The 72,089-nt window shown below is 39.3% G+C and overlaps 3 protein-coding genes and 2 long non-coding RNA genes across 7 annotated transcripts; all 5 read right to left on the reverse strand.

The window, feature by feature from the left end:
- Nucleotides 1-4,507: 4,507 nt before the first annotated feature.
- LOC131014139 (uncharacterized) lies at nucleotides 4,508-8,625 on the reverse strand. The gene is made up of 2 exons (XR_009098084.1): nucleotides 8,392-8,625; nucleotides 4,508-5,307 (listed from the first exon to the last, which is right to left on the reverse strand). It is a non-coding gene; the product is annotated as an uncharacterized LOC131014139 (long non-coding RNA).
- A 4,413-nt stretch (nucleotides 8,626-13,038) lies between these two features.
- LOC131014086 (heat shock factor-binding protein-like) lies at nucleotides 13,039-13,372 on the reverse strand. The gene has a single exon (XM_057942012.1). The coding sequence runs from the start codon at nucleotides 13,299-13,301 to the stop codon at nucleotides 13,044-13,046; it is 258 nt and encodes an 85-aa protein (XP_057797995.1). The 5' UTR covers nucleotides 13,302-13,372; the 3' UTR covers nucleotides 13,039-13,043.
- A 2,308-nt stretch (nucleotides 13,373-15,680) lies between these two features.
- On the reverse strand, nucleotides 15,681-25,454 carry LOC131014076 (E3 ubiquitin-protein ligase makorin-like). 3 transcript variants are annotated; one of them, XR_009098008.1, is made up of 8 exons: nucleotides 25,232-25,454; nucleotides 22,979-23,066; nucleotides 22,107-22,882; nucleotides 21,966-22,035; nucleotides 19,243-19,331; nucleotides 17,544-17,612; nucleotides 16,840-16,912; nucleotides 15,681-16,173 (listed from the first exon to the last, which is right to left on the reverse strand). XR_009098008.1 is itself a non-coding variant. In XM_057941997.1 (7 exons), exons 1-6 carry the CDS (start codon nucleotides 25,240-25,242, stop codon nucleotides 17,576-17,578), a joined length of 1,071 nt encoding a protein of 356 aa, XP_057797980.1. In that variant the 5' UTR covers nucleotides 25,243-25,420; the 3' UTR covers nucleotides 15,681-16,912; nucleotides 17,544-17,575. The 3 variants fall into 3 exon arrangements, 1 of the variants encoding a protein (XP_057797980.1); XR_009098009.1 differs by having other exon boundaries at nucleotides 22,107-22,901; nucleotides 25,232-25,421; XM_057941997.1 differs by having other exon boundaries at nucleotides 15,681-16,912; nucleotides 25,232-25,420.
- Nucleotides 25,455-28,072: 2,618 nt separating this feature from the next.
- Nucleotides 28,073-29,498, reverse strand: LOC131014131 (uncharacterized). Its single transcript, XR_009098075.1, has 3 exons — nucleotides 29,282-29,498; nucleotides 29,036-29,144; nucleotides 28,073-28,503 (listed from the first exon to the last, which is right to left on the reverse strand). It is a non-coding gene; the product is annotated as an uncharacterized LOC131014131 (long non-coding RNA).
- Nucleotides 29,499-36,651: 7,153 nt separating this feature from the next.
- Nucleotides 36,652-43,109, reverse strand: LOC131018675 (uncharacterized). The gene is made up of 2 exons (XM_057947388.1): nucleotides 42,697-43,109; nucleotides 36,652-38,476 (listed from the first exon to the last, which is right to left on the reverse strand). The coding sequence occupies exons 1-2, from the start codon at nucleotides 43,107-43,109 to the stop codon at nucleotides 36,652-36,654; spliced, it is 2,238 nt and encodes a 745-aa protein (XP_057803371.1).
- Between the last annotated feature and the right edge of the window lie 28,980 nt (nucleotides 43,110-72,089).

A 72,089-nucleotide genomic window follows, 5' to 3' on the forward strand; every position in this document is an offset into this window, starting at 1 on the left:
AAGTTAAAAAGAGAATATTTTGCTAGAGAAAGAAAATTAAGAGAAATTCTTCACGAAGTCTTCATCCTCCTCTGCTTTTCTTTTGCTTCCTCGATTTTGTTCTTAAAGAAGACATCAAGAAGATCAAAGATGATGATAATGAGTCACTTCCTGAATCATCGTGTCAAACCAGCACACCTCTAGAGTAAAAAAGGAAGAAGTTAATCTTAAGTGATGACTGCAAATCTAAGATTAATAATGATATTATTAAATTTCTTCATCACGACCAGAATACCAAGCTATATAGAAAAACCTTAATCAAGAAGATGAATAAACCCGAATCATTGCAAGGTTGACATTTCGAGAAAATATCCATAGGTGTTGATGATTGTCGGAGGTTATCTGTAAAATGTCAAACAATGATAAGAATTTGGGGCATTAACCTCAGTTTATATTATTTCACCAACATTCACCTAAATCAATGGTCTAAACTGATGGATCCAAGAAGCAATATATGGCTCGTGGATTTCAAAATACATCACTTAATTAAAGTGATACTTCGGAGTTGTATTTTATTAGTGCAGCCTCAAAATCAGTAACAAATGGAAGCATGAAACCTTCCATTACATTAGACTTTGTAGACCTATTTCATGTGTCTTGAAAATATAAAAGCACCCTCAAGCAAGACTATTGTGATCTCAACATTTTCAGAATATCATATCTGAATTTGACGCATGTGGGATCTATTAGCTTATATCATAAGATGGACAAGGTCATGTTCTTATTTAAATTTCTTCTAGAATTCAGTGAAAGCATCCGACGAAAAGACAACCAGTTTTGCAGAGAACTTCTTTGACAAAAATATAACTTTGTTATGGAAAAACAAGCTGACGGTGAGCAGAGAAATCATCGCAAATTTTACAATGTGACTCACTCCTGGCACTAGACATTAAGGATATGTCCGAACTGTCCAAACCAGAAGGAACCAAAATTTGGTAAATGTTTCTTACCTAAACAAGATAAGAAGAAGTTTCACGCCGATCAATATAAAAAAACATCACAAAATCTTGTGTACGCCCAGGTGTACCATACACCCGGGTTGTACCCTGCCCAAACTCTGACCCGTTTGTATTTTAAAAAATAAAAAAATAAAATTTGAAAGTCAAGCTCGGCCCATCTGCACAGGTGTCTGGTCTCTATGGATCGACCAAATTGGCAGCGAACTCATACACATTTTCAGCTGCGGATTCTGAGATCTCGCTCAATCGATTCGATCATTTGGTGATTAGCGCGATTCATCTTCTCTCTCGCACACCAAATTTCCCCAAATCTCGTCTTCTTCTCTTTCTTCATTTCACAGATACACGCAGCTGAATGCCCAACTCTGTTGCTGTGTAAATCTACTTCACTTCCACAGATTGAAGTCTTCTCAAGAATTTCCATAGAACAGTATGGTGCTGAAGAAAGTTTTTATTTTTTAACTTTTTTATTTTTGGGTTTTCTTTCGTTTAGTCAGGGGCATGGAGTAGGTTTTATGTGGGATAATGCTTCAAAGTTTCTTTAATTTCTGTATGTGTTGTTGCTGGTTTGTATTCCAAAATTTAATTTCTGCAATGCGAAGCTTCCATCAAGAATTTGGGTTAATAACTGCATTTTAATTTATACTTTGGCTTAGTCTATATGTATGTATAATGTATGTATGAATGCATGTGCAATGACCATTTTCTTTTCTTTTAATTGACGGAAAATATTTCAAAAGTGTTGTTTATATAAAATGATAGTGTGATTTCAAAATAGTGTCGTTTGTACAATTATAGTGTTAGTGTTTTTTTTTTTTTTTTAGGGAATAGTGTTAGTGTTGTTTATATAAAATGATAGTGTCATTTTTACAAGTTAATATAAGAATTATATAGTATCACTTATAATAGTGTTAGTGTCATTTGTAGAATAATATAGTGTTATTCTTATAATATGATAGTGTCATTTATATAGTGTTATTTATATAAGATAATAGTGTCATTTCCATATAGTGTCATTTGTAAAACTATATATTGTTATTTTTATAACAAGTATATTGTCATTTATGATAGTGTTAGTGTCATTTTCATATAGTATCATATGTAGAACTATATAGTGTTAATGTCATTTGTAAAACAGAAAAATATTTTTTATAATAGTGTTAGTGTCATTTCTATATAGTGTCAATGTCATTTGTTGAACATAAAAGTGTTCTTTATAATAGTGTTAGTGTCATTTTCATATAGTCTTAGTGTCATTTGTAGAACATAAAAGTGTTATTTATAATAGTGTTAGTGTCATTTGTAGAACATAAAAGTGTTCTTTATAATAGTGTTAATGTCATTTCCAAGTGTCAGTGTCATTTGTAGAATATTAAAGTGTTCTTTATAACATTGTTAGTGTCATTTCTATATAGTGTTATTTGTAGAACATGATCATATTATTTATATAATTAACATGATAGTGTTTAGTGTCATTTGTAGAACATAAAAGTGTTCTTTATAATAATGTTAGTGTCATTTACATATATTGTCATTTGTAGAACATAATAGTGTTATTTATATACATGATAGTGTCATTTCCATATAGTATCATTTGTAGAACATAATAGTGTTATTTATATAACAATGATAGTGTCTTTTCCTTATAGTGCCATGTGTAGAACATAATAATGTTATTTATGTAATATGATAGTGTCATTTAAATATGAATGTAATATCTTATTAATGCATTTAGTGTTATTTACTAATGTAAATAATGACATTTACTAAGAAAAATAATGTCATTTTTAAATACATTAAAAATATCATGTAAGTGTCATTTGAAATCTTACAGTGTCATTTGTAATATATATATATAGTACGTATAATTTATTTATGCAAATATTGTCTTTTATTAAGAAAAATATTATCATTTACTAATAAAAATAGTGTTATTTAGATATATTAAAAAATTTATTTACTAAGAAAAATAGTGTCATTCATATATATTAAAAGTGTCGTTTAATAAGAAAAATAATGACATTTTTAGATATATTAAAAAAGTCATTTGCTAAGAAAAATAGTGTTATTTAATAAAAAAAATGTCATTTTTAGATATATTAAAAATATCATTTACTAAGAAAAATAGTGTTATTTAAATATACTAAAAGTGTTATTTGTAATATAATGTCACGCCCCAATTCCCGAAGGAATGCACGAATGTCGGGACATGACTAGGGGTTGGATTTAAGAAGCGGGAAAGAAAGGGAAATAATAATAATAATAATAATAATAATAATAATAATAATAATAATAATAATAATAATAATAATAATAATAATAATAATAATAATAATAATAATAATGATAATGATAATGATAATGATAATGATAATGATAATGATAATGATAATAATAATAATAATAATAATAATAATAATAATACTAATAATAATAATAATAATAATAATAATAATAATAATAATAATAATAATAATAGCTTTTATATTCAAGTCGGAAAGTTTGGCTTAGCACGCTGGTGGTTTAGAACCATACTACAAATACGTGTGGCTAAACAGTCGGACATTTAATAGTAATTTAATAAAGCAGTAGATGATATGGTAACCGAGTCTAGATCGCCAAAAGGAGTTGACTGGCCAGCTCACTCATGAGGTTATCATAGCACCAACATGTTCATGAGGGCTTTGGTCAAGCGCCCAAGAGGGGCTGACTACATGCACTCTCCATCGAACGATAAATAATGAATAAATAAATAATAATATCATAGATTTTATATATATATATATATATATATATATATATGATTTTTGACTTGCATTTTACATACTCAATATATAATAGACTTTTTAATAGCTATTTTAAAATATTGCAGCCAATCCGCCATAGCTGCTTCCATCTCCGTCGTCTTACTAACCTGAAAAGATTTATGGGCTGAGTACTAGTGTACCCAATGGGTCATGCATTTTTGAAATTATCATTTTATATGATAGTCCATGTACATACGTGAATTATAGAAGGTTTTAAAACTAAACATTTAACTTCTATAATCACAAAATATTTTCATTCATTTGCGCGCGCCATACCGTAGCAACACTGTTACCCTTATCATTTCATTCGTAGTCTCTAGGCGACCCTTAAGAAGTAATAATTCAGTCATTCATTCATTAACTAGATGGGACCCCGGGACGAACCCATGTCAGCTACACCATCTAGCCGGATTAAGGGCGAACTCAAAATCCTCATTTCGTCTATAAGGCTCGTAGGGATCAATCCACTACCTTAAGATAGTGCGCACAACTTTTAATAGGTGTGTTAGACCCATTAAAAGCCACAATTATTAATATAAGAACATTAAATAGTGGGAGAACGTGAAAACATTTTATGGACATACCATGTTTCATTCAATAAGATTAGAGCTTAATAACTCAAACATACTTTGAAAAATATAACCTACCTTAATAATAATGCAGCAGTCGAACTTGAAATATATACTATTGTCACGAGCTCAATTTTACTACTGAAATGGAAATTTTATTGAAAAAAGAATTTTGTAAAAAACCTTGAGAGCACAGGCGCAAACAAGGAGAGGGCCTGAAAAAGAAAGTCCCAAAAAGTGGAAAAAACAACAAAACCCAAACCAAAAAAGAAAACAAACAACGCAAAGCCAAAACAACAAAGGAAGAGCAAGCCACCCCGCTGGCACGGCTACACCGAGTAGAGCAGCAGAGCAGAGCAGCCGAGCCCGAACACAGAAGTGCCAGAGCAGCCAACACCAGAGGTGCGGAGCTAGAGCAGACGCCGACAGAGCAGGCAACGCCAGAGCATGCGACTCCAGAGCAGACCACGCCAAGAGCAAGCTCCAGAGCAGAGTAGTAGAGCAGAGCGGTCGAGCAGGGCACAAGAGTGCCAGAGCCGCCAGCAGCAGAGCTGCAGCGACAAAGCTGGAAACGCCAGAGCATACCCGCATCCTTACAGCCGACCAGAGCCAGAGCCAGAGCAGAGCATCAGGGCAAAGCAGCAGAGCCAGAGCACAAAAGTGACAGAGCAGGAAACTCCAGAGCAGACCACGCCAGGGCAGCAAACACCAGAGCTGAGCGGTAAGTCAGAACAGACAACGTCAGAGTAGACATTGTCAGAGCAGCAAGCACCATAGACGCCAACGTCTGCTCTCCAGAGCCAGAGCAAACCAGCCTCAGCTGGGAAACTCTAAAGCAGAGCAGCGGAGAAACACGCTCCAGAGCAGATCAATAGAGCAGATCGGCAGAGCAGACCCGCACCCTCAAAGCAGACCAGAGCAGACTAGAAACAGCTGCAAACCAAGGAACACGAAAGAGAACACGAGCTCAATTTTACTACCTCACTTTTAATTGGTTGGCTACTACTTGATCTTCAATTGTTGATGATCGAAAATAATTCAATTGGGGTGTATATATAGAGTAATTCTAATTATTAGGTCTATTGATTGGTTTGAGGAGTCATTTGTTTAATAGGTATATAGGATTGATTAGTAGTCATTTAAAATTCTTCCACGTATAGCTTTTCATTTTATTAATCATAGGATGTTATCTTTATCTAATAATTCATGGGATATATCTTTTGTATTTAATTGATACATATATGTGCAGTAACTAGATAGTTAAATATATTGAAAAGCATATATACTAATTATATACATTGACTTTCGAAAACTATCCACATATAATATATTTATTTAATATGCATGCATATGACAGTATGTATTCTAGGTGGCAATTATTAGGTCTATCCACATATAATATATTTATTTAATATGCATGCATATGACAGTATGTATTCTAGGTGGCAATTTATTTACTATATATATATACACTCAATTAACTATTAATAGTTTACATATATGTATATAAATTAAAAATGGTTAACTAACTTAATTATACACATATCTATAATAACAATTATATATATTTTTTACATTTTTTACATGTATATTAACTACTCCCTCCGTCCACCAATCAACTACCCATTTGATGGTTGGCACGGAAACTAAGAAAGCTGAAAAATGTGGTGTAATAGTGGTGTAAAAGACTAAAAGGGTAGTGTTAATATATTTTGATTACTTTTACTAATCTTTCATTAGCTATTTGACATTATTTTAATGCATTGCCTTATTAAAGTGTTCCTTTTTTTTATAAGCTATTTTCTTTCTTTCTTTCTTTACTCTTTAATAAAATAAACTGAAAACTGGAAAATAAATAAATTGAAAATTCAAAAATAAATAAATAAATAAACTTAAAATTCAGAAAATAAATAAACTGGAAATAAATAAATAAATAAACTGAAAATTTGAAAATAAATAAATAAATTAATTAAAAACTGGAAAATAATTTTTTTAGAAAATAAATAAACTTAAAGTTCGAAAATAAATAAATAAACTGAAAATTCAGAAAATAAATAAACTGGAATTAAATAAATAAATAAACTGAAAATTTGAAAATAAATAAATAAATTAAAATCTGGAAAATTATTTTTTTATAGAAAATAAATAAACTAGAATTAAATAAATAAATTAAAATCTGGAAAAAAAAATTTACAAAATAAATAAACTTAAAGTTCAAAAATAAATAAATAAACTGAAAATTCAGAAAATAAATAAACTGGAAATAAATAACTAAACTGAAAATTCAGAAATTAAATAAAATGGAATTAAATAAATAAATAAGCTGAAAATTCGAAAATAAATATATAAACTGAAAATTCAGAAAATAAATAAACTTAAAATTTGAAAATAAATAAACAGTAAATAAATAAATGAATAAATAAACTGGAATTAAAATTTTCAGAAGATAAATAAATAAATAAACTGAAAATTTGAAAATAAATAAACTGATAATTCAGAAAAAAAAAACCGGAAATAAATAAATGAATAAATAAACTGGATTTAAAATTTTCAGAAAATAAATAAATAAATAAACTGAAAACTGAAAAATAAATAAATAAACTGAAAATTCAGAAAATAAATAAACTGGAAATAAATAAATGAATAAATAAACTGGAATTAAAATTTTCAGAAAATAAATAAATAAACTGAAAATTCAAAAAATAAATAAACTGAAAATTCAGAAAATAAATAAACTAGAATTAAAATTTTCAGAAAATAAATAAATAAACTGAAAATTGAAAAATAAATAAACTGGAATTAAATAAATAAATAAACTGAAAATTCAGAAAATAAATAAACTGGAATTAAAATTTTCAGAAAATAAATAAATAAATAAACTGAAAACTGGAAATAAATTTTTTAGAAAATAAATAAACTAAAAATTCGAAAATAAATAAATAAATATACTCAAAATTCTGAAAATAAATAAATTGGAAATTAAATTTTCAGAAAATAAATAACCTGGAAATTTAAAATATCTTACTCCATTTAATTAACATCAAAATTGGATTAAGTAGACAAGTAATGCTAGAGTGTGGTGAGTCCAATTGGTAAAGTGTAGTAATTTAAAAAGTAAGGGAGAGTATATATGTCCAAAAAGCAGAGTACGTAGTTAATTGGTGGACAAAATTTTAGAGGCAAATGGGTAGTTGATTGGTGGACGGAGGTAGTATAAAGGTGAAGAAATTGGAATCATGATAAAAGAAATTTATTATTTAAAAATAATGTATTTTTTTTTTCAGTTGTCAATCTAACTCATTCTAAGCTTAAATGAATCATAAATTCCTTCAAATTCCATCAAATATTCTAGAAAATAATTTAATATTTTTTTATGAAAAAAATTGGGGTGTTACATATATAAATATAGTAGTATAATTTATTAATGCAGATAATGTTTTTAATTAAGAAAAATTGTGTCAAAGAAAAAAAAAACAAAAAAGAGAAAGAGAAGAAGAAAAAAAATCAATTTAAAACCATAAAAAGAGTCCAAAAAAAGTTAAAATTGAAAATATAATTCAATAAAAAGAAAAAAAGAAGAAAAAATAAAAAAACCAAGAAGAAAAAAAAAGATTTAAAACAGTAAAAAAAAGATAGTAACTGCATAAAAAAACGAAAAAGAAAGAAGAAAAAAAAATATTGAGATGCGAATAGTAGAAAAAACAAGCAAAAGATGCTATAATATGTTATACATGTGATTTGAACCCGCAACCTTGAAATACAAGGCGTGGTTCAAACCAAATAAGCTACCTACTTAATTAGAAATTATCCTATACAGTTAATATATATTCGTTACATACTCTGGGTCAGCGGGTCAGATTCAGATCTTGGGTAAACCGGATGTATAGTACACCTGAGTGTACCCAAGATCAGCTCAAAAAACATATGATTTTGAAAAGAAGACTACCTTGAGCCCTTAAAAAAAGTACGCCCCCAAAGAAAAGAGATTCATGTGACTTTGAATTGGAGAATACTCACCAACAAAAGAAGAAGAGATTTCCACCAAAAAAAAGATAGAAAGATGCACACTAATTCCATGATCCAAACAACCGGATTGAACGAAGTAATGAGAATTAGTGGAGCAACAGAAAATACCACTAATAAAAAAGTGTGATAGAGGGTTCAAACCAAAAGTCGCTTATTTACGATGATTCTTGAAGTCAAGGGCCTCAAACCTTCATGTGAAATAAGCTAACTAAATGATAAAAACATATGTGATCAATAATAGAAAAGTGTTATAGAGGGTTCAAACCTATATATAATAAGAAAACAATTGATAAAGTGACTATTGTTGGTCCCATGGCGAGTATATACTGGTGTATAGAGGGGAATACACCAGTTTGTGACTTTTCTTAGTTTAAATATGATGTGGTCATATTGAGTATTGGATTCAGTAGATCTCTTCATGATAGGTGTGCTTATATAAAAAATGACCAATAATTGAGAATTGGTTTATCTTTTGTTATATGTTGATGATATGCTAATAGCTAGTAATTAATTGTTTGGAGTCTAGAAGGTAAATGGAGCTTTGAGTGTTGAGTTTGATATGAAGAATCTCAGATAAGCAAGAATGATATTAGGAATAGATATTCAGAGTAATAGAGATATAGCCAGTTGATGCTTTTTCAGTTTGATTATGTCAATAAGGTGCTAAAAAAGTTTAATATGAATGAAGCAAGAGGTGTTAGAACTCCTTTAGTTCAACATATCAAGTTATTTGAGACTCAAAAATCCCATATTGACAAAGAAATTATGGAAATAACCAGGGTTCCTTATGCAAATGTAGTTGGCAATAGTATGTACCTATGATAAGTACTATACCAAACTTAGCTCATGCTATAAGTGTATATAGTAGGTGTATGGTAAATCTAAGAAATGCTTATTAGGATGATTTGAAGTATATCCTTAGATGTATGAAGACTACTGCAGATCATGGTATAATATTTGAAATAAAAACTGCAACTGTTGGAGAGACTATGTTTAGATATGTTAATTTAGATTTTGCATCTAATATTAATACAAGGAAATTTCGAACCGGTTATGTATTTGTTGGGAAAATTGTAACATATTTTGATTTGATACCAAAATCCCTCTTTGATGATTATAAGTCAATTGTGTATCTTGCTATTGCGGCTAAACTATTGGGGAGTAACTTTTTATGTTTACTGGATATCAACTTGATGATTATGCGCATGTGTTCCTCTAATTATGTATGAAGTTCTAACTCCAGAATCATATAAGACTCACTGAACTTAAGAAAGGCAAGCTGAACAAATATCATCTGATACATTCAGACCGAAGGACGAGGACGCTGACACTACCCTAACTGATCTCATGCCACGTCAGTCTTAAGTCAAGAGAATTAAAGCGGAGTCAACCTACGAGCTCCATAAGATGAAGAACATATATTTAGTGCTAAATATATGACATTTAATGAAGATCATGTTGAATTCAAAGAAAGGACAACATAAGTATGAGAATTTCATAGAATGTCAGATTTACTCCGTACGAATATGTAGAAATCTGACAACACCCTTCCTTGGGTTAAACGGGAAGAAATCAAAGCCAACAAAACCAGTGATTCGAAGATATTCTATCCAACAAAACTATTCCATCTCTAGTGTAAAAATATCTCGATGCATCCAATGAAGAGACTACTAGAAACGTTGTGCATTTAAATTTACAAAGTCTTCAAGTTATTATTTCTTATTCTGAAGAACTCATCGTATTTTTGAAGAAATGAATTCTTCAATTATGTAAGTGTTATCTTATGGGTTTTCATGATTTGTCCAGAGATTACCTACAAACATTCCCTTAGTATCTAGGTGATTCACTTTCTAATCCTAAGCCTACATCTGAACACACTAAAAATCCAATTATTCTTCATTGTAACAGTGTCAAGTTCGAAAACCACTCTTCAAACACTCTCTCATTATAATAGATAGGTGTTAGGTGTTATAAGAAAATCAGCAAATAAGTTGCGGTGTTGTAGTCTAAAAACTGAAAGTTGTATTTAGAAGCAACTGAAAAAAATTACACTAACAGTCCACGGTCAGGTCATTCATGGATCAGTTTAAGAAAACTAACTGAATATTGACTTGCAGCTATAGAACAAGGAATCTTAAGTTAGTGGATTCGCCTGTAACTTAGCCTATGGGCGTTGAAGGATTTTTTCAAACCACGTTAAACTGTTGTGTGCTTTACATTAACATTCAGTTGTACTTGAACTGCTAACCATCCAACAACACTCAACATCAGCTAAAAATCATATTTTCATATGTACTTTAAAATTAGTGGACCCAAGCTGCTGATCAAGCTGAATCTTGACTAAGCTAACCACCACATTCTGCACATCTCAATTATTAGTTCAACTAACTAGCTTATGAGAAGTCAAAAGGATTGCTAGTTAATCACTAAGACAAGCTTTCTTATATCATTCTAACTAACTCATTATCAGTTGAACTTATCTTAGAACCAAAACTCTTAGAAGCAACGAAAAGTTTGTAACTGGTGTATTCTTCTATCCCCCTCCATACACCAGTACGTGCTCGCTCAGGACTAACATTATTTCCTTTGTTTTGGGGCAACTATAAGTTGGAGATCTATGTTGCACTTGTTACTAAAGATGTCAAAGAAGGAATTTTGTTAAAAGGTATTTTACAAGAGTTTGATCTTCTACAAAAGGTTGTTACTATACTTTACGATAATCAATGTTATTCATTTATGATGCATCAAGTCTTTCATGAAATATCAAAGCCTATAGATGTCAGGTGCCAATTTGTTAGTGACATTTGAAAACGGGGTAGTTCAACTAATGAAAGTCTCAACTAAGGAGAATGCATCAGACATGTTAAACAAGACCATGTCTGCTGTTAAGTTTGAGTATTATCTTAAGTTGATTAATGTTACATCTCTTAATGGGAAGTGATAAGTTCTATTACTAAGGATTAACGGGAAAAGGTAACATGGATGTTAAAGTAGTAGAGGTGGAAATTGTTGATAAAGGTGTATATTGCATACATCCGCTAAGAAAGGTTTTAGTTTATTAAAGTTCATCACTTGAAAGATCAATTGAGAGGTTAGGTGAATAATAGGTTGTCTGTTGATAAGGATTGTCAGCTGAGCGTAGGTTATCACTTTTTATAGTTAGTTGATTAGCAATAGCCCGTTGACGGGTTTGTTAGTGCAAGCGGTTATTTTGTTAGTTTATTACTCTCTTCGTCCACTTATCTTGGCACACTTTCCTTTTTAGTTTTTTCCATTCATAATGACACATTTCAAATATAGTATGTGGTCCCTACCTTCTCTATACACATCAAATAAGTGGTCTCTACCCATTCTACACTTTTAATACTTTATTCTTAATCTTCGTGCCCAAAGTAAATGTGCCAAGATAAGTGGGACGGAGAGAGTACTTTGTTGTTGGGCTAATCATCAACGGTTATTTCTTGTATCTATGAATGCAAGTTAAACCAATGCTTTGACATAGATAGTTCATTTTATTCAATTTTTAGTCTACAAGGAGTTACAATTTATAATAGAGACGAAGGAAGAGTAGTAGCTGGTGTTCTTAGTTTGAGAGCTATATATTTTTTTTCTATTTGAAGAGTTGTGTAGTAATTCCCACCAAGATCAATACATCAGTTTTTTCCCTTTCCGTGGGCGTAGATCATATTGATCGAACGTAAAATTTTGTGTCTCGTTTTGTTATGTTTTTGTTAGATCGAGTTTCTTGAATCTTTGTTGTGCAATTCTTGATTGAGTTGTTGTGATTTGGTGTTCAAATCGTAACAAAAACGAAGAAAACGAAGATCATCGAAAATCATCTAAGTTTGCATCCCAAATAAACTTTGTAATAGCTTTCTTTTGTTGGGCATTTTAGTTTTGGCAAACAAGTTGTCTCTTTCCTATAAGACATACTCCCTCCGTCCACCAAAAATATGCCACAATTTCCTTTTTCGTTCGTCCACAAAAAATATGCCACTTCCATTTTTAGTAGTAGGGTCCACACAACTCCACTCACATTTAAAGTGGGACCCTTACTCCACTACCAACTTTACTCACATTTTCTTAAAACCCGTGCCGAAAGCAAAGTGGCATGTTTTTCGTGGACGGAGGGAGTACTTTTTTCTTTTTGGCAGGGATAAGACATATACTTATACATTAAATATTTTATAATTTCTCAATAAAAAAATAATCCTCAACTTTTTGATTTTATATTATAATGTGTTACTTATAGAATACTCTATCCCACACGAACGGGGGATGTGTTGTGTATTGTCGAATGAGTCTGCAGCGGTAGCCATCGATTGCTATTTACGTGGTTGGATGAAGTCTTTAAAATATGGTAAGGCTTAACTTGATAACATATTGATAAAAAAAATATACGAAGTTGGTTTATATTTATGGGTAAATATCATATTAAACCTTAAGCTATTCCCGCTTTATCAAAAATACCCTGAAACTTTTGAAATGCTCTCTAAACCCTCAAAGTATCCGAGTTTTATCAAATATATCCCGCATCTCTTTTCCGGCCACCAAAAGAGTAACGGCTCGTCGGATGCCACAGTGTAATTTAACTTATATTTCTTTTAATCCATGCCATTTTTTTATTCTCTTTTAACATTTCTTTAACTATCTCCACCAGATTTGGGTTCTTCTCCAGTCTTCATTGGATCTGAAGGCGATGGAGTGCCTTCTTGACCAATCTCAGCTCTAAGATCGTTGATGTTGTGCTCCAACTCATCAATCCGGTTACCTATCTCATCAATTTTAGAGATGATAGATTCTGACATTGTCTGAAACCTCAATTGCATTTGCTGAAGAAGATTTTGCACGAACGCAATCATGTCAGCGGTACTTTGTTTAGCATCATCTTGACCATCCATCTTTTGGGAGTGAAATCTTCCCCGGAAATGCCCTAGAGAGAGAAATTGAGATGAAAATTTTGTGAGATTCCTACAACTTGAAGCTACTGCTATTGCTACTTTATGAATTATGCACTAAGAATAAAAGTAAAGGTTTCACACATTCCATAATTCCATTCACTAAATAACTAAGATCAAAGTGAACTCAAACTCGAACACTAATGCAACTACCAAACCAGAGGAATTCCATATATTGATGATCAAAAGTCAAACTACAACAACAAAAAAACGAACTCTCTCGAGTACATCACTGCGTCGTGGCTTGAATCAAAAGACATTCTACGCTATTATCAGATGCGCTGCCTCTCCGTGAATTTCAATTATTTTGGGTAGAATAGATTTTAATTTCCAGGATGGATTTTCCTTTATAAAATGACATGGATTAAAAAAGATAATAAAAAATGACATGGATTAAGAGAAATAGAATTTAAATTACACTGTGGTATCCGGTGAGCCACGTCACTTTTCTGGTGGCCGGAAAAAGGATGCGGGATATATTTGATAAAGCCCTGATACTTTAAGGGTTTAGAGAGCATTTCAAAAGTTTCAGGGTATTTTTGATAAAGCGGGAATAGTTCAAGGTTTAATATGATATTTACCCTATATTTATTATATTTTATACTAAAGCATGTTGAGCAATATAGAAATGCATGATGATATATTCTCCTAATAAAAGTGGAAGAGTAATAGCAACATGGATAGTAAAGAAAATTCAAAATAAGGGTTGGTGGATCAAAAGTTTGAAAAATGGGTATTGAGTGTATATGTTTAAGTAGGTATTTTTTGTAGGGTCGGTCTTGCATGCGGCGGTCGCACTGGAGTGCGACGGGTCTGCCCCGACCCGCGCCCGACCCGACCCGTGCCCAAACCCGAAATCCTGAATCCTAAATTATTACATTTGTTTACCATAATTATTACTTTTAATAAGCATGAAATATACATTTGTTCGCACAAATGTATACTTATATAAATATAGGTATTTACCTTCATTTAATATAAAGTATTATATTTTCTAAACCCTAAATTCTATAAACTAAACCCTAAACCCTGAAACTAAACCCTAAGCCTGAACACTAAACCCTGAACCTTGTAAACTAAACCCTAAGCCTGAACACTAAACCCTAATAGGAGTATTTACTTTTAATAAGCATAAGATATACATTTGGTCGCACAAATGTATACTTATATTAATATAAATATTTACCTTCATTCAATATAAAACATTATACATATCAATATACATTTATATGAACAAATGTATATATTATGTTTATTAAAAGTAACAATTATTATAAACAAATGTAATAATTAGGAGTATGGGTCAAACCCACGCGGGTCAGGGTTCCGGGTCAGGATGGCGGGTTTAGAGCCGGGTCAACCCGTCGCACCCAAGAATTGGCGTTTTTTGTAAATACTATAAAAAGGTGTGGGCCTTGATTTTTTGGCTTTATTAAAATTTGAAATTCAAAGCAAAAATTTATGGTTAACCGGTGGATGATTATTCACCGATAAATTTTTATGTTTAGCTGATATAATAATTTATTTTATTATTATTATTATTATTATTATTATTATTATTATTATTATTATTATTATTATTATTATTATTATTATTATTATTATTATTTGTGGTTAGATAAACCGATTGAAAATCGTATAATTCAATTTTCGTATGGCAAATGATTGGTTAACCTCTTCGTACTTGCACAATCGAATTGAATCAAATCAAACGAAATTGAATATTACCATGATCAAGTTTAATTCATTTATTATCAAGCTATCTCAGGCTTTGCATACAAAATATTTTGAGGCTCAAAGGCTTATTCAAGAGTAATTAAGCTTAACAATCCTTCTAAATTTAGATTCATATTTAAAATATAAATCATTTCCTTTAAAAATAAAACATATCATTCACAACACTATAATAGATACATTATTTTCTTACAACAATTGTTATTAATTATAGTTTAAACATAAAAATACTTTGAAGTCGAATCTGCTCACAAACTAACAATTCGAATACAATCAAACTAAAGCTTGGTTAATCTAGCTGATGAGTATCTCACTAAACAACTTACTAGAACTTTATTAGGCCAAAATCCTGACAACAAAACACAGTTTAGTTGATAACACACTTCCTCTCGAACTATTAAGTCGGGAGTTCGAATCATCACATGAAAAAATAGAAAATAATTATTTGTCATCTTTAAAAGAATCCAAATAACACACCAATAACTTGATTCATTTACTACCAATTCCATCCAAAAATAGACACCTGAAAAAGGAAACAAGAAGAGATGCACAGAGTAAAATCAAGATAAGTGACATTCACATGCCAACTTTTATCAACACAATAGTGAATAGTTAACTTCTTTAAAAAAGTCTTAACACACTTCATTTACAATGTCTAGATAAATCTGGGGCATAAGTAATTTAAAAAAACCTCATAGCCCCATATAAATGTCTTACAATCCACATGAAATGTACATCATGGTACATTTTACCTGTAGCATCCACAATCATGTGCTGTAAATGATTGCAAATTCAGCACAATCTCAATGTCATCGGCAACAATGAATTATTATTTTCAATTTCAACCAAGTCTATAGACTGGCGATATTGCATAGCTGTTCCCCTGGCATTCGTCATCTCAATGACCTTATAATGGGAAAATTACCTCTAAACCACACAATTACTACTACCCCACACATGGATGTAGATTCCACAGATTATTTCAGTCTTTGATACATTCAAAATTCGGTATGTGCCAAGACCCGCAACGAATCTTGAAACCTGGAACCGGATGCTGCATTCGAGGGGAGAACTATTATATCTGAAATTGCCAACAAGGAAGAATAGTTTGTCTTTAGCATCAGAAAAGGGAAGTACCTCCAACCGAAAGTTGGTTCTATTACTTCAAGGAAATAATTACAATGTTTCCCTTCATATGTATAGATTCCACAAAAGATAAACCAAGGTGGTACTGAATTCATACAAGAAAGTACTGTTTTTCCCCAAAAAGAAAACAATCTTGAGCAAGTAAAACTAAATTTTATCAAGCATCTAAGTTTTATTACCGGATATCTTAATTGTTTCCATACACGCCGTACTACACATTCAATCCCCAACCCCCATTAACATTTCATTTCCTCGAGTCCTTTTTGCGCCTGTGGCACTTCTGTTTAATACTACAGGGACTCTCCCTCTCTCTCACACAAACACATGCAAATATATACTCATTTTATCATCATCATGAGTTGTAGCATGAATGTAAAACAATCAAGAGTGTGCAAAGACTAAAGTAACATATCCGTGTCACCTACATACTACTTTGCACAATCATAAATAATTGTATTTTTCTCTCATAGAATGAGTAACCTCAGGTAGAATAATTAAAGGCCCCACGATAAGTAGAAATCTTAACCGAAAAGGTTTTTTCAAACATCCACATCAGATAAGAGTCTTATATAAATACTAAACCATTAAAAGATCTACCAACCTTAATAAAAGCACTCTTGATCCATCAACTTTGTAGTTTTTAGCTGGATGCATGCCAGAATGATACAAAAAGCCTGGGATGTACAAGTTCATTAATTAAATAAAACTGAAGCTGCAGTTAACAAGACAAGTCATTTTACTTAATGATTTGAAGCCATAACAGAAAGTATAAATTACAAGTTGTAAATGCAATGATTGAGCAATCATTTGTATCGGAGACCAATGCAGGGACAGAACTAGGATTTTAAAAATGGACGGGTGATATCACAATTTTGGGTTTAGGAACAAAATTTAGAGGCACAAAATTACATTTTTGTATTTAAAAAATCAAAGAAATTACAAAATACAACCTAAATATAATTTTTTAAAAATGCCTGGACGATCGCCAGGGTGTGCCTAGGCCTGGCTCCGCCCCATAGACCAAGAATACATCAGAGCATGCCATGAACTAATTGAGCTTAAAAGAAGCAAATCTGAAATAAGTACTGTATAATCAGTTTCAAACTAAGTCAAATTTGATAACTGAATTTCTTCAGCACTATAAAGCACATCGCACACTTTTTCTGACTTCAAAGGAGGTAAAGGGAATAGATGAGATGGAAAAAATAAACTGAATAGCATTTAATATACCATTAAGAAACACGAATAAAGCACAAGTATGAGTACGAACAACATTTATGGGGTTGAGGAAAGAAGGATGCCAACCTGAGCACTCTCTAGATCTCTTAACGCATTGGTCATCTTATCCGCAAATTACTAAGAAAATCGGACAGCCTAAAAGTACATGGAGCACAACATAACATGTGAATGAGTAGATAAATGGAGAATAATATTAGGAGATTGGTATGAAAGTATCGGAATGAAATCAGGAATTTAAGGGAATCATGCAAACATGATTTATGATGTTTGGTGTATTCACTATTCAAGGAATGAAAGATCTGACTAGTGATTTAAGTCTCAATTTTGATAACTAAAAATATAGCTGATATTTGTAATGATTATATTATTTTTTAGCAAGAGTTTTAGATATACTTTTATTTGATTATATTACTTTTTATATTGGTTTGTAAGTATTAAATAATTTGACATGTTACGAGGATATATATAAGGATAATAAAATATAATAAATGCATCATGTTCTCTATATTTATGAAGCTGTTTCTAATTAAATAAATATTAAAAAATAAAAAAGTTAACAAAAAGTGATTTAGTTAAAAACTAAAAATAAAATGTATCTTAGTGATACTCATGTTTCGATGAAACACAATATTATCAAAAATACATGTAGATCATGATAACTATGTTTTTTTTTGAGACAAATCATGATAACTATGTTGATAACAAAAGTTTATATTCCCCACAGGGTGTTTGGCTAAGCTTATAAGCTCTTTAAAACAGCTTATAAATTGTTAAGGGGCTTATAAGCTTCTTCGAGGTATTTGGTAAAATAAGCTCCTAAACAACTGTAAAAATAATCTCAACAGCTTATAAGAGGGTGTTTGGCTACACTTAGCTTATAAGCTCCAATAACTTATAAGATGTTTAAAGAGCCTATAGATGTAATTTATCAAAAGCTTATAAGTTGTCAAAGTGTTTGTATAATTGAGCATATAAGCTAAAGATAGAATTTTTTGCTAGAGAGAGAAAATCAAAAAGAGATGAACTTAAAATGATATACGATGAAAATAACAAATTATAGTTGAATAATATTTGTAAAATGATTGTTGCATATAAGATTATGAAAAACTAAGTTGGGTTGATGAACTTATTTTTTGGGGAGCTTAATAGCTCTTGAAGCTTATTTTTAGACCTTATAAGGTGTTTATGAGCTTATAAGCTCAACCAAACACCCTCTGAGTTATAAGCTTCCCAAAAAATAAGTTGTTTTACCCCAACTTATTTTTTTATAATCTTATATGCAACAATTATTTTACAAAAATTATTCAATCGTAGTATGTTGTTTTCAATTCATCATATATCATTTCCAAGTTCATCTCTCTTAATTTTTCTCTCTAACAAAGATTTTCTCTCTCTAGCTTAAGCTCAATTATCCAAACACTTTGTAACTTTCATTTTATAAGCTCTTGAAACATCTTATAAGTTTTTTTGCAGTGTGTAACCTCTTTAAAATATGCATAGCCAAACAACCCCCCCCCCTCTCTTGCAAGACTACCTAAAATAGTGGAAGGAAAAAATAGCTAATCCCATGCTTCAAGGGATGGGAATTCATTCATAAGGTGGAAATTCCAAATATTAAATTATACCAAGCATGAGATTAGAAATGAATTTTGGGAAAGTTCATCCCATTCCTTCGTCATCTATCTTACCGTTATAATAAAAAGCACACCCATGTCAAGAAATATGCAAAAGAGGGCAAAGAAATCAGGGCAAGTAAAAAGATTACCTAACATTTTTGGCAATAACTGTATTTCCATCTTCAGCTCCGAGATGGCGAAGGACCACTTCCTCAAGACGACCATCACGATAGGCATGCTGTAAAGTAGAATCCTTATCAGATATAAACATATCCCCCCTCACTGTGTGAACTCAAAAATAGCATTGAAGAGTAAATGCATCACAATGTCAAATTCACGTTGAGTACATGTACCTACACCCTGCCTCCATCACACACTCATTTATTAAAGTACCTTTTTGTTTAGCAAGTCTTCACAACCAGAAATGATATTATTATCTGCAACTTAATATTTAAACCAAGGGCTCATTCTACGATACCAATTTGGTCTAAGCTTCACTATAGTAATTTCCACAGAGGAAGATATTGAGTGAGCTTAAAGCATATACCACTCTGTCAAGAATCCAGTATCACTAGCCCTAATAACTCATATACTCTTGAGATGGCATAATGGTCCACAGCCAATTCTCAGCTAAATATCCCTTAGAACCCAACTTTTCTATCTTGATAATTTAAGGAATATCAACATCTTAACTATTTGTATCACTTGCAGCATAGGGTGACATGCCAGCATTATATTCTCCAAATGTCATTATTACCAATATCAAGTTCTTCATTCATATTGAAATGGGACTCTTAAGAAAACTTCTCAGCCATGCATATAGATGTCATCTCTTTCCCTGAATTCATGACCTGTATAATGACGATTGACTTTTGCACTCCAACAAAAAGAGCATTTTAGAGTACCCCGGAGCACCACAAAGTGGATACATTAATGAGAAATTACCTAAATAATCCAAGAATGATTAAAACAATTTATTTTTATTATTTTTTATTATTTATTTATTTATTTATTTATTTTTATTTTTTTATTTTTTTTTGGGGGGGGGGGGGTGTTAGTGTATTAAGGTATTAAAACAATTTTGTTTTAGACCTAATGATGTTGGAGTTCAAACAAGGAACACAAAGATGATCATTTGTAGAAACTTCATTTAGAAAATGGAAGAAGATTAAAATGACAACATGCATGGGGCAACTTAGGCTGCACTGCATCTAAACTGTCCACAATCGTGCAAGCCGGCTGCCGCTTAGCAGCTAGGCTTATTTCTAGAACACATTGACTACACTTAATGCTTGTTTGGTTCAAGTAGAGGAACGGAAAGGGAATGGAATCAAATAAAGGGGAGGAAGGGTAATAATAACTGTTACTTTTATTAAAGTGTTTGGTTCAACAATGGAAATGAATCATTAGTACGAGATTCTCTTTCTTTTGTTTCTCCTCCATTTTGAGGGGTAACAAATTGGGTGATTGTGTTACTCTAAAGTAAGGGTAATGGTTAACTCAACAAGTAATAGATTCAATTAATTGAATCCCTTTCCAAGCTCAAAAAAAGCCCAACCAAATATGGGCTTAATATCAACAACTCTAAAAGAAACAACGAAGCCAGTCTGCTAAATGTTATATCATATTAAAATACAGTTATTCTACCATAAATAGAGTAGGAATAGATGTGGTTGCACATAAAACCATTGGGAAACCAACATCTCATTTTCAATATATACTATATTTTGGCATGGAAAATTGCAGTCTGAATTGGGTCCAAAATAGCAGTGTATCGCATAGAGCATAAGACAATGGGAGAAGAAAAGTAGTAATAAAGCATGGAACAAAAGTCAATATAGCTCTAATAAACACTTCAAATGAAGGACTAGAAGAACAACATGGAGGAATAGAAAATCTAAGTGAAGGTATGTCAATATGCAACCATTATATATTCATATAACACCACTCAATAGGGTAATCGATGAAGTGCTTACCATGCAGGCAAGGATTTTACAAAGTGATTTCAAGAAAGCACTCTTTTCAAGGACTCAGTTAAAATAAACTCCATATACTCAACTTGAATAGATGTTACGTAAAGCTTTGCAACTATCGAACCAGATTAAAGGCTCTTTGTTGTGTTTGATGGCTCTACAAAGAGGCCTACCATGATAAAGAAAACAGAATTGCGCAGATATAAAGAATTGCAGGTTGGGTCTACAAATGGTTAACTCAACATACGGGTTGAGTATACCAACAAACAGAAGATGGGGATAGAGGAAGACAGTGACATCGTCCAACTGGAAATTTAGATGACATTGAATAAGATGATAAAACTACCAATAAGGTTGCACCTTATATCAATGATGAAAGTGACAGCAACTATGAAACTATAGTTTATGACACAATTTGAATAGTATGCAATGAAGATGAAAAAACAATTCAACTACAATGTGACAGTAAGCAATGAGCATCTCTCTAAGCAGTAAGCAGAAAGAAATTTGGTTTGACATCTACAGTAGCAAAGATGCCAAAATTAATTCATTATTTACTTTCAAATAATTCTTCTTTCCACTCTAACAATTGTGGCACCATTGAACAAATTATCTTAACCGCTAAAGCAACTATAGTAGTACCAACAAAATTTTCATGACCAACCTGCTAAAACATGAAACTACCCACAATATCTCTCTTTCAAGAAACTTTAAGTTGGAATTATGGTAGAAAGCTAATGGCACGCTATCTAAGAATAGAAGTTAAGGCAGGTGAACTAATCCCAATTATGTGGCCGTCCTTTACAACAAAATAGTACACAAATCTAATTTGTATGAAACTTTCATTAGAGCAATGCAGCAAAGGTTTCTATTAATAGAATAGGAAAATATGTGCGTACCTTGTAAAAACAACTGGTGCCAAACGGGCAGGTCCCGTTCCCAAAGTCAAAGTGCTTGCAATCAATAGATCTGAAAGATACTTTCCTCTCAGTGTGAGACATAAAAGAAAGCAATAAAGCAAAGATGGAGCTCAATTGTACCTCAGCTTGGACTTGTAACTGTCAACAATTTCCTGCTTATCATCTTTTGAGGAATACCAAATGACACTAGGAATCACAAAGTATGAAAGCTTCCGACATATAGGGCAGGATCTTAATGCAGAATTAGCATCCATGCCAGATGCTCGTGAAGTACTACGCCAATTCCTGATGCATGATATACAAAATGGGTGATCACACTCTGACAATATTCCAAATTTACGTTCGGCTGCTGTAGGTTTTGAGAGGATCTTCTCAAGACAAACACTGCATTCTATTTCTTGACTATGTGCCAATGCTTCTAAGTGCTTTTGCCTCTTTTCACATGTGTTCATGTGTTCTTCTCTTTCTTGAGGCCTAAAGGGATGCAAGCAATGCTTCCTGCAGGTAGGACAAAGATCCCCATGAACTCGAGGGCAACTCATGCCATGTGGACATTCCCCAGCAGCAGCAAAAGAGCATATTGGTTGGTCAGCAGGATCTACATCCCTAAAGTCTGCCAAATCATCATCACCTTGTATAGTATCACAATTCCCTGAATTTTCTCCCCATGCCGGTGTACTAGGAGGATGAACTGGCAAGTTAGAAGCTGAATGTTCAACACTAACACCAGCAGCAGCACTGGAGCCTAATGTTGCAGCTCCAGTAGAAAGCTCCTTGGTGGAAGAAAGATTTGCTGATGAAGATAAAGCTGGTGACTGTAACCGAGAAACTTTGATATGATCATATCTACATCGAGTGCCATAAGCGCAAACTCCTTTCTGGTAGAACGTACATATCTGCAGTAAAATGCACATGCTAAAATGAATGAGGTCATATTAAAGCATTAAAAGTGGCTACTACTTCTAGCAGGTTAACACTTAACAGAGACTCACATTATTTGGTGGGGCCTTCCAGTCATGTGAATACTCACAGTGTTCTCCTTTTAGACATGCACCATGAGCAAAGAATTTGCAGAGAACCCTGAAGGAATAAAAATCATCAGAAATAATTTTCAAAAGTTTTATTAACTATCACAGTAACCGACAGTAACCGATCTTTCTTGGCTTTCAATTAAAAAAAATGGGTAAAGTCTATGATCTCCAAGACAAAACTAGAACCCTTTCTAAACACAGGAGACCTGGAGGGATAAGAAATCATCAAAAATCAGTTTAAAGAAGTGCTCTATCAAGTGATGCAAAAACTCCAATACCATCAAGTCCCATTTAACACGACAAACTTGATGCAAAAATACATAAAAGGGTTCAAAGTTTCTCAAAAAAAATTGATAGTTTGACTGCATGTGACTTACTACTCCAATTAGCATTACAATGAAATCAAATTTCCAAAGGAAGATGATGATGTGTGTCATTTCTCAGTCCAATAAGGTCTTTGTAACATCCTCACCTCACGGTAAGGCTGAGAAAAGTTTTTGTATTAGTTCTCTTTATTTTCAAGAGAATAAAAGGAGAAGCAGGTAATGAGCAAAATTATGATATTCATAACATAGAATGTGCTATCTTGAAATGCATCATATGGTAAGAGCAATAGTACCTAGCCAATCTAGTAGAACTGTAGAAGCAACTACCTACTTATTTGATAGAAGTGAATGTACAAATGAATATTCAGCTAGTTGAACCAATTTCGGCTTCGAAAGATTTCCATTCCCATTAAAAGAAAACAAATCCCATGAAAAGGTTTGTCGAAGCTTACAACTATGCCCTTGAAGATAGAAGTATACAGAAACAAATCAAAACCTAAGGTCTATAGACTCTATACTACATTAGATATTTGATATAAACATAATTCACACACCAACTTAAGGCAACAAGCTTCTTTGAAAACAATGAGCTTATTGCCAAACCAAGAAATGCCAGGAGTAATCTGGAACCCATTTTTCAAAGGTTCCTTTTTATTTAAGAAAAATTTCATTAATTCTGCGAATATGAGAATGCACTCCCTAATCTACAGACCACAACAATTCTATACAAGTATAGGCACATATAAACCGGTTTTTCCTGCTTGTACCAGATCATCAAATTCAAGAATCAAGAATTTGTTATAGAATTAGAAACTTCTTTGTTATTAGCGTTTTAACGTAACTATAATCCTCAACTTCCTTTCACCATCAAACCCCCAAAGGTAAAACATAGTAGATTTCAGATTCGCAGATTGCAACAGGTATCTAAGTTGTCATTTGCCAACCTCTTAAACTGTCTAGGTGATGTATTTTAACAAGGGAGAATGGAGCAATAAAGACGACCAAGAACTAGCAGCAAAGTGTTCTTCTAGTTGATTCAAATAGAACTGTTGCATTGGAGATCAATATCGCCAAGAGTAAATATATCATTAGTTTAGCATACAAAAAGTTAGCCTTACGGAGATAACTTTTGTGGGTCTATCTTCAGCAAAGACTTGGGGCATGTACACTACACAAATTAAAAAGGAAGAAAATGGAAAATGCCATACTAGTGAGCCCCTTAGAAACTTCATGATAGAAGATACTCATATTCATTCTATAAGAACAACTCAACTTGCAATTAGCAACTTATAAGTTTTCAAAGCATGTCACACAACTTCAATGAGTCGGAAATTATGCTCAAATCATATTCAGAAAGATCAAAATACCAGGCTGCATTCAGTTGACAAAAAAATTTAGCACACAGTGCATGAATACCAATCGAGTCTAACAAAAAAATGTGTACAGCTTGGCTCAATCCTATTCCAATTTACAGTCATAGACCAATCAAACATTTAAGAAACTGTTCATTACTATGAGTGTCAAACGTAAACTTAATGTGTTCTTGAGAAAAAATATTTTAGGAGAAATAAGCTCATGACATATATTTATATTAAAATTAAACGCAGAGATATATTCTTTGGTTGACGAAGTCAATTGATTGATGTTCTGTTACGTTTTCCTTATCTTTGAACTTTCGCTACCTTCGATTTAACCTAATTGGTATAAGCGAATTCCAAGTTCGAGAAATTTTAATGCAGAACGAAAAATAAATAATTTTCTATGCGATCAGCGTAAGTATAATTCATCAGAATTTACCGAACAAAAGTTAATGGAATCAAAATCATTTGAAAATCAGAAGAACTAACAAATAATTCCAAGGTAGATTATGGTTTCAATATTTTCTTACCGTTTAGACATGTTGTTGCTGCAAATCCCTGAGAAATCTACGAAATTTTTCGATAATAACGATGAGAGCTTTTACTCGATTAAGAAAAATACGGGCATTCCGGAGTGAATTTAGGGATTTTGGCGGTTGGGATGTTGGGTGAAATGGTTGCCGCTATGGTCCTCCAGTTTCCAGTTTATCGCGTGAACGCCCCATAACATTTTTTATTTCGAAAATGATAAATGGACACTCAGTGTCCTGGACACTCAGTTAAAACCGGAGTTTTTCCATTAACCCAAAATGGGCCGGTTTTTGAGTGAATTGTTTATTTACTAATTTATTCCTTATTAAGTATATTGATTTTATTGTTTTGTATTTTAGGTTTTATAATTTCCGAAATTTTTAATTTTTGGTTTCCTTATTTATCGTTTTTTTGTTTCCTTATTTTTTGGTTTTTTACTTTTGAAAATTATATAAATCATATAATTCGAAGTTTATATGTTTTTTTACTCCGGAATTCTTTTCATTATTTGTTTCAAAATATTATTATTGATTTGTTACCAATAATTTGTGGTTTCTTGTTAAAATAATCCTATATTTGTTTCCAGCTTTTTTTTTTTAAATTGTCACACCCCAATTTCTGAAGGAATAAGTATAACTGAGGTGCAACAAAATCATTGAAATGAACAAGGGAAAAACCTTGTAAAATACGAATAATGGGATGATAAATCGGGCTTCGCCCCTTTGGATGAAGAAAGACAGATATCCAAACGATACTAATCCATCGACAAACATTACAACTTCAGGATCACAAGTTTAGTTTCATGCTTCGGATAACCAATATTCATTAATCAAAATACTTAAGAGACAAGAGTCTAAGCTTATCAAAAGATATCATTTAGAGTCATAACATAATGTCTTAAGTCAAGGAAACGAAAGACAAAAAAAAGGCTAGTATTACAGCGGAAGTCAAAACACGGAGTTGAACTCTAGCCTCAGCTCTCCCCGTCAACACCAGCCATCAACCTGAAAAAAACATTTGAAAATATTTTTGGGCTAAGTACTAATGTACTTAGTGGACTGCGACTTTAAAACATTTCATAACCTGAAGAACAGTTTATCCAATTATACCTGACATGACTTAGAAGGTTTTTAAAGTGAAAGAACTTCTAAGCATGTTAAAACATTTCATTATATATATATATATATATATATGTATGACATATATATGACATCTATTTTGAGAATAGAGAATGATTTTGATCCATCCGATTAATCCTATCCAACGGCTTAGATAAATACGTCTGTTATTAGTAATTAAATTTGGGAAGGCTAATGAAGTAATTTCGATTTTTGTGGTAACCGTAAGTGAGTTGTTAAATCTGAATCATATCTCTTCATTTTCGGAAATGATATAATGGATATTAATCATTCAATCTCTGCATTTTTTATTCCTTTTATATTGAGGAATTAAATGTTCATTGGTTTAGGAAGCAATTAGTCAAAAAGGTTTCTATCATTATAGTTATCAATTTTTATTTATTTATTTTTCTTGTTTCTTGTATCATACGTGTATCTCTTTTATTATACTTTGGTTTTCTAAAAAAAAAAATATATCATAATATGGTAAAAAGAATTTAACCTTAATTAATTTTTTAATTTGTGTAACCGTTTATAGGTTTGTAAGTGATTAAGTGTTGACCGAATTATTTTTAATTTTTGGTAGAACTTACGAATTTTATTTTAGATTGTCCTACCCCCTTTATTCATCGTGTACTTAAGTGTTCTGTCATCATAAGCAGAGTTCAAGTTTTTTAAAATAGGTCACGTTTTTTATGTCAAGAAAAAAATGCAAATATTTTATTTAGATATTCGTAATTTTCTTACGTTTATTCGAAATATTTTATGTTTTTCACAATATAATATTTTTTTCCCATTAAACTACTTCACTTTTGAAATTTTAATTAAACAGCATTAAATGAATTAATTTTCTGACTTAATTTATAATTCTTCTATTTATTTTTTTACGGAATTAATTTCATAAAATTAACATATCTTTCAAATGACATTCATTAAAAAAATGATTTACTTCGTTATTTTTGTATATTTATTCAAAAGGTTTCATATTAATTATTTTACTTTATATTAGTAACAAAGATTTTATTTAGATGTTCGGAATTTTTATGTAGTCTATTCGAAAATTTTTGGTTTTATTCAATATATTTCATGTTAATTATTTTACTTTATATCAATAAGAAAGATTCTAATATTTTATTTAGATGTTCGGAATTTTTATGTAGTCTATTCGAAAAAATTTGGTTTTATTCAAAAGATTTCATGTTAATTATTTTACTTTATATTAGTAACAAAGATTTTATTTAGATGTTCGGAATTTTTATGTAGTCTATTCGAAAATTTTTGGTTTTATTCAATATATTTCATGTTAATTATTTTACTTTATATCAATAAGAAAGATTCTAATATTTCTATTCGAAAAAATTTGGTTTTATTCAAAAGATTTCATGTTAATTATTTTACTTTATATCAATAAGGAAGATTCTAATATTTTATTTAGATGTTAGGAATTTTTATGTAGCTTATTCGAAATTTTTTAATATTAAATATTTTTACTATTCTCAATCAAATAATTGTATTATTAAGAATATGAAACGAATAATCTCAATTTTTAAATGAATAGGTCATAATTTTCGACGAACATAATCCCAAATCACTCATCTTCTTCAATTTCAATTCCTTTGACACCAACAGCACCACCAATAATTCATTCAATAACTTATTTACGAAACTAACAAATGACTTCAAGGGACAAATACAGATTTTATTTACAAATTAACACCAAGACAAGGAATTCAATATTCATACAAAAGAATAACTAGAAATTGAAACTACATATATATCTTTATGCAAATTGTGATAAATAAAGAAGATCTTTAGTCAGAAGAGGGAGGACCAGCAACAGAGCGGCTCGCCATGGCAGACAGCATCAGCTCTCAGTCCTCGACCGAGAGAGTAGCAGCGGCGGCTCGAACCCAATAATTGTGCGACTGGCGGCGCTGAGGCGAGGCGAGGCGAAAGGGCGCGGCGGTGGTTTTTAATGAACAGAACACAATATTTTGATGAACAAACACAATTCTTTAATGAACAAAAACCAATACAAAAAATAAAATATTTGAATCTTAGCATCCAATGGTTCAACAAATTTGTAAACTGAGATCCTAGTCTTGAGCAGCGAGATGGGCAGCAGGCGTGGCGCACAACAGAACTATCACATTCTAACAAGATGCAAAAGGAACAGATTAAATGGCTCATTTTCAAACACGACAAACGCTTCATCACATTTAATTCAATGTAATAAACATAGTCAATAATTCAATGAATAAGCTACAATCAATTCATTTCCTAAAAAAAAGCTATAATCAATTCATGATGATCACTAAAATTTTCAAATAAGCACCAATTTTCAGAAATCGGTACAGAACTCCAATATTTAAACCCAAACAAAAAAAAACAATGAATACATAGCAATTTAATTTTAGTGCATCATGGGGCCTTTTTTTAGCTTACCATATATGTCATCTTTCGAAGCTTGAGTTTTTCGTGGGGATTATTAGAAATCTCAGCAACAGAAATCTAATAAAGTATTCATCAAACAATATGGTATACAGGTGGGTAGGGGATCATTAGAAAGCAAAGAAACACCGAAAAAGCATGGATTTAATACCAAAAACTCGGGGACCATAAAAAATAACAAAATTTTCACAAAATTCAAAACCCAAAATGAATAAAACGAATGAAAGTTCTTACCAGTTCTAAAGCTTCACCTGAATATGAAGCTTTCTTTGTTGTTAAAAAAAATCGACCTTCAAAGGACCGAGAGATGCAGCAGTTTATCCGAAAGTGCAAATCGAACTATCTGCAAAAAAATGAACAATCAACAATCTCCATTAATACGATATGTAATTACATAAGAACCCTAAGATTTACAGTTTGAAATTTTACAGTGGCTTGATACTTGATTTTTACTGTGAATAGCAAAAGTTTCGAACTCACCTATCCAGTTGTCGCCCTCAATTCTTCAAATCGCTTTGAATTTCTTGTCGAAAACTGCAAGATTTTTGATAATGTCGTCTTTGAACCTATATCGAACCGCAGCGGAGAGGAAGATGAAAGATTTGTGAGTTTGATTCGAAAACCCTATTCGATATTTCTGTAATCGTTTAGAAGGTGGAGTAAAAATCGGAACTACCCGATTCACCTTATTCGTGATTTTCCCAAAAACCCCCCCTCCGTAATCTGAATTGGTCAATTTGTATATTTAAAGCGTTTTTCTATTTATTTTTTTGTTTTGTTCGAATTTTTGTAGACCGTCGGATGTCTTAGATCTAGCGTCTTAGAATAATTCTCTATTCTTTCGTAAGGGGGGATTCTCCATGGATCCCTCCCCTATATATATATATATATATATATATATATATATATATATATATATATATATATATATATATATACTTAGTTTTGCGCGCAGATGTCACACTCATTTCTGTTACTCGCTGTGATCCCGGACCTTTTAGCCATCGACGGATCCATTTCTCCCATTTACTTGAACTGAGGGCGTAACCCAGACAAGTTTACTTTTGACCCGGGACGCTACCCGGACAGGCCCTTACATTACATGCTTCGGAACACATCCAGCAAGCACCCTTATAACGCCTCTTAGTTAGTGCCCGAATGGAGATCAACCCACCGAGTCAGCTAACGGTGTACACAATTCTCAAATAACGTGTTAGGCTATAAGAGAACCTCAATTGATTCGTTGTGGCGAGCCTTAAACAGAGCAGAGTGCACATAAACATTTTATTGGATAAACAGTTTATATTACACGAACATTTAAGCTCAATAGCTAAATCATATATTTTGGAAAAATAAGCCCACCTTTATAGGCAAAGCCTGTCGTTAACGTTATCTCTGAGTCGGAATAGCAGCGCTAATCCTCCTGACGTTCAAAGCCTACAAGAAATCTATTCTCAATAGGTCTCCTTTGAATCTAATCTTAAGTCGTGGTGAAATGCTTAACATTCTATGATTCTCTTAGCTGGGTTTCCAAAATTTAATGAATAAATAATTGAAAACATTTCTCTTGAGTTAAGAACACCAACAATATTCTTACTCATCTTTTTTTAATAATTGGAATTATAAATAAAACCAATTAAATCATAAATACTTTTATTGCAAAATAAAAAAAAATGCAATTTCATGTCATGCTTGTAAAATTATATACGGACAGAGTGTATGCACTTGCAAAAACTTATACTGGTATGTTGGTTTACTGGAATGACACCATTGATATGCTTGAATTTACAGTTGAGTAAATGAGATAAGGCTCAAGAGGGAACCTTAAGAGGTTTCGGTTGAGATTCTTTCTTGTTGTTGCTTGAATGAGGAGTTGATGGTTTAACTTCTTACAGAAGAGATAATGAATGTGCCGAGAAGGGTGGAGAAATCTCATCAATGGCGTTGGGTGATGACAGTCGAGAGAGGAGAGAGAGAAGAGAGAGGGAAGAGAGAAGAAAGAGACGTCTGTTATGGGGGATGAAAGAGAAAGGTGTTGGTTTATTTAACCCCAATTACTTAGCCATCAAGTATTGGATAAATAACACATGTTTAATTATCCACTTACATAAAATATCTTATCCGTTAACTATGTTTATCCACTTGCTTTGACTTCTCTCTCTCTAAAGTTAGTTCCGCACCAGAGCAGGAGAATGGTGATTTCTCTGTCTGAGCAGAGGAATGGTGATACCAGGGAAATCACGGGGAGCAGTGAGATAGCTTTCGCTAGAGGAATCACTCTCGCCAGAGGAATCACCCTCCAGAGGAATCACTCGGCAGAGGAATCACTCGCCAGAGGAATCACCCGGCAGAGGAAACACTCGCCAGAGGAATCACCCGGCAAAGGAATCGCTCGGCAGAGGAATCACTCGCCAGAGGAATCACCCGGCAGAGGAATCACTCTCGCCAGAGGAATCACTCGCCAGAGGAATCACTCGGCAGATGAATCACTCGCCAGAGGAATCACCCGGCAGAGGAAACACTCGCCAGAGGAATCACCCGGCAGAGGAATCGCTCGGCAGAGGAATCACTCGCCAGATGAATCACCCGGCAGAGGAATCACTCTCCAGAGGAATCACTCGGCAGAGGAATCGCTCGGCAGAGGAATCACTCTCTTATTAATTTAATATGCAATGCACAAAATAAAATTTAAATAACTTGAAAATTTACAAATGCTTTCGTAAATCATTTTTGTTGGAATTAAATAAATTCTTTTTTTTCAATCCGGCGTGAATCATCTTAAATCTAAGTTCAAAATTATTCTAAACTTAGCTCGAGGAAACGGGGTATTACAGAAATTAATATTATTTATTTTTATTGATGATTAAATTATTTATTTTTTCGTAAATTATGTTTTATTTATTTGTTTCAACTAATTTTATGATTCTCCTAGAAATAATCCTAGTTTTGTTTCCACATATTATTTTTTTATTGTTTCAAAAATATTTTTTTTCCCAGAAATTTTGTATTTTTATATTCGAAAATTATGTTAGTTTTTTCCGTAGATTTATTTTTTTATTTTTTTTTCAAAAATTATGTTATTTTAATTTGTTTCCACTAATTTGGATATTTTTCTAAAAAATAATCCTAGATTTGTTTCCACTAATTTAGAGATTCTCCTAAAATAATCCTAGATTTGTTTCCACTAATTTAGAGATTTTCATTCTCCAAAAGATAATCCTAGATTTGATCCCACTAAATTATTGAAGTTGGGAAAAAAATTGTGAATACGATGGGATATTGCTCGGAAAACTATATAACATATACTTGTAGACAATGTATTATAATATAGTATTGAAGTAGATTTGATAATAAGAAAATGAACTACTATAGTGTAAATAATGAAGTTGAAATAATTATACTCAATGAACTAAAGCTGAATTAATTAATTCAATTAAAATATTGAAGTTGTAAAAAAATATGAATCATATGATGGGACATCGATCGACAAACTAAATAACATAAACTTTATTAAACGCTATATAATAATAAGAAAATGAAGTACTATATAGTGTGAGTAATGAAAATTGTAGGGGGTGAATCCGACAATTACGGAAGTGACGTCAGTAACGTCTGGATCGATGGGCACTAGCAACCTGAAACCACAAGCAACGTTAGAGCCCTCCGAAGAGCACCGGTGGGGGTGTCGATGGAAGGGCCTCCGACGCTCAAGTCAGTAAATCGATATGAGTAATAATGCCAGGACCGTAACGAAAATAAATAGATGATAAAGGAAAAGACAAAAGTAAATGAAGTCTCCGGGAGATCGGGGTGTCCCGGAAGTTGAATCAAAGCGGATGAGCGCTGTTGAATAAGGGACGACAAGTCTGGACTAGCGGGGCTAGTCAAGCAATCGGAACCCTTGAAAGTTGAGAGCCTGGAGGTGGAACGGAAAAACGGGAAGAGCCGGAAAGCACCAGGTTGAGAGATCGTAAGTTCAAGAATGAATGTCCATGACCGAGCCCCCTGCCCCAATGAGTTTACCTATATATAGGTCATGAAGCTGCGGAAGGGCGACTAGGGTTAGGGTTTGTTGGAATATTCCTTGAAACCCTAACGGTTCCGACTTCTTCGGAGTCCACTTGTCGTAACCTTCGTTTGACCTAGTCAGCCATGTTGACTAGGTTTCCGTAAGCCTATAATCCAGTTTGTATACTTTCGTGTTGAAATGTTTACTATGGCGCTGCTGCCAGAGCAGAGGGATCGCACCTCTGCCAGAGCAGAGAAATCATGTCGCTGCCAGAGCAGAGGGATCGCGCCTCTGTCAGAGCAGAGGGATCATACCGCTGCCAGAGCGGAGAGGTCATGTCGCTACCAGAGCCGAGAGATCGCTCTGGGCAGAATCAGAGTTGCCAAGGCAGATTCGAGCTGGGCAGTCGAGCGCTGCCGGACAGGGCTGGGCTGGTCAGTCGGATTTTATCCACTACAGTTTGTCCCCCACTCCATAGTTGAAATTTTTTCAACTAGGGAGTGCAATTTGACCGTAGGGAGTGCGATTTAACTTGTATAGGGTGCGCATAGTGAGCAGGGCGTTGCCCTTTTCTTTGATTTCGCGTGAAACAGGTGAGACGGAAAAATGTGGAATTAAATGGTCGGGGTGACATAACACTGGGCGTCCTAGATCTGCGGCACTTTCAGAGGCCCAAAATGTATCTAATGGCGCTGGACGTTACGGTGGTGATGAGTCATAAATGAGTAGATATAGAATTAATCGGTGAGTTGTTGTTGAACCGCGAATTGTACCTAGTGTTTGATTGGAAAGGTGAGAGAGGGTAATTGGATTGTTGAGAGCACGAGAGTAAATTGCTATAGTGTTGCAAGCAAAGATAACGTAGGTTTCAGATTACGCGTACATGGCTATTTATAAACCTATGCTGGGGGTAAAATAGTAAATTCGTTGCTAAAACATGCGCCTCGCGTAGTCGAGGGCATAAGAGTAAATTTGCCCCTAGGCGGGAGATTTCCCCGCTCTTTTGGTGATCTCTCCGGCGGAGGCCATTCCTCTGGCAAGAGCCATTCCTCTGGCGAGTGTGATTTCTCTGGCGAAGACCATTTCTCTGGCGAGAGCCGCTTCTCTGGCGAAGGCTATTTTTCTGGCGATGGTCATTTCTCTGGCGAGAGCCATTTTTCTGGCGAAAGCCACTTCTCTGGCGAGAGCCACTTCTCTGGCGAAGGCCATTTCTCTTGGCAAGAGCCATTTCTCTGGCGAAGGCCATTTCTCTGGTGGAGGCCAATTCTCTAGCGAGGGCCATTCCTCTGGTAAGGGCCATTCCTCTGGCAAGAGCCATTTCTCTGGCGAAGGCCAATTCTCTGGCGAGGGCCATTTCTCTGGCAAGAGCCATTTCTCTGGCGAAGGCCATTTCTCTGGCGGAGGTCATTTCTCTGGCGGAGGCCAATTCTCTGGCGAGGGCCATTTCTCTGGCAAGAGCCATTTCTCTGGCGAAGGCCATTCTTCTGGCGAGAGCCGTTTCTCTGGCGGAGGCCATTTCTCTGGCGGAGGCCAATTCTCTGGCGAGGGCCATTTCTCTGGCAAGAGCCATTTCTCTAGCGAAGGCCAATTCTCTGGCGAGGGCCATTTCTCTGGCAAGAGCCATTTCTCTGACGAATGCCATTTCTCTGGCGGAGGCCAATTCTCTGGCGAGGGCCATTTCTCTGGCAAGAACCATTTCTCTGGCGAAGGCCATTCTTCTGGCGAGACCCATTTCTATGGCGAGAGCCATTTCTCGGGCGAAGGCCATTTCTCTGGCGGAGGCTATTTCTCTGGCGGAGGCCAATTCTCTGGCGAGGGCCATTTCTCTGGCAAGAGCCATTTCTCTGGCGAAGGCCATTCTTCTGGCGAGAGCCATTTCTCTGGCGAAGAGAAAATTTTTCAGTTTGGGAGAGGCGCGCTTTGCGCTGATGGACACGATGGGTCTTTACCTCAGGTTTTGCGTGAAACGGGCTTGTGCCTTGTATATGTAAGTTCTAAATTCAAGAAGTTCGGGGTGGGACGGGCTTGCGTCTTTTACATGAAGTTTTCTTCCCCCCATTTAGACTTAGTTGTTTAAACTTAAGTCTAAATTCAAGAAGTTCGGGGTGAGATGGGCGTGAGCCTTTTACATGAAAATTTTCTCCCCCCCATTTAGACTTAGTTGTTTAAACTTTAAGGCTAAATGCAGTATATGCGGGGTGATACGGGCTTGCGCCTTTTACATTTAAAGTTTTTCCCCCCTGGGTGTGGAGGGGGAGGGGGGTTGCGCTCCTTAGAGCTGCCTACATACCCAATTAAGGGATCAAGCCCGAATGTAGTTCTGACCTGCATGCAAAGGTCAGTAAACGTGTAGTAGATTGAGTTGGTCTCGGAAGACCTTATGAAATAGAGTAGAAGCGTAGAGATTGATTTATGCTTAATTGTTCTAATTTTAGGGGTTTGCATGTGCATATTTTAAGTTAAATATTCTGGAAATTGGTGCGTTTTATGGTCTATTTTATGCTTTGCAGGAGATTTAGGTTTTCGAGATGAAGAGTGCAAATTATGGAGAGTTTGGGCTAAGAATCGTGTTTTTGTGCATACTCTGGCATGTAAGAGAAGCAAAGCCCCGCTTGCCTGAGCAGCGAAATGGAAAGCCAGAGAAATGCCAGAGCGGAAGCCGTTCCGCTGGCAAGAGCCGCGATTTCCGCCAGAGTGGAGATTATTTCCAGAGCGCGCGGCACAGATGGAAGTTGCTTTATCTTACACGATTCTATTGCTTTTAGAGTTCTACTTTGCATGGAAACTTCCATGGTGATCCATAGGGATTTGAAGTCTATAAATAGGGCCATACTCTTCATTGTAAAAAAATGAATCCCTTGCCCTAGTTTTAGACGCCATCTTTGTGATCTGTTGGCATCCGAAGCTTAGGATTTACTTGTTTTCTTAGTGCTTTCATAGTTTCGAGTTTTCATTGTTCTAGTTAGTTTTCAATTTAGTTTTATTTAGTTTTTATTCTTGGATTGTGATTGAGTGACACAATTACACGTTCAAGACATTTACGGTATTTCGTATTTCAATTCAAGTTATTTTCGTTTAATCATGTTTACGTTTTTCATTCATGTTTATGCTTTCGTTTTAATTATGCAATTTAAATTATGCACCTTAGTTTTACGCCTAGATTAGAAGTCTTTACTTTTACAAGTATTTAATTTCATAAGGAGGTTTAATTTAAGTTCTTTAAAATCTTGCCTAGGGTTTAATAGTTTAATTCGCCTAGTTAATTTTAAGTTCGATTTTAATTCAGTTTTTAAGTTTTATTTTTAATTTAATAATCAAACTCTTTACTGCTTTCTTTTATTGCTTTTTCCTACGATACTATTAAAAGCCCTTAAAGACTTTCCTTGAGAGATGACACTGGGTCAACTTACCATCACTAGGATGTCCTTGTTCTATTGCAAGTCAAACTAGAGGTGTTCTAGGTTGAGTCAGAGATCAAGCGTGATACTGTTTGAGATGGATGGCGTTCCAGCTGTTGTTGATGTCACGTCCGTCTGTCGATCGCAACTTGTATGCTCCACGTCCAACCACTTTGGTGATCAGATATGGTCCTTCCCAATTCGGGGCTAATTTACCGGCACCTGTTTCCTTGGTGTTCTAGAACACTTTTCGTAACACCCAATCGCCCGGCTTAAATGTGCGGGTGCGGATGTGTTTGTTGTAATGTCTGGCGATGCTTTGTTGGTAGGAAGCTAGTCGGATATTTGCTTTGTTTCGTTTCTCATCGAGGAGGTCTAACTCCTGGCACATGGCCTCTTGATTCCCATCGTCTGTCGTAAGCTCATGTCTGGCGGTGGGTACTTCACTTTCCGTTGGGATTACTGCCTCTCACCCCGTAAGCAAGGGAGAATGGTGTTTCCCCTGTTGATGTTCTTGTGGTTGTTCGGTACGACCATAGTACGCCGGGCAATTCATCTGCCCACCTTCCCTTGGCCTTCTCTAGTCGTTTCTTCAAGGTGTTCATGATGGTTTTGTTGGAAGATTCCGCTTGCCCGTTGGCTTGGGGGTACATTGGCGTTGAAAAGCTTAGCTTGATGTTCCAAAACCTGCAAAAATCTTGAAAGTCTGCGCTTATAAATTGGGACCCGTTGTCCGTGACGATCTCCTTGGGCACCCCATACCGGCAGATCACGTTCTTCCATATGAACCCCTTGACTTCTTTGTCACGAACTTGGTGGAAAGACTCTGCTTCTATCCATTTGCTAAAATAATCGGTCACTGCCAACATGTATACCTTCTGTCCAGGCGCAATGGGCAGTTTGCCTACAATGTCCATCCCCCATTTCATGAATGGCCATGGCGAAGTGATAGCAGTCAGGGGTTCCGGGGGCAGATGTGATATTTGGGCGAATCGTTGGCACTTGTCGCATTTTCTGGCGTAACCAGCTGCATCTCCCTTCATTTTGGGCCAGTAGTAACCGTTGGTTAGGGCGCGGTGTGCGAGGCTTCTTCTTCCCGAGTGGTTGCCACATTCACCTTCGTGTAATTCGGACAAGGCGTATCTTGCTTCTGCAGGGTTAATGCATTTCAAATATGGACCGGTAAATGAACGTTTGTACAATTTACCTCGAATGATGCAGAACCGTGCTGCTTGAGCTTTGAGCCGACGTGCTTCGTTCCGATCATCCGGGAGTATATCTCTCTCGAGATATTCCATTATGGGGGTAATCCATGTTCGTTCGACTGATACTTCGGTCACCTGTTCTTCGGCCTCGCCTTTTTGGATTGCTGGATATTGAAGACAAGTGATCGTTACGGTTTTAGGTTGTGCGGTCTGAATTGCTGACCCAAGGTTGGCCAAAGCATCAGCATGACCATTCTCCCCCCTCGGCACTTGGTTGATGGTGAATTCTTCAAAGCACGATTGGAGCTCTTTCGTCTTGCCCAGGTAAGCCGTCATTTTCGTATCTTTGGCTTGAAATGTACCCTGCATCTGGTTAACTACAAGTTGAGAGTCACTAAATACGTTAATGCGTTTTATCCCAATTTCCTTAGCTAGTCCGAGTCCGGCTATCATGGCTTCATACTCAGCCTCATTGTTGGTTGTTTTGAAATCACATCGGATTGATCGCTCGATGTTGTCTCCTCGTGGTGATGAAAGGACGACTCCAAGCCCACTTCCTCGTACGTTGCTGGATCCATCAACATATAGTTTCCAAATTCCAGTTTGATCGGGTTCTTCCGTCAGACAGCATAACTCTTTGTCGGCCTGTATAGTAAGGTTAGGTGCAAAGTCAACAACGAAATCGGCTAATACCTGAGATTTAAGTGCGGTCCGTGGCTTGAATGTGATGTCGTATTCACTCAACTCCACCACCCACTTTCTCATTCGATTGGATAGTTCTGGCTTATGCAGTATGGCCTTTAAGGGGTACGTAGTGGCGACTACGATTGGATGGCATTGGAAGTACGGACGTAACTTTCTTGCTGTATGGACCAGTGCGAGGGCCAGCTTCTCTAGCTGGCTGTATCGGGTCTCTGCATCAAGTAGTGACTTGCTCACATAGTAGATTGGTGACTGCTTTCCCTCTTCCTCTCTGACCAACAAGGCGCTGACGGCTGTATCAGAGACGGCCAGATACACCAACAAAGTCTCGTGATTCTTTGGTTTTGCGAGTAATGGCGGGCTATATACGCAGAGATTTTGGTTGGAAAACTATATAACATATACTTTATTTGAATATATTATAATAAAGTATTGTAATCGATATAATGATAACAAAATGAACCACTATTGTGCGAGTAACGAAGTCGAAATAATTATACTCAATGAAATAAAGTTTAAGTAATTAGTGAAGTTGTAATAAAAAATGAATTTTATAAGATATATATAATGAAGGAAATTTTATTAAAAGTGAAATAATATATATGTTGACCAAGTAAATGAAGACGTATACAAAATTAAATATATTATAAATTAATGAAGGAATATATGTCGGTAATTTAAATGATGAAAATTACAAATTAAATATTTTTTAAATGAAGGAATATTTATGTTGGAGAAACAATTGAAGTTTTTTTCCAAAAAAAAAAATGCCTAGAATATATTATAAATGAAGTAATATATATGTTGTCAAAACAATTGAAGATGTTTTTCCCAAATAAACATAAAATTGCATAGAATATATTATAAATGTATAAATATATTACACAATGAAATTATGTGATAAGTTATTATGGAGGTACAATAATAAAATTGTCAAATTAGGAAAAAAATTGGATTAGTATAAGCGTTAGTATAATATCATATGGTATTTTAAAATTTCTGATTTAGCGACAAAAGTATGGGGTAATTAATAATAAATTAGTAAAGTTGAAAAAAAAAAGTATACTGCACTAAATAAAGTTGAATTAATTAATTGAAATAAATTAGTGAATTTGAGAAAAATAAAATAAAATAAAATGAATCATACGCAGGGATATCGCTCGAAAAACTATATAACATATACTTGAAGACAATGTATTATAATACAGTATTGAAGTCAAAATAATTAAACTCAACTTTTGTTAGGTCCGGAGGGTCTCGAATAGGTGTATGGGGGGGGATACACCTATGGGCTATTTTTCGATAAAACGAAACTTTAAATACAAACTGACTCAACCTGTTTACTGAAAAGAGTTTTGTCAAAAATAGGGTTGACAACTGATACTGAATACTCTTCAGTAAGGAGTTATCAGTTAAGTCAAAGACTTTAACTGATACACGTAAGGCTTCAGCTGAGTTTGATAAACAGAGAGATGTTATGAATCTTACTGACTATCAGAAGATAGATCAGTTAGACTGATAACACACGCATCGGAAAACTTTTGTTTCAAAATAGCCTGTGATATTAAACACGTTGTCATCAGTTAAGTTTCTCTTTGCAATTAATCAGTTTTCAATTTAGGAAGGTAAGAGCACAAGTAAGAAGGTAAGTACTGAAAGCTAAATAACACAGAGATTTTTACGTGGTTCGGAAAATAACTTCCTACATCCACGGTCGGTTGATCAGACCAACAACTTCACTGGGCAAGTGCTTGCGGGTGCACAAACAAACCGAGACGACTGAAGATCCTATCTTCAGTACCAACACACTGGGTTGGATTTCTCACTCCTAGCGCACACTGGGCACTAAGATCTCACGGAGACAGAACACTGGTGTGAACTCCTTTTAAACACAAACACTCAATTCGGTTCGTTGAAGAGAGATTTGAAAACTTGCCAACTAAACCACAAAGAACAAGTTCTTTGCAGTCAGTTTTACCTAAGCTTTGGATATACAATATTTACCTAAGTTCTAAGAGAATGTATGTAATCAACAGTGACTGATTTTTGCTTTGTGATTCTCTTCTTCGATTCAAATTTTAGGGAGGCTTAGTTTTGCTGAATAACGAATTCGGCAGCGTTTCAGCTTATGTTGTTGAATCGGTGAAGATTGAAGTGATCCTCGAGCGCCATTTATAGGAGACGTCTTGAATAGATCCGTTGGCGGAGATGGTCTTCAAGATTTCTTCCGTTAGAGAGTAATTTGAACTTGGGCTGAGGCTTCAATCTTTGAAGTTCCTTGTTTGGTGAGAACGACTACTTTGGAGAGCAGGAGATCCGACATCTCTGAAAAGGTAATCACCAAAAAAGAATGGCCTCTGCAGAGAAAGGACGATCCTAAAATATCTGCATTTAATGTGGCTGTACTTCTGGAGTGCGTGGCTTCCTTTGAACGTTGGAGGTTCAGTCCGAGGAAGAATGTTTAACTGATACTTGACTTTAGTATCCGTCCGCTGAATCCACGTGGCGCGCATTAAGTAATCAGTCAAAACTGATCCTTCGATTGATAAGTCAAATATCAGTACTTTGACTTTGCTTTAATCGTTACATCAGTCTTCAGTCTTCAGTCCTTCGTTCTTCAGTCTTCAGAACAACAACTAAACTAGAAAAAGAACTCTAACACTTGAGTTCGAACAGTTCTAGTCTATTACAAGTGAAACCTATTGATTTTGGTATCATCAAAACTAGGATTAGGATATTTCATTAAGTTCCCAACAATTTCCCCATTTTTGATAATGCCAAAACCACACAACAATTCTAAGCAAGAAAAAGACTAAACTCAAAGTACAAGTTATTAAACAGGGTGAATACTATTCTCCCTTAACAATAGAACCTAAAACTTGCACTTTGAAGGAAGAACACAACAGTTCAAAGAGACTGAACGAAGACAAAACTGAAAAACATTAATCAAAGCCTGGACAAAAAGTTATTGTCTTCAGGTTGAGATTAAAAAGAAGTTCTTTTCATTAACAGAAAATAACTGATGAGAAATCAGTTGAGGTACAGAGCAAAACATACAAGGGAGTAAGAAAAATAAAAACACATGGAAACCCATGGACTCCAGCAGTCTGCTTGTCTGCGCCTTGAACTTCTTTGATCTTCATCTTCATCTTCATGTTCCTAAGCTTGTTCCTTTCACACTTATTTTCCATTGACTTGAGGTCTTACTGGAACGTCATCCTTAAAACTTCTGGTGATCCTTTTGCTTTACCATCTTCAGTCTTTCGACAAGATGCAAAGAACCAACTTTGAGAAGGTTTTTCTCTGACTTCTACTTTCCCCCTTTTTGGCAACATCAAAAAGAAAGCTGATGATGGAAGCTATGATCAGATGGTACCCAACTCCTAGTCTCAGAAACTCGTGAGAGGATTTGAGAAGAGGGTGGAGTCCAGAGATGCAGAAGAGGAAGACACCAATGGGGAGAGAGATGAGAAGGGAGACGGAGAAGTGGAGGAGGCTGAGAGATGGAGAAGAGAAGCGTGAAGGAAATGAAAGTATGCATAGCATTTTGGAGATATTCATTTAACGCGGCTATGCTGCTGCTGAAATAGAAATTTTATTAAAGAAAAAATAAAACCCTTGATAGCACAAGCGCTAACAAGGCAAAAGTCAGAAAAACCCCAAAGCGAGGAAAAAACAACAACCCAAGCGAAAAACAAGCTAAAACAAGACAGTAAAGCGGAGGAAGAACGGAGCCGCCGAGGGTGACAGCCGGGCCCGAGCCAAAAAACCCGCCAGTGTCAGCCTGGACAGAGCAGAGCTGACGAGCCAGTCAAAAGAGCACCAGAACGCAGCTGACCGCCAGAGCAGCTCGGAGCCGACTCCGAGAGAAAAATAGCCCCTCCGAGCAGAGCGAGAACCCCAAAAGCAAAATCGGCCGGCAGAGCAGTACCGAACGGGGGCAAGACAAGTCGCTCCAGAGCAGCGAAATCGCTCCAAAGCAGCGAAGTCGCTCCAGAGCAGCGAAGTCGCTCCAGAGCAGCGAAGTCGCTCCAGAGCAGAGAAGTCGCTCCAGAGCAGAGAAGTCGCTCCAGAGCAGAGAAGTCGCTCCAGAGCAGCGAAGTCGCTCCAGAGAAGCGAAGTGAATATCCAGAGTAGAAGAAGAGTCAAGTGCTTGAGCACGACGAACCCGAGCATCTCCGCCTCGGCAAGAGTGCACACGTGCAAGAAGCGCGCCGAGAAACCGTACCCCAGCAGACCTGCAAACACCAACCAAGAGAGAGCAGCAGACCGAGAGAGAAAAAATAGGAGACGAAAGAAAAAGAAAGAACGCAAAACAACTGCCAGACAAAGGTATAACCCAACCAACAGGCCTCCTCGAACCTTAAACACTTCCACGGGGAGAAGGGAGCCCAGAGAGGCACCACAACCAAACGGCCACCAACCAAACCCGGCCCCAAAATTACCCTCAGCCGCAAAAGTAGACCGAAGCAAAAGTAAAGAAGCTACAACCCGCAAACCCAACAAGCCGATCAGACCCAGTTCCCCGCTAGCTGTGAACCTCCTAATGCAATTACTTTTATAATCAATTCTCAAACAAACCATAAGACCCAATTTTCAAACTTCACAATAACCAGACAAGCTTTAAAGGTCATCTTCACGGGATTGTAACAATTGGGGGTGACCAAAAGACTTCCCGCGCGGTTTCCCATGCTCATAATGAAGGAACCATCAGAGGAGCAGAGACCATCAGCATACGTCAACAAATAAACAAGAGAAGATATTAAGTCTATTGCAATGAAGACACTCCTGCTAGCATCAACCGGACAAATCACGGCGAGTAAGGTTTGCCTAGAATAAGCGACCAAAACCTTAGCACCAAACCAACTCAAGGACCACAGGACAAAAGGGGCTAGGTCAACAACCAGAACAATCTCAAACCAGTGCCCCCCCGAGTTCCCAGCCCAACCAAGAGAGTGAAACAGGCAAGAAAAAACCGGAAAGGAAGAGGTCATTACCCTTGACCGGCAGAACAGGCATAAACAAAAACAAGCAAAAGAGGCGGGTGACCACACCCCAGGAAAGCGAAGTACCTTATGAGACGATCCGAATATAAGGCAGACCCCTCTTGTCATCCCGAACAAATTGGTGAATCTCCAGGACTGCAAAATCCCAGTAACCCTCCTCCGTTACCGACGAAGCCAAGCAATCAGCAACTCGGTTCCCTTCCCTGTAGATGTGAGTGATGATAATATGAAATCCCGCAATAGAAGAAAGTACCTTACGCCAGCGGCTGAAGAACCTCCAGGGAACAGTGTCGGAACGAGAGCGGAAAAGATCAACCAAGTAAGTGCAATCCGTTTCGACCCAGACATAGCTCCACCCATGGACCACCGTCTGCTCCAGGGCAATAATGAGAGCGAGAAGCTCGGCCTCGAAAGGCCAACCACGTCCAGCAGAGAAGTGGAAGCAACCCAGCACACAAGAAGAGTCTCTAATGACCCCGCCCGCATGAAGGAGATGAGGAGAGCCATGAACAGAACCATCAATGTTGATTTTGTGCCAAGGGGTTGGAGGAGGGATCCAGAACACATAGACAAAAGAGATCGGCCGTCGAGGTCTGCCAGGCACCCCCAGACCATGAAGAATCAGCAGCTCCTCAACCGAGTTAGCCATCTCGCCTAAACAGATTTGAGAAGACTCCAAAATAAAAGCCTTGATCTGAATCGACAAGGCCACAGCAGAAACCGGAGCCTCCTCAAACACAGCTTTATTACGAGCATTCCAGATACTCCAAACAGTAGACATCACCCCAACTCTCCAAAGATTATCCACCTGCTTGCTAGCCTGTCTCTTCATGGCTCAGATGATCAAACTCCCGAAATCATGAAACCCCAGAGCGTCGACACTAAACCAGAGAAAAAGATACTGCCAGACCTGTCTAGCAACATCGCAATCCCAGAAGATGTGATCAATATCCTCATCCGTAGTCCGGCAAAGAGGGCACCAGCTTGGACCAATGAAGCCAGAACGGCGTAGCGAGCTGGCGGTAGAGAGACGCCCCAGGATCGCTCGCCAAGTCACAATGGAACGGCGCGTCGGGATGAACGGAACCCAGATCCAACTTCCCCAATCAACCAAAGGAAACTTGGGGCGGACATGATCCAAAGCGAGCGCGGCAGAAACCTCTCCAAAATGAGAATGAATCCAGGCCCGATGATCCTTCCCATCACCAATAGGAACCGACACGATATCAAAAGCAAGATCCGGGAAAGTCTGCAAGAAATCCAGAGTAAAATGCCAAGAATCATCAAAGAAGTAATCCGAGACTGGCTGCCTGAGAATCTGATGAACATTAGCAGGAATCCCGATTCTGTCCACCAGCCGATACCCCAACCAATTATCCAGCCAAAAAAGCACAGTGGAACCAGAACCAATAGAACAGTGAGTGTCTCTAACAAGCTCCTAAATAGCGGCGCGGGTGCTTAACCAAATCATGGAGGAGAACCAAAGAGAGCGAGGCCTCAAACAGGAATCCAGATAGCGCTGACGGAAAAGCTGAAAACCAATAGAATCCGAGGTAACCAGCAACCAGCCCAGACGGAGCATGAAGCTCTGACTGATGTGAGTAAAGGACTTCACATTCAGCCCTCCCTGATTCTTAGCAGCACAGACTCTATTCCAAGACACCGAAGATCTAGGTTTAGAAGTAGTGCAACCTGTCCAAATAAAGGACCGGCAGGCTTTATCCAGATCATGAAGCAGCTTGGCCGGCCATTTATAAATCAACATGCTATGGACAGCCGCACTCTGGTTGACGGAAGTGACAAGACAAATACGCCCAGCCATAGATAACTGCATGCCCTGCCATCTAGGAAAGTGCGCAATGATGCGGTCACGGATGCAAGAAAGGCGACCAGTAGAAGCACGTCCCGCAAAAATGGGGACCCCCAGATAAACAAAAGGCAGAGAGCCGATGGAGAACCCCAACTCTCTCTGCAAACGACGCTTCAGCTGAACAGGCACCCCTCTACCAAAGAAAATTGTGGATTTGGCTTTATTGCATAATTGTCCAGACACAGAAGCTTAGATCTGAAGAATAGAGTCAATCATCCTGCAACTGCGCTTCGTAGCTTTGCAAAACAAAAGAACATCATCAGCATACAGAAGATGAGAAGGGAAGAGCAGGGAGCGAGACATCCTCATCCGAGCAATAAAGCCCATGTCAGCAGCCTCCAGGAGAAGGCGACTCAAGACCTATTCAGCCAGACCAAACAAAATCGGCGACAGAGGGTCCCCCTGGCGGACGCCACGAGAGCAGCTGAAGAAACCATGAGTTTCCCTATTGAAGAGGACAGAGATCCGAGCTGACTCGAAGATAACTCTGATCCAAAGCCGAAAAATCTGCGAGAAACCGAAACTGAGCAGAACCGTCTCAATGAAATCCCAGTTCAGAGTATCAAAAGCTTTCTTGATGTCCACTTTCAGGGCCATGTTCATTCCCTGGATCGATCGCTCCATGTAATTAACCCCTTCAGAAGCGAGCATAATACATTCCTGAATAGAGCGCCCAGAGATAAAACCGAACTGATTAGCAGAGACAATGTCAGCCGCCACCATATTCAGACGAGACGCCAAAATCTTGGTAATGACTTTAAAAAAGAAATTCCCCAGCACAATAGGACGGAAATCAGAGACCAGCATCGCATCATTCTTCTTGGGAAGAAGGCAAAGCAGGTTGGAGTTGAGGCCCTGAGGGAGATAACCATGCATGAAGAACCGACGGACCGCGGCAACAACATCCTCTCCCACAATCTCCCAAGAATGTTGGAAGAAAGCCCCGTTAAAACCATCGGGACCGGGGGAGCTATTCCTATCCATGGAGAAGACCACCGAGCGAACATCATCCGCCGAAGGGATATCCATGAGCAACGCAGCATGGGCAGGAGAGACCAAAGCAGGAATGTAGCCAGAAATCCACGACCTATCCACCATCCCAGAAGTCGGCTCAGAAAAGAGATCCTCGTAGAAGTGAATCACATGAGCAGCCATGGTGACCGGGTCCTCCGAAATAACCCCATCAATACTCAGCTGCTTGATATTCTGCTTGGAGCGACGCCATTTAACCATAGCATGAAAGAAACCGGTGTTTCTATCTCCATCAGAAAGCCAAGAAACCCGACTTTGATGCCGCAAGTGTTCGGATTTGCGAAGAAGGACAGAACCAATGCGAGCTTGCAAATTTACTTCCTGATCAAACAGGTCATCCGTGTACCCCTGCTCGTCAATACTCTCTTGGAGAGAGCTCAAATCCTGTTGAAGCTCGGCAAGAGCAACATTGTAGTTCCCAAAGGTGTCCCTATTCCAAGTCTTGAGGATCGGCCGAAGGCGTTTCAGCTTTTTCATCACCCTGACCATCGGGCAGAGACAGTCCAGCGGCGAAGCCCAGGAAGCCCGAACCTGATCAAGAAAACCCTCATGATTACACCACATATTCAGAAAATGAAAACAACGTCCCGTCGAGGTAGTGGCAGAGTCCAGACATCTTAAAAGAATGGGGGAATGATCAGAGCCTAGTCGAGGAAGCACCAGAGAAGACGCCGAGTACCAGAGATCAGCGAAGGCTTGGGAGAAAAGAGCCCTGTCAAGAACCGACTCAGTCGGGAAAGGAAACCTTCGCCGATCAGTCCAAGTGAAGAAAGGCCCAGAGGACTCCGGCTGGATAAGATCCTGGTCATCAATGAAGGCGCGGAACTCAGCACAGGGAGTAGAGGCCGGAACTCTGCGTCCCCGCCGCTCATGAGCCCCTAAAATAGAGTTGAAATCCCCGATCATGAGGAAAGGGCCCACAATGAAATGCTCAATGTCTGACCAGAGTTGACGGCGTTCCACATAATCACATGAAGCATGAGTGAAGGCCAGAGTGCAGACAATCCCGAGAATGGAGCATTTAAGGACAACCACCTGATCAGAGGAAAAAACCACCTCCGGAGTAAGCGAATCATCAGCGAACACCCAAATATTGGAACGACGCCTGTTTCTATTATTCTGATAAACCGGCGCAAGATGTAAAGAATGCCAAAAAGAAGAAGGAATCCTAGAAAACCGAGTCTTAGGCTCCAAAATGCCCAGGAGACACGGGCTATAAGTACGACAATAATGAGAAAGAAGAGGCATAGACGACGAAATGCCTCTAATGTTCCAACATAGGACATTCATAGAGAACCGAGAGTGAGGTCATCCTCCTGAGAATGATCAAGAAAATCATCAACATCCTTGACTCATCCAAAAACACCTAACGGATGGACTCGAATTTATACGAGGTCGTCCTAGGGCGGTAAGGTGACTCAAGTCGTCTCACACGGAAGGCTTAGCAGGGCTTTAATTGTATTACTCACACGAAACGGAAAGGAAACCTAAACACTCTAATCGGGTAGTTGGGTCTGGCACTATCTCGCACTCTAATCACCAAAACATAAACGGAAGGAAGCAATAAACATTAACTAATGCAGTAGACATGTAATAACTAAGAACATAGAGATTGAACATTAAGACTATCAACTAGGGTTTCAATCTAGTACTCTAAACCAAACGATCATAAACTCATGAACATCAACGATTAATTACTACCTAGGCAAGAAACTAAATCAAGCATCCAATTCAGTTTTCAAGAAAGCTTAAATCACCATAAGAGAGAGATTCCTAAGCATACTCAAACAAGAGAAATACGTAGGCAAACAATGACGAACTAACGAATCACGTAAATTATCAAGATTCAACGAAAGTAACTTCAAATCATCATATTCATCAAAAGCATAAAACAAAGGATTCAAATAAATCAAAGGATTCAAATTAACTAAGAGAAACAAATGAGTTCTTACAAAACGTAGTGATCCAAGTAAACTAATCCAACGGAATGAAAAGTGCAATCCACAGTAATCCAATGAATCCGAGAGCGAAAGTTGATGTTTTGAATCTCTAAAAACCAAAGGAAAATAGTGGAAATCGCCCTAGAGGCTGCTGGGATCGAGAATGCCATGAAAAACCCTAAAAATGGGTTTTAAACCAAAAATCCGTAACTGCCAGAAATACGCAGTAGGCGGCCGCCTAGAAGTAGGCGGTGGCCTAGAAGTAGGCGGTGGCCACAGAAAGTAGGCGGCCGCCTACTACCCCTTTCGTAAATCCAAGGTAGGCGAGCGGCGAGGCTAGGCGGGCGCCGTGTGTGCGGCGGTGGCCGCAAGAGTAGGCGGCCGCCTACCCGGAGGCGGTGGCCTAGTCTGGCGGCGGCAGCTGCTCCGGCAGTTGCCTCTTTATCCGAAAAAAGCTCAAAACTTCACGAAAAACTTCCCAAACTCCGGAATCCTGCACCAACAAGAAAATACAGCAAACAACACTTGAGCAAGAATAAAATGGCACGAATATGCACAGAGTATGCTCGAATGTGTATCACACAACCCAACAATAACACTCAAAAACAAGGTAAACAACCCCCCCACACTTAATCCATTGCTTGTCCTCAAGCAACACACACAACATCAAATGGAAATCCACAAGCGATTCTACTCACCAAGCAAAACACCAACCAATCCAAGTCTTTCTAGATATCAATGTCCCCAATCAAGTGTTCAAAGCTAAGGTTTAAAATGCAACAACAAGATGATACAACCCAATCCGATCAGACCCAATTCTCCGCTAGGGGTGAATTTCCTAATGCAATTTCCTTTATAATCATATCTCGTTCTTTTCATTTCATATTCTTTCATCTTTTCACATTTCACTCTTTTTTTTATGTCAAGTTATTTCCGCTCTTAATAGATAGGCCATATTTCACGAGATTGACATTTTTGGAGGTGATCCAAAATATTCTCGTGTGGTTTCCCATGCTCATAATGATGCTATTAGAGGAGCAGAGACCAGAGCTATCAAAGACTTCAACAACCAACCATACATTTCAACGCAGAGATAGATATTAGGATATTGCAATGAAAACACTCCCCCTAGCATCTACCGGACAAATCACGTCAAGAGTTGCTCATCAGGGTGTTGCATCCAAACATTAAACTAATTACACCACATTGGGAACAAATCAATCACAAAAGACAAGGACAACAATCAACTCGAATCACAAACCAGAATCGCTAGTGAACCACCATCAACATGCGAGGTGCACTTAAAAACAAACAAGAAATCAAGATAAGGGGACCATTCGCCCCACACAAGAAAGCCCAAGAACACAGCAAGAAAACACCCACAGGATTCACAACTACCAACAAACACCCCCCACACTTAAACTCTGGCACTGTCCTCAGTGCAAACAAAAAGAGGGGTGAAAGAGGAAACTTCCCTAAATCCCGATCCAGTGGTGAGTCTGTAGTGTCCCACGATGTTTGCCTCTCTCTCATCCAAAGAACAAGCAGTCTCCAACGCAATAACCTGCACCAAACAACAGAAGCAACAAAACTCAACACAAACAAAACGAAAGAAAAACGAAACAGGAAAAAACAAGAAAACATGGCTTGCCTCCCATGCAGCTCTAGTTTTTAAGTCGCTAGCCCGACTAAGAAGGTCCCTTAACCAAAATCCCATTGAAGCTCCAGCTGCTTTATCGCCCTTGTAAACACGTCTTCTTGAATTGCAGCTGCGGGTCGTCCAACTGAGTGCCCCATGCTCATATCCTGGGATGGCCCTCTATCCACACATCCAACGAGATTGAGTGACCCAACCTCATCAAGCTTCTCTTCCAGTAGCAAGGCACACAGAAGGCCTTGCTCTTTATCATCTTCCTCTTGCAGCTTTTCTAGGAACTCTTGCTCAATCTCACTTTCATCTTGCAGGTGAGCATGAAATTCTTCCACGATCTCGTCCTCCTCCTGCAGCTTATTAAGGAATTCCTGCACAATACAATTCTCATCCAAAGCATCAAATGTTTCAACATAAGAGCAGATTTGAATTAAGGGGGTGGGGGTAGTAGGTTTTTTTATCAAAAACTGAGAATGTTACCGCTCTACCTGCCCCTACCATACTTACAATTCCCGTGCTCACATCGATGCGATTATGGGTGGTAGCCATAAATGGTCGGCCAAGCAGCACGAGATGCCCATTCTCGCCTCTAATCCCTTTTCCCTCATCAAGGACAACAAAATCAGTCAAAACACTAATCCCCCTCACAACCACCTCTACATCCTTAACAAGGCCTCGTGGGCTGCTAATGGATCCGTCAGCTAGCTCTATCTTAATATTCGTGCATTTCAGCTCTTTATTTCCCAACTTCTCAAAAATATCAAGCGGCATCAAATTGACTGCCGCGCCCAAATCAAGCATTCCCAAAACCTTTTCAACCCCACCTAAGCTAATATTAAAAATAAAGCTACCTGGATCTCCTTGCTTGGGTGGTGGTTGGTCTGGTGCAACAGTGACAGGTGGCAGTGGCTCACTGAGGCATTGGGTAGCCTTGATTGCTTGCACGGTTTTGCTTCTCCATTTCCCCGTGGTTGTTGGGGCATTTTCCTTGATTACCGCCACGGCATGAGCTTGATGCGGCTGTTGGTCCTGATTTGGGAACTTTCCAGGTGGCCGTTCTTGCTGCAGCTGATTCAAGGCTCCTGTTAATTGCCCAACTGTAGTCTCGAGGCGCTTGATGGTAGCACACTGTGCCTCCATCGCCTGTTTGCTAGCTTGCATGAAAGCTTGCATCTGATCTTCAAATAAGGGGCCTGGAGGTTGGTTCTGTTGAGGTGGGTAGAGTTGCTGCGGGGGTTGCTGTTGCTGATATGGTTGAGGGTAATGCTGCTGCTGAGGGAATGAGGACTATTGTTGAGATGGGTAGAACTGCTGCTGGTTCTGATACCCCAATTGCTGTGGAGGTCGGGGGAACTGATTGCCTCGGTTTGATCCCGACCCTTGACCAGGAGCTTGGTTCCTCCATCCTGAATTCTGCTCATTTCTCCAACCCGAGTTGGAGCTTTGTTGCCCTTGATTAAACATGGGCCTCTGTTCAAATTGAGGTCTCCCTGGGTATCCCTGGGCAGCATAGACCTCTGCCTCCCCTTCAAGTGTGAACTCCCCCATTCGGTGGCACTCGTTGGTTCCGTGGCTAAAGTCGCCACATATGCCACATCCTTCTGCTGGCGGTGCCTGAGCTGGCGGTGCTTGAACGGGTGGAGGCTCCACCTGGTTCATTCTTAGATGCTGAACTTGCCTCATCAAGTCCGCTACTTGCTTCTGCAGCTCATTGTTTGGGGCTACAGCATTGGCTTCGACCCTCCTTCCTCTGACTGATTTTTGTTGAGAACTCGCGGCAAGTGTGTTGAAGATCTCCTGGAGCTCATCAGCTGTCTTTCGGGCAATGTTGCCCCCAGCGGTACTATCCACCATAAACTGTGCCGTCTGAATCAATCCGTCGTAGAAAAACTGCATCAACATGACGGGTGCTAACTGGTGCTGTGGGCACTGGCGGAGGAGCTCTTGGAATCTCTCCCAAGCCTCGTGGAGAGGCTCGTCAGCTCCTTGCATGAAGTTCATTATCTGGCTCCTAATCTCCTGTGTCTTGTGATTAGGGTAGTACTTGAGCATGAACTTCTCACATGCCTCTCCCCATGTAGTGATGGAGTTCGGCGGCAAGGATAGTAACCACGTTCTCGCCCGGTCCTTAAGTGCATAAGGTAAGCACTTGAGCCTCAACTGATCCTCGGTGAGGTCCAACAGTGGGAAGGTCTGCACTTGAGTGCAGAAATCACGGATGAACTGTAAGGCGTCCTCACTGGGCATCCCATGAAAGAGCGGCAGCAGGTTTGAGTCGTTGGGCTTCAGATTGTAATTCCGGACTGCTGTGGGAAGCACTATCGCTGAGGTACTAGTGTTCCCGATGACCGGCCTGGAGAAATCTCCCACGTACTGTACATTCCGCTCCGCCATGGTTTCTTGGTCAGGATTGGGCCGAGCTTCTTCTTCTTCTTCGGAATGCACTGAAAGTGTCTCCTCAACGGCTTCCAGAATGGGGTTGGAAGCGATTCTCTCTTCACAGTCTTTCTCTCAAAACTGTGATTCCACAAGGTTTCTCGAACTGGACTCGGACTCCTCCTCCAGGCTTAAAAGGATCCCACGGGGTCGATGAATGTTGTCGTAGTAAGGTGCAAGCTTTCTCTTCAAGCTTCTACGTCCTTGCATACACAACACGAACAAACAAATCAAACGCACCGGAGGGAGAAAAATAACCGAGTTAAAAGAAAGAACAAAAATAAACACGGAAAACAAATGCAACACAATCAAATGCTTAAAGCCTTCCTCGGCAACGGCGCCAAAATTTGACTCATCCAAAAACACCTAACGGATGGACTCGAATTTATACGAGGTCGTCCTAGGGCGGTAAGGTGACTCAAGTCGTCTCACACGGAAGGCTTAGCAGGGCTTTAATTGTATTACTCACACGAAACGGAAAGGAAACCTAAACACTCTAATCGGGTAGTTGGGTCTGGCACTATCTCGCACTCTAATCACCAAAACATAAACGGAAGGAAGCAATAAACATTAACTAATGCAATAGACATGTAATAACTAAGAACATAGAGATTGAACATTAAGACTATCAACTAGGGTTTCAATCTAGTACTCTAAACCAAACGATCATAAACTCATGAACATCAACGATTAATTACTACCTAGGCAAGAAACTAAATCAAGCATCCAATTCAGTTTTCAAGAAAGCTTAAATCACCATAAGAGAGAGATTCCTAAGCATACTCAAACAAGAGAAATACATAGGCAAATAATGACGAACTAACGAATCACGTAAATTATCAAGATTCAACGAAAGTAACTTCAAATCATCATATTCATCAAAAGCATAAAACAAAGGATTCAAATAAATCAAAGGATTCAAATTAACTAAGAGAAACAAATGAGTTCTTACAAAACGTGGTGATCCAAGTAAACTAATCCAACGGAATGAAAAGTGCAATCCACAGTAATCCAATGAATCCGAGAGTGAAAGTTGATGTTTTGAATCTCTAAAAACCAAAGGAAAATAGTGGAAATCGCCCTAGAGGCTGCTGGGATCGAGAATGCCATGAAAAACCCTAAAAAATGGATTTTAAACCAAAAATCCGTAACTGCCAGAAATACGCAGTAGGCGGCCGCCTAGAAGTAGGCGGTGGCCGCAGAAAGTAGGCGGCCGCCTACTACCCCTTTCGTAAATCCAAGGTAGGCGAGCGGCGAGGCTAGGCGGGCGCCGTAGGCGGCGGGCGCCGTGTGTGCGGCGGTGGCCGCAAGAGTAGGCGGCCGCCTACCCGGAGGCGGTGGCCTAGTCTGGCGGCGGCAGCTGCTCCGGCAGTTGCCTCTTTATCCGAAAAAAGCTCAAAACTTCACGAAAAACTTCCCAAACTCCGGAATCCCGCACCAACAAGAAAATGCAGCAAACAACACTCGAGCAAGAATAAAATGGCACGAATATGCACAGAGTATGCTCGAATGTGTATCACACAACCCAACAATAACACTCAAAAACAAGGTAAACAATCCTCATCTCCCCAACGTTTGGATGAAGCCCGGACCGAAACCTCGGTCATACGCTGAAAAGCGTCAGACGGGGAAGAGTCAATGATAAAGTTCTGTATAGAGGCTCCAGCCAATTGAGCATCTGAAACTTTTTTTAAAAACTCCGTCGTTTCAGTCGAGCGGCCCCGTCTGGCGACCATTAAAGAATCTGATGCCGAGGAGGACCTGTCGTTCCTAGCACTCTAAATTTGAGGGCGAGGTGGCCTCGAAGCAAAGATGAATTTTGGGTGCGGAGAATGTGGACCAAGGCTGCAGCCGGAGCTTGTCGAGAGAGGGGCGCAGCTCTGATTGTTCTGATTCCGATCAAGCTTGGAGGGGCTGTAACTGCCCTGACCATCCAAACGATCTCTGTTGTGATCGTCAAAGGGGTGCTGCTGCTGGGAGCCTCGAGAAGTATTCACTCTAGGATGAACCCCCAACGTATTCTGATCAAGCGGCCCCTCCTCAGTCTGATCCGTCCCAAATACTGGAGTAACTCGGGTGTGCGGACGGGCGTCTCTCGGAGCAGCCTCCTGGTCCTGTTCAGCTATCTTTCTGTGCTCCGGCGTCTGGTTATGCTCAGTCGGCGGAGGCGGAGCAGTAATAGTCTCGCCATCAGCCTGGCAAGAATCCCGATCAGCCCCCACATTAGAGACGGAGTTTAAGTTGCTCATATCACCTACTTGTTGCTCACAGACATGGGCTTTCTCCGGCCTCTTAGAATGTTCTTTGATTATGCTCATATCATTCGGGCCTTTTCCCATCTCAGAATCCAAACCTTCCTCAAGGACCTCAAAAGCATTGAACGTGGCAACGTCCGCAGAACCAGCTGTCGGGGAAAGCGAAGGTTTATTAGTAAGAACCCCCGCCTCTAAGGGAACCTCCCCAATGTTCTTTCGAGCATCCATTGTCTGGTCGGAGTCGTCCTTCTGAATAGCAGTGCCTTCCTCAGTTCGAGCCCTCCAAACTGAGCGGCTCCGAGGCCGCCGGCGCCTAGCCCTATTCCTACGATGCCGTCCTTGTCTGCCTGTAACCTGACCGGATTCCCTATTAGGCGGGGGCAGCTCCGTGCCAGCGGGATCAGCCTCCAGGTTCATCTTCCGGCAATTATCTGTAGAGTGACCAATAGAAGAGCAAACACAGCAAAAAGTAGGCATATCCTCATAACTAAACTCAATCTCATAAGTATTTTCATCACATTTAACATCAAGGAACGAAGAGTGTTCCAGAGCCACATTAATTTCCACTAAGATCCTGGCAAAGTTACCCACAGACGCCCTAGCCGACAAACCATCAATAAGTAAAGGAGCACCAACCTGGCGAGCAATACCCGTAATGACCTCAGGATGCCAGAGCTCGTGAGGTAAGTTGAAAATTTGCACCCAAACCTGAGCCAAGGAGGATTCCAGCTTGTGCGGATTGAAATTCGGAGTCCAAGCTTGAAGGAAGAGGATTCCGGATCGGAGTCTCCAAGTATTCTTTGCAAAAGCAGCGGCAAAGTCAGAATGTGTTGAAAATTTTAGCGTAAAATATCCCTCCCCGAGAGGAAAAACTTCCCAGTTCGCCGACGGTTTCCAAATATCAGAGAGCTCCGAGTAGAGGTCGGCAGCGAACCTAGGCGCTTGACCTTTCTTGAGTAAAATCCGGCCATGGATGGCATGTTGAAAAGACCTAATTTGTCTTTGACGGAAGGCAGAAGAGAGAATGAGACAAGGACGGTCTGCCACTAACGTCGGCTTCAACACCGCATAATCGTGTGCCGGAACATCAGCCGGACGATCAGTAGAGGATTTCAGAGATTCCACAAATGTTTTCCTGTTAAGAGGAATACCATGAGGCTGCTGCTGTGGTGCCTGTTGGATTTGTACACTGAAAGCAAGAACGTTTTATGCTTGTATACAATGATTCCTGTGTTCACTGTTTTATCTCCTATCTGATTGTGTTCATGATTGCATATGTATGTTCTTTATCTCTATAAAAGTAGATTATATGGTGTGTTGTAGATCACAGAAGACCGTATAATTGGAATAACCTTAAGAGATATAATATAATCACAGCCGAAATAACTCTAGGACAAGTTATTGGTTTAGGCTGCGGTATAGATGGAAGTAGTTTGTCTTGACTACTTATCTATACTGGTACGTCATTACGTATTGATAGGACCATAGTGAGATGTATTCTTCTATCTGACTTAAGTGAAGAATCAAGATCTCGGTGACTTATAAGATCTTAATACTAATAAGATTTCAGATATATATGTTGATTCGTTTATCACTTTGATTTACTATGAGCGAGAGTTATATAGTAACTTGAGTACTCTGTATCTTGGGTGATAGCGGTTAATATATGATATTTGATTATCTGTATTAGTACTCGTATCCGGTACAGGATAATGACATCCCCTTAAGGAGCTCAATAATGTTTATTGCGTTAAACCCTGCAGGTTGATTAAGTTCAGGCGCAATAATAAGGTTTGAGTGGTACTGCTTAAGGATTACAAGAAATTAATTAATTAAGGCTGTCAGAGCTCTAATTAATTAATGGATGTCGGATATTTTAAATACGAGGATTTAATAAGTCTAAATACAAGCCCCGACTCAAATACCGGCAATAAAGGGCTAAGTCAATATCGGTTCTCTAGTGGAATGAACTGATATTTATAAATTAATTATGGTCTGGGCTGACCATAGATAAATTAATTTATTTGAGGCCCATCTTTATTCCTTGTATCTGGTCCCTGGACTGGCCCACTGTCTCCTAGCCCAGAAAGGGCTAGAAATCGCCCCACACACCATATTGGCGCCCCCTCTCTGTATTTCTCTTTAAATACAGCTGTCAGCTCTCAGGAAACACACACTGATAATTATTAGGGTTTTTGAGAGCTGAGGAGGCGCAGGAAACGTGTAGGGATTTCTAGCTTGGGAACTTTCACAGCTCGTTGTCCATCCAACGGTGAAAGCTGAGCGGGATACAGTTCAGAAGATCAGAACTGGAGTCTTTCGACACGATCATCAACAGCCTTTGCATCCGCTTTACAAGTAAGTAATTCCTAACACCTATGTGCAGCTGTTAAATTCATAGGAGCATGTTAGGATTAATCGTTGTATGATAAATTAATGATAACCAAGAAACGATCGTCGGGCAAAGCGGAACGTTAATTCAATTTAATATTCCTTCAGTGCCGACGTAGTGTGATGAACCCTAGTTTCCAGTTGAAGCATCTCTTGAGAGTTCGCGAACTCCAGCGACTGAGAACTCGCCGTACGTGTATTACCGGAGATTAAGACTCCCGAACCCTCCCCAAATTATGCCGGAGTTGAAGCCACGATAAGGGAATCTAAGGAGGAATTCGGATTTCACGTAAAATCCGCAGCAGCCGTCTCTGAAACAGAAACCCTAGAAACAGCCGCCAATTGTGAAAGTTGCGAATGAACGTTGGCCTTGGCTATGAAAGCACTCCAGTCAAACTCCGCTGCCGGCAGCCCGGAGGAGGCTCCATGCAACGCGGATGAATGAGCCGCAAAGAGAAAACCCTCAGTGCATGACGAGGGGTTGAAGGACTGTGAAACCCTAGAATTCTTTTCTAGAGACGCCGGTGGCAAAGCCCCGTTCCAAAGGAATCCTGCACCAGGCGAAGAAGGATCCATGAGAGTTGAAGGTGAAGTAACCCTATTTGAGTCTGAAACAAAACCAGTCCGTGCGTTCCCATTGGAAGCAGCACGCAGGGGAGGGAACCAATTCGTGTTGTTGATTCCCAACGGAGGGAAAACCGAGAGAACAGAAGAGGTCGTCATGCCAGCCGGAGAAAACCAGAGCCGGCCGGCCAAACCACAAGAAAACGGCCGCCTAGGAAGCAGCGGCGGGAAACCCTAGCGAGAGCATTCGTGAGGCCCTCCTTTAACGCGGCTATGCATACGGACCTAGAAGGGGTAAGGAGAGAATAAGAGGTGGGGAAGAGGAGTGTTTAAGGTGAGGAGTGAGAGGATAGAAATGCATGGCAAGCCTTTGGTGAAAGAAGTAGTGCAAAAGAGCGGCTCGTCATGCAAACGGAGAAGGGATGTGAGAAGAAAAAATCGAATCAACGATAGTCGTGAGGACTAACACTGTCGATGACCCAGCACTTGGTCTATCGTGAGACGACCATGTGCGGTGGGTTGCGCTGGCTGATAACGAGCTACTGCTCATTGTTGTTGCACACCATGGAAGCTCACAAAAGATGTGAGAGAAGCCTGAAGGCTAGGTGAAGTCCTCTTTGCAGAGAGGTACTTCAAACCTTATCCTCCAGAAGCGGAGAGGCTTCTTGGCGCCGGGCATTAGGATGGAAGACACTCGTGTCGCTGGATATAAGTGAGGATAGAAATAAGCTTGGCGTCGGAGAGACGTTGAGATCCAGTGGAAGGGTCCTGTGAAGACCAAGTGTGTGAGCGTCATTCTCCCACTCCATGACTTCGTTGTCATTGAACTCTCCTTGGTTGGAACGAAATTCTTCTGCAACTTTTGAAAGTATGAAATTCTCACAGAGAAGGCTGTGGAGAGATGTTAGTTGTTGAAGAAAATAATTGAAGACATCGAGGCATATTGACGGAGCTGTCGTTTGAGCTTCGTGCAAATAAAATAATCCTGTGCCCACAACTAGACTAGCTAGCGGTAAGTCCAGAGTCGAATCCACAGGGAACTGAGCAGTAATTTCTCCTGTAAAGGGTGTCACTAAAAAGGTTTTGTTTTCTGCAGTGTTCTGACCAAAACGTGATTATGGGTAGAACAGGTATCCAATCTGAACTGAAATAACAAAGTAGATAAATCAAGTAACAAAACAATTCTGACTTGGGTTCGAATCACTAAACATGAATTGACACTCGATCATTGGTGCAAAGATTAATCACTATATTCACATACCAGTGGTTATAGGCATAAGAATTGTTGTGCCCCTATTGTCACTCGTCACGCACACAACAAACCCCTGCCCAATCTATCCTTTCAGTTTATGATTCCTTAGAAGGGTCAGCTAATGGAAATCAACTACCCCGGACAACATCCACGCTCTCTGCGATGGCCTATCGCTAGTTGTGCTTTGCCCAGAATGCTTTAAGAACTAGATAGACCCACTTGACTCTTACGCCGATATTTCACAGCAGTCACGACTCCAACACCAGTTGTACTATTTTGGAGGTCGATGGCAACTCGCCTTTTACCCAAAGTATTACTTGTGACCAAAACTCCCTAGTTAACTAGTGATCAATTAATTAACCAAGTTATTTAAGTCTTTTTGGAATCAAACCTAGTGTATCGGGAATATGTTCATATAGTTATTATGCCCAAATTAGACCTCTCGAGTTTATTCATTCATGCTTAGATCATCTTACCCCAAATCAGAATATAAACTTAGCCAACCATAACGTAAATAACACAAGCAAAAGATATAAAAGAAAACATAACTGGAATTGAAATGACTTAAATGAAAATGAAAATACCTACGGCCGAAAGTGCCGTGCAAAATATAAAATGGTAAAGTACTAGGAAATTGCCCACAGCCTGGGCTAACTCTGACTCTCAAATAATGCACAACTAGACGGAAAATCAGCACCCTTGGCTTATGAAGCTCTTCGGGTATTTATAGGAGTCATTAGGGTTTTAAGGCCCAGCCCATGACTTGCGGCCGGATCCATGCAAGCATGGAGATGCGTATCCTTTTTCAGACCTAATCTTCATGAAGATATGTTTCCTTTTGGATAAGGCTGTGGTTTGGCCTTATCGGTCTCTTTTGGATAGCTGCCGCCTTCAGCCCTTTTCGGACTCCCACTTGCAATCCTTCCTCGCCCGTCTGTTGCACCTCTGTCTTCTCTTTCCTTCCTTCTTTCTCTCGCCTGCCAGCTCTCGTGCGGTACTTATGGACATAAGGGAAAATCCTGCTTCCACAATCCCTTTGCTTCTGGCACATACCTCTTTCACGAGAGGTGGCAGCACTTTCGACCCCTGGAATGTTCTGAGGATTCTTCTGCTCAGCTGACTTGGCTGCCCTGGCGTCCAGAGGAATTGCTTCCCCGCTGGTGGTCAGAGGAATGACTTCCGTGCTGGTGTCCAGAGGAATCGTCTCCCCTCTGGCATCCAGAGGAATGACTTCCCCGCTGGCTTCCAGAGGAATCGTCTCCGCTCTGGCTTTTGTGACTCCTCTGGCCCTTTGATTCCTCTGGTAAAGCTGACTCCGCTGGCGCTTCTCTACTCTGGCCCTTTGAATCCTCTGATACTCCATTTCTCTGGCACTTTGGCTTCTTCCCCGCAAGTTGGTTCCTGCCATTGAACTATGCCCTCCCAGGCGACCAAACCACACAAACACACGGAAAAAAGACTCGATCTAGACTTAAAACAAACACAAAAACAGAGCACAAACCTGGGCTCATCACACGCACACACTTTAAACACGATTGTCCTCAAACGTGCATGCATGAATTTGCCCAGGAAACAGACACGAACGAAAAAAAAACATACAAAACATAAAAAAAACACACAGCATGCTAAACTCTCTCAGTCCAACAGCAAAATGAAGATCAAAAGAAACAACAAGTATCTGGATCAAACAATCAAAATTTGCCATCAGTTGAGTCAAGATCGGGTTGTGGGCATAAGGATGTTCCTCCCATTTCACTCTTTCTCTCAAGTGTTTAGGCTCGTGTTTACACTCCGGACATCTTGATTGGGTTCTGACCATAAGCTTGCCTATCTTCTAATATCTTCCCCTTTAGTCAAAGTCCTAGGTGCATCTCATTAGGTCTTTCATGGGTTGTAATGTGGCTTAAGGCATAAGGTGAGGATTTTTGGTACGAGGCTAAGGTCATACTGAACTTCATTCTGGGCATCTGACTTCCCAAATTCTTTTGATCCTTGCCTATTCTTACGGGCATAAGCACATTCTTCCCTTTATTCTTCCTCTCATTTTTTTCTTTTTCTCTTTCCTTTTCCTTTTATTTCTTTTTCTCTTTCTGGACTTTTCTCTGTTTTGGGATTTAGATTTCCCATTTTGCATTTTCTTTGCACTAGTCCTGCCCATAGGATCCATTACACCATTCTCCCCTTCTTTTTGTTTTGCCCTTAAGTTCAGTTTTGACCGCGATGGCTCAAATTTAGGCAAAATTATAAGTGAATTCAAAAGAATTATTAAGCTCAAAATGGCTGCAAGTGATAGATGTAGGGTTGGTCAGTTTGGCTTAGTGGGCTTAAAGAAAGAAAATGCCTAAATCATTCAATACACCTAGACTGTGTACACAGGGTTCGACCAAGAATCAAGGCAAGTTCTAGCATTCCCCTTAATCAAGATGTCAAAATTCACACAATGAAAGAAAGAATTGTTTTGGCATAAAGTAACAATTTAAAAGCTCAAATCCTCACAAGGTATGCCCAATTCCCTATCCATCGTCCTCAACTACATACGGCATAGAGTTTGCTTAATCTTACTCACAAAATTGCACTTTCAAATCATCACAACTGAGTAACCTCGATTGTACAGCATGCTTGACACGAACTTTAAAACATAAAAAGATACCAGGTCTTCCCTCCCACTCACACACTTTGCCTTAAGGCAAAGGGTGTGAGAACAAGGATTACCTGGTAAAACTACAACAGACGTCTTGCCCCCCACACACACACACTTTGCTTTGAGCAAAGTGGGTGTGTAGAAGGGGTAAAGGAAAACACAAACTAAAAACAAACTAAACAGGCAAACAACAGAAGCACAGACACAAAGACACAATAAAACAAAACAAACTAAAAACTAACATCCTAGGGAGGGTATAATTCAAGGAGCAGGTGCAGGCGGATACCTGAACCCTTGATGCTTGAAGAAGGCTAGAAGGGCCTTCTGGGTTGCTGCCAGTGCTTTTTGGGTCTCCACTATCATGGATTCAATCCTGTCCAGCTGACTCCCCTCATCCTCTGACTCTGATTCCTCAATCTTTTCCTTCCCTTTTCCAACAGCGGGGCTTTGGCCTTCGGCTGCTGAACATTCCCTCTCATCAGGATTGATAAATTTTGGCACACCCCGATCCATTCTGACATCTTTCATGCGGATCAGAGCTTCGATGTTCAGCTTCTCTGGCTCAACTTTGGTGTTCCCCTCTTCGATCTCAATTTTATTCACCTTGGCAAAAGCGGTGGTGAATTGAATGCAGGAAAGCCTCTGATTTGGCTTGCTGATTATGGAATCGATGTGCTCAATCAGAAAGGCCCCAAAATTTAGCCTCACCCCGCTGTGCATAGCCCACAGGATGTAGAGATCCTTCTTGGACATAGCATTTCCGCTGTCGAGCTTGCCAAAGAGGGAGTACGAGAGAATGCGATGGCAAACCCTCAGGGCTGAATCGCGAATCCTGTGCCCCTTAACCTTCTGAGTTCTGAACTGGCCTCCATCTCCTATTTCTGCCCACATTTCATCCCATTCCTGTGCAGTGAATGTGGGGATTCCTCTCTTCGCCTCTTTGTAGTCCTTCTTCTGCAGATCCTTAAGCCTAATCATCCCAAGATTTTGGTTGAGCTCATTCACGGACATGTCTCTGATCTCCCCATTTATGGAGAAACTCATGCCCAAAGGACCACAGGCTTGGTTGATGCCCACCTGCACTGATTCAAATACTTCTCTCACCACCTCCTCGTAAGCGTGCCCTGGCCAATCCAAGAATGCCTTCCATCCGATGTTGTTGAAGTACTCCTTTACCTTGTCCACTATACCCAGGGGTTTTAGTGCGTCCATATCCAAAATCTTGGGCACAGCAATCCCTTTCTCCGCCATCTTCTTGCTCCTTGGTGTAGATGCCGGTTCTTCCTTTATCATTCGGATTGGGTTTGGGTCTAACACATTCTTCCTCCTTTTTCCGGAGTTTCTTCTTGCTCTTCACCGGAATCTCCCTGTTCTTCGCTCTCTGCAGCCGAACCAGATGGTTCGTTTCCTTCAGTGGATGATTCTTTGGCTGGCGTGGCCGATTTCTCGGCTGCCGGCTTCTTCCTCTTCTGGACAGCTGTGATGCGCCTTTTCTTGGACGGCTCTCCCTTGCTTTCCTTCGCCTTGTCCGGTGTCGCTTTGCTCTCTCCTTCAACTACATGCTGGTCTCCGTCGCCGAGAGTAGGGACGTCGATTTCCGCCGTGAGTTGCTCGATTGCATGTTCGTCTACCGGCGAGGGGCTCTCGGTTAGCGCTGGGGTTTTGGATGAGGGAGTAGGTGTGGTTTCCATCGGAAATGGTTCTTTATGTGGGGTTTTCTTCAGTGCTTTTGGTTTTGACGGTGAGGGGTTTTCTCCGATAAGGTCGATTTCTGTTCTGTCGGGTATTCCTCTAAGTTTGTTTTTGGGTCTGGTGGATACCATGGTGGCTGATGGTGGTTTTGGTATTCGACAGGTCGGGAAGGTGGTGGTGATTATGGGAAGTTGGCTAGTTAGGGGAATGACGTCGTGGTAGGGGTTTTTAGGGTTTTTGGGGGATGTAAAGGGCTGACAACTGTCACTTGATGTGACGTTCGTCTGGTGGTTTCAGCCGCGTTCTGCCCGAGAGCCCCCTTTTGCCCTGGAATCATTGCTTCTTCCATCGACTGTCCTTTTGCCCATAACTCCTTCCCTGTTTCTGCAAGACAACTTCATACTTCCGCGAAGGCGGGAAACTAAAACTCGCCCACAGCTGTGGGCATAACCGGGTTCCTAGGCAAACAAAAAACGAAAAACGAAACAAACTAAAAGTAAAGAAAAAAACTAAACGGAAATACCAGGTTACCTCCTGGCCAGTGCCCTATTTATCGTCCTGGGCATGACGTGGTACCTTCCAATTAATCCGAGGTGCTTGTGGCTGGGTCGAGATCCACTTCATCCCCAGCGTCGGGCTTATGCCCATAATAGGCCTTCAATCTTTGTCCATTCACCTTGAACACTTTCCCAGATTTTGGATTTTCGATCTCAACGGCTCCATTTGGGAATTGGGTCTTCACCATGAATGGGCCGGTCCACTTTGTACTCAGCTTGCCTTTTGTGAATTTGAACCGTGTCTGGTACAGGAGGACCTCTTGCCCATAGCTGAATTGCTTGCTTGTGATCAAGGCATCATGGCTCTTTTTCATTATTTCCTTGTAGAGTACAGCATTGTCATATGCCTCCCTCCTGATTTCTTCGAGCTCTTGAATCTCTAGCTTCCTTGCTTGCCCTGCTTTGTCCCAATCATAGTTTACTTTGTTCACTGCCCAGAACGCCTTGTGCTCCAATTCCACCGGTAAATGACACCTCTTGCCATACACCATTCGATATGGCGACATCCCGAATGGAGTTTTATATGCAGTCCGGTATGCCCATAAGGCATCTTCCAACTTGAGACTTCAGTCCTTCCCTGTTGGGCCAACGGTCTTTCGCAAAATTGTTTTGATTATGCGATTTGAAAGCTCGGCCTGTCCATTGGTTTGTGGGTGATAGGCTGTCGAAACTCGATGTTGGACTCCATACTTTTTGCACAAGTTTTCGACCGAGAAATTGCAAAAATGAGATCCTTGGTCGCTGATGATTGCTCTGGATACACCAAACCTGCAAAAAATGTTAGTCTTCAAGAAATTCACCACTACCTTTGAATCATTCGTCGGTGATGCTTTTGCCTCCACCCACTTGGAGACATAATCCACCAAAAGTAGGATGTACAAATTTCCTCTCGAGATGGGAAGAGGTCCCATGAAATCCATTCCCCAAATGTCAAAGATCCCTACGGGCATAATGGGCATCATGGGCATTTCATTCCTCCTGGTTATGTTCCCTTCTCACTGGCATTGTGGGCAATTCTTGCAGATGGTGTAGCTGTCCTTAAAGATTGTTGGCCAATAAAAACCACACTCCAGAACCTTAGCTGCAGTCCTCTTATGCCCAAAGTGTCCCCCACACTCCTTCGAATGGCAGAATTCTAGGATGCTTCCTTGCTCCTCTTGTGGAATACATCTCCGAAGCATTTGATCTCCGCATTGCTTCCACATGTATGGTTCGTCCCATATGTATTCTCTGCTATCTTTGGCCAATTTCTTCCTCTGGGCATAAGTATACCCAGGGGGTACATACCCAGAGCAGAGATAATTGCTCAAATCAGCGTACCACGGATCTTCTCTTCTTCCCTGGGCATAGAACAATTGTTCATCCGGGAACGTCTCCTTGATTGGTTCCCCTTCTTCCTTCCTCACGATCCTACTGAGGTGATCAGCCACTTGGTTCTGTGCTCCAGCTTTGTCCTTTATCTCCACGTCGAACTCTTGTAGTAGCAGAACCCATCGAATCAGCCTGGGCTTAGATTCCTTCTTGGCCAGAATGTACTTCAGAGCCGCATGATCGGTGTAGACTGTGGTCTTTCCTCCAAGCATGTAAGATCTGAATTTTTCAAAGGCGAACACCACTGCCAACATCTCCTTCTCTGTCGTGGAATAATTTACTTGAGCTCCATTCAGTGTCTTCGAGGCATAATAGATTACGTGACTCTCATTTCCCCGCTTCTGCCCAAGCACTGCCCCTATGGCATATCCACTGGCGTCGCACATAACCTCAAAAGGCATTCCCCAGTCAGGGGGCTGTATTATGGGTGCGGAGATTAGATTGTTCTTCAAGATCTGGAACGCCTCCTTGCAATCCTCATCAAAATTCCACTCCACTTTATTTTGTAGCAGCCTTGTCATAGGTTGGGCAATTTTTGTAAAGTCCTTCACGAACCTTCTGTAGAATCCAGCATGCCCAAGGAATCCTCGTAGCTGTTTAATGTTAGTTGGATATGGTAGCTTGGCAATGATTTCAATTTTTGCTTTGTCCACCTCTATTCCTCTGCCTGATATCACATGTCCGAGCATAATTTCTTCTCTGACCATGAAGTGGCACTTCTCATAATTCAACACCAAACTCTTGTCTACGCACCGTCGCAGCACCTTTTCCAGATTATCTAAGCATGAGTCGAAGGATTGCCCATACACCGTGAAATCATCCATGAAGACTTCGATGCATTTCTCAAGGAGATCCGAGAATATGCTCATCATGCATCTTTGGAATGTGCCTGGGGCGTTGCAAAGCCCAAAAGGCATCCTCCGGTAGGCAAACTGTCGCGGCCGCACCCGCTAAGGATAGCGAGTTCGGGGAAATCGCGACGAAAGGGGAGGGGATTTAGGAGCGGGATTAGAAAGGGGCAAATCTAACCTTTTGATTACTCAACATTATATAAGACAGCAGTTTAAGAACAACAGATATTGATGGAGGTAAAAGGGGAAATATAATATTGTCCGAGAGGGTACTTGAAGAGTTTGAAAACATTGTTGAATAGTACATATTGTTTGACGGATATCATGATATCTAGCAAATCAGTGTATGCAGCGGAATAACAACAACTCGGGCACATGTATGAAGACATATACCTTGCTCTGATGTACTCGTCCTAACTCGACAAAAGCTCCGCTTGCACACCACATTCCCGATCATCGCTCAACCTGCACATTTAGAAATATATGCAGGGCTAAGTACGAAGGTACTTAGTGGACACATGCTGAAATATACATACATACAAACATTTTATTGTCAAGCCTTTCAACAGTAGTAAGATACGAGGGTTTTTCTTTAAAGACTCGTATTTACCAAAATATCATTTCTTTCATAAATAACCCGGGCAGGCATTTTAACATCATTAATCACCATATCAGTAACTCGTGTCGAGAGGTAGGCCTCCCTCTACGGACACTGTGATCGGCCAACCCGCTAGATGACTCACGATCACAAGGGTGTACACTAATTCCGAAGGGATTTGCGGTCCCATCCAGAATCCGAATTCGATTAGCATCAGATAGGTAATTAACAACAAAACACAAAGCATTTAGGCATTGACAATATCATTCAAGAATCTTAAGCATAAAATTGTAACAGTTCTATAATATGGTTTTAGTTTATACGTAAGAAAGCCTCACCTGGTAGTGGTGACTCACGTCTAAGCCTTAAACTCTTTGCGTTCAACCTTAATTGAAAAGAATAACGCAAGGTCTTAGACCGTGGAAAATCTAACATAAATGAGGATGCGCAATGTAATTATGCATGGCTCATATTCTGTTTATTAGACTAAGGTGATAAGGGAAATCTTATCTCTAGTCCTTGTTATTAAAGCAATTAAACCAACTAGGTTTCGTCTCGTGAGATCTAGTAATTACTATATTGATTTGCTCTCTTAAGGGTGTTCTAATTTGCTAATTTAATAATAAACTCCCTTCGTGAGTAAGGGAAAAGAAATGAAACTCAAAACACCCTAAGTTCTTTCTCTCTCTATCTCACGTCTGCTCTGCCTCATTGTTCTCTGCTCTGGAAAGTCAGCTCTGGCTGTTTGGTCAGCTCTGGCGATTTTAGCTCTGGAAAGTCAACTCTGGCCTTTAGGTCAGCTCTGGCGAATTTAGCTCTGGAAAGTCAGCTCTGGCTGTTTGGTCAGCTCTGGCGATTTTAGCTCTGGAAGTCAGCTCTGGCTTTAAGGTCAGCTCTGGCGGATTTAGCTCTGGAAAGTCAGCTCTGGCCTCCGAAAGTCAGCTCTGGTGACTTAGCTCTGGAAAGTCAGCTCTGGCCTCCGAAAGTCAGCTCTGGTGACTTAGCTCTGGAAAGTCAGCTCTGGCCTCCGAAAGTCAGCTCTGGTGACTTAGCTCTGGAACGTCAGGTCTGGCTTCTGAAAGTCAGCTCTGGCGATTTACTCGGAAAGTCAGCTCTGGTGACTTAGCTCTAGAACGTCAGCTCTGGCTTCTAAAGTCAGCTCTGCTCTGGCGTTTTCCAGCTCTGATCTAGAACTTTCAGCTCTGCTCTGGTGTTTCCAGCTCTGCTCTGGAAATTTCAGCTCTACTCTGGCATTTTCTCGTTGTTTAATCAAAGTTCAAGCCGTGGGTTCTACCGGATAAGTGACCTAACATGCTTCTAGTGTTCGTGTTTTTCATGCTGAAAAGAGTAGTATTAGAGGTCGAGAGTTACCTTGTTGTTGCGCGCTTTGGTCGGACAAGCACGATGGATCCTCGCTTCTTCGATCGTCGAGGTTCAAACTGGAATGAAAGCTAAGTTCTTAGGCTTGAAAACAAACGGAAGGGAACACGGCGAAGGGAGGAGAAAGGGCCGTGTCTTACCTTGAAAGTGCAGCAAGGGCTTCGGTCTAATCTTCTCCGTGGAAGGCGTCGAGAGAGAGGAATGGAGCTCTTGCTGTTGCTGCTGGATTTTCAGAGTGCCGAAGGGAGAAGGGGTGGCACAAAGGAGTGAAGGGGAGTTTAAATAGGCTCGGCTGATGCACTCGAGTGCCTAAGGGGGAGGGCTTGCGTGGAGTGGGGGAGACGTTTCAGCTGCTCGCCCAATGGAGGAGCTGCTGCTGCTCTGCTACTGCCGTGCTGTGGAGGTGGCGTGCGGCTCTTCGGCTGCTGCCCAATGGGAGGAGCTGCAGCTGGCGTGGTCTTGGCTGGTTGGGCAGCGCTGGCGTGGAAGTTGAGGGGGCGCTGCTGCTGTGTAGGGCTGCAAGGACAGCCTAGTCTACTCGGCTGTGGTTGGGCAGCGCTGGCGTGTGGAAGGGCGAGGCCCTTCGGCTGCCCAGCCCAAGGCTGCTGCCGTGGCTGCTGCTGCTCTGGCGTGGTGGTGGCGTGCGGCCCTTCGGCTGCTCGCCCAATGGGGGCTGCTGCCGTGGCCGTTGCCCACCTCATCCTCCTTCTTTCCTTTCTAATCCTAGGTGTAGCCGAAGTAGAGAGGTAGAGAGGTGTAGAGTGGTGTGATGTGACTTAAGTGAACGATCTAAATAAAAACCTCTCAGTGTTGGTTCTCCGAAATAGAGAAACGGGTTTCGTTTTTTTGTTAAACGATAAAGCTAAATTAAATCCGTGGATTTAATGCGTTCGTTATTCTAATACTTAAATTAAATCCGTGGATTTAATTATCCTCAAAGTCGGAATTAATTCACGACTTGGTAAATCATGTGAAGATAAACTCCATCTTGATAAATAACACAACTTAGCTAAGTTGGTTATAACTCGGATTAATAATCATTCATCAACTCAAAGATTCTCATCGCGGTCTTAAACACGCGAAAAAAAATAAAGCATACTGTTAGCTAAGTAACTTTGTCACCGAGATTCATAAATTCAGAAACATAATAGAAAACATAAAACTTCAATTACTGGCAGATAGGTAAATAAACACACAATACTGTAATTAAAATACTGATAAAAGAGCGGGTTACTACATCCTACCCCTCTTAACAAAAATTTCGTCCCGAAATTTGCATATCTATGTAAAAAGGTCTGGGTATTTTTCTTTCATTTGATCCTCAAGTTCCCATGTTGCCTCTTCAGGTCCATGGTGTCCCCATAAAATTTTGACTGACGTGATCGATTTATTCCTCAATTCTTGCACCTTTCGGTCCAAGATGGCTTCCGGTCTTTCCTCGTACGTCAGGTCTGGGTTAAGAATCATTTCCTCTTGGTGGATCACGTGTTTGGGGTCAAACACGTACCGTCTCAACTGTGATACGTGGAACACATTGTGGATGTTTCCAAAGCTAGGTGGCAGTGCCAACCTATATGCTACGGGACCTATTCTTTCAAGGATTTCATAAGATCCTACAAAACGGGGTCTCAACTTACCCTTAACACCGAATCTAACGATCCCTTTCGAGGGTGACACTTTAAGGAAAACCTTGTCTCCTATTTGAAATTGTAGTTCGGTTCGTCGGGTATCAGCGTAAGACTTCTGTCTGTCCTGGGCTTCTTTAATCCTTGCTCTAATCTGGCGGATGGTCTCGATCATTTCGCTTACTGCATCTGGCCCAAGGATTTTTCTTTCACCCACTTCATCCCAGTAAAGTGGTGATCTACACTTCCTTCCATAAAGCGCCTCGTAAGGTGCCATCTCAATGGTCGCCTGGTAACTGTTGTTGTAGGCGAATTCGATCAGTGGCAGCACTGATTCCCAACTTACTCCTCGGTCGAGCACTACTGTCCTCAACATGTCTTCAAGGGTCTGAATTGTCCTTTCCGATTGTCCATCTGTTTGAGGATGAAAAGCGGTGCTAAAGTTCAATCGTGTTCCTAACTCTTTCTGCAAGCTGATCCAAAATCTAGAAGTAAATTTTGAATCTCTATCCGAGGTGATGGATATTGGTATCCCATGAAGCCGTACAATCTCACGGATGTACAGTTGGGCTAGTTTCTCCGATCCATGGGTAATTGGAATCGGTAAAAAGTGAGCGCACTTCGTGAGACGGTCTACTATTACCCAAATAGCTGTGTTACCCCTCTTCGTCTTGGGTAAACCCGTCACGAAATCCATCGCTATGTGCTCCCACTTCCATTCTGGGATTTCCAAAGGCTGTAATTTCCCATATGGTCGTTGATGTAAAGCTTTCACTTGCTGGCATGCAAGGCAGCGCTCTACAAACGAGGCTATATCTCGCTTCATCCCGTCCCACCAAAACTTCTGTTTCAGATCTTGGTACATTTTGGTACTCCCGGGATGAGCGGTATAGGGCGTGTCATGAGCTTCACTCATGATCTCGTTCCTGAGTTCCTCGTTGTGGGGTACACACAACCTTCCCTTAAAAAGAACGGCGTTATCGGTTGCCTCTTGGTAGTCTCCGGGCGTGCCTGTTCGGATCTTAAGACGAACTTTCTCTAAGCTTTCGTCCGCTCTCTGGGCACTGATGATCCTTCCTCTGAGGTCTGGGGCGGCTACCAGAGTTGCGATGATTGCTTTTGTCGTTGCTGGTGGCTGAACCACTTCCAACTTTAATCTGTCGAAGTCCCTTACGAACATGTCCTCTTGAGTGAGAAGAAGTACTAACTCGGATTGAGTTTTACGACTTAAAGCATCAGCTACTACGTTAGCTTTCCCTGGGTGTTAATCGATACCGCAATCGTAATCCTTCACGAGTTTGAGCCATCTCCTCTGTCTCATGTTCAGGTCTTTCTGCTCGAAAAAGTACTTAAGGCTCTTGTGATCAATGAAGATTTCACATCTAACTCCGTATAGATGGTGTCTCCAAATCTTCAAAGCATGCACAATTGCTGCCAATTCTAGGTCGTGAGTGGGGTAGTTCAACTCATGTGGCCTTAGTTGTCTCGAAGCGTAGGCGATGACCTTCCCTTCCTGCATCAACACACAACCTAATCCATTTTTGGATGCGTCGGTGTAGATCAGGTATTCTTTATCAGCTGTTGGAACTGCTAGCACTGGTGCAGTTGTCAATTTCCTCTTCAGCTCTTGGAAGCTGGCTTCACACTCTTCGGTCCATTTATACTCGATTCCTTTGCGAAGTAGTTGCGTCATTGGCCTTGCTATCTTAGAGAATCCTTCGATGAATCTCCGGTAGTATCCGGCCAAACCTAAGAAATTTTGGATTTCATTTGGGGTGGTTGGTGATTTCCAATCGTGCACTGCTTGCACTTTGGCGGGGTCTACCTTGATTCCTTCTACTGACACGATATGTTCTAGGAACATCACTTCTTTCAGCCAAAACTCGCACTTGCTGAATTTGGCGAACAACTTCTCTGATCTTAAAGTCTCTAGGACGATTCTCAAATGCTCTTCATGTTCTAGGTCACTCTTGGAATAGATGAGGATATCATCTATAAACACTAAGACGAATTTGTCTAAGTACGGATGGAAAACTCGATTCATGAGATCCATGAATACCGCCGGTGCATTGGTTAAACCAAATGGCATGACTATGAATTCATAGTGGCCATATCTCGTTCGGAAAGCGGTCTTGGGCACATCCTCTGGTCTGATCTTCAGCTGGTGGTACCCTGACCTTAAGTCTATTTTGGAGAACACACTGGCTCCCTTGAGTTGGTCAAATAAATCATCTATCCTCGGGAGAGGGTATTTGTTTTTGAGCGTCAGTTTGTTCAACCACTACTAGAAAAACGCTCATAGATAACGGATTTTATCCGTTATCTATGAGCAAAAAAACCGTTGTGTATAGTGGTGTTATCTATTCTATACGTCATACACAACGGTTTCAAAACCGTTATGTATAGTAGCATAGATAACGGTACGATGCGTCATACATAACAGTACGCAACCGTTATCTATAAAGGTTATACATAACGGTTTTTCACCGTTATGTATTAAGATTTTTCCGTTATCTATTAATTTTTTTTTTTTTATCATAGTTAACAGTTTTTTGCACTTTTTATAACGGTTTTAACCGTTATCTTTGATAGAATACATAACGGTTTTTCACCGTTATGTATTAAGATTTTTCCGTTATGTATTAATTTTTTTTATTTTTTTTATCATAGTTAATAGTTTTTTGCACTTTTTATAACGGTTTTAACCGTTATCATTGATAGAATACATAACGGTTTTTTGCACTTTTTATAACGATTTTTTGCACTTTTTATAACGATTTTTGCAATTTTTATAACGATTTTAACCGTTATCTTTGATTAGAATACATAACGATTTTTTACACCTTTTATAACAGTTTTTTG

Source organism: Salvia miltiorrhiza, chromosome 3 (assembly GCF_028751815.1).
Source record: "Salvia miltiorrhiza cultivar Shanhuang (shh) chromosome 3, IMPLAD_Smil_shh, whole genome shotgun sequence".
NCBI lineage: Eukaryota > Viridiplantae > Streptophyta > Magnoliopsida > Lamiales > Lamiaceae > Salvia > Salvia miltiorrhiza.

Bases quoted from the DNA above. Each gene is read 5' to 3' on its own strand.
- LOC131018675 (XM_057947388.1), bottom strand. From the start codon at position 43,109: ATGACCTCTTCCTTTCCGGTTTTTTCTTGCCTGTTTCACTCTCTTGGT. The intron at 38,477-42,696 runs GTTTGTTTGAGA...CTGCGTATATAG, and splicing joins TTTGAAAATTGGGTCTTATG to CCCGCCATTACTCGCAAAAC.
- LOC131014076 (XM_057941997.1), bottom strand. The intron at 22,883-22,978 runs GTGAGTCTCTGT...ATTTTACTGCAG, and splicing joins GGAAGGCCCCACCAAATAAT to ATATGTACGTTCTACCAGAA. The intron at 17,613-19,242 runs GTAATCTTTTTA...ATGTACTTTTAG, and splicing joins GTTATTGCCAAAAATGTTAG to GCTGTCCGATTTTCTTAGTA.
- LOC131014086 (XM_057942012.1), bottom strand. From the start codon at position 13,301: ATGGATGGTCAAGATGATGCTAAACAAAGTACCGCTGACATGATTGCG.